Raw genomic sequence first — 72,089 nt, forward strand, 5'->3', positions numbered from 1 at the left:
GATTAGAGTTAAAGGTATCCTTCTTAATTACATTTTTAAGTATTGTATTACAATTTGAAAAAATGAACTTCGCTAAATATACTGCAAAAATGAAATTGTACAAAACCTTTATAAGAAAAGAGCTAAATCTGAATATCTCATACATATCTCATGAAAATTTTTTAACAGCTTTATGCAAAAATTTCTTTAGGGAATTTTCTGGAACTAGGAAACTACTACATTTGCATATTTTTTTTATTAACTTTTCAAAAGGGCCACATATTTCTTTTTCAAAATTTATGTAATTTTTGAATCGTACAATGTAGATAATAAATGCTCAAATTATAAATTGAATTTATTGTAAGTGTCACCGTATTCATTTTCGTAATACTTTTGTTTATTAACAAAAGATAAATATTTATATAAATAATTTTCATAAGATCGAAAACTTCCTTACTTCTTTTAACTTACAGCTGTAAAGATTTTCAGTTCAAATTATGGTATAAAGTTCCGGTACTTTGGGTGCATCATTCGTAAAATCAATTTTACCGCGAAATATTATACCGCAATTTTTAAGAGTAATATTTATTTATTTAGAGTGATTCAGTGATTTTACGGTAATTATTACTGTAAAAATTACTGTATAACAGATTTTTTTTTCAGTAGCATGTAGCGGTAAAAAAGTACTTTACTGCGAAAAGTTCCGGTACTTAGAGTCCCGGGATTTTTATCAGAGTACGGCATTTAGAATGTACCTGACGGTGGAATTTTTTACAGTGTAGGATTTAACCCTTTTTAGAGGAAATTTATGGTCAGAACTACTAGAATATGGTAAAATTTATCGTGTTTCTGACTTTATGACACCAAAAAGAACAATAAATTTAACCGAAGATCTTTGGCAATAATTTGGGTAAAATGTACAATAAAATATGGTTTTATAATATGAGATAAAATTTGGTTATTTTATCATGGTGCGTCAGAGGTGAGCATAAAAATCTTTTTTTTTTTTTTGATTAAATGTATTTTTTAGTGTTATAGTTTTTACTAAATGCCTGGAAATAAAAACTACAATTTTGAAAACCAGAATTTTTTGTTTACCTTTGACATATGAATGGGAAAATAACCAAATAAATGGTTTAAATATATTATATTTTGTTTCTATTAACGAGGATTATTTTTCATTGGAAATTCCATTACTATATAAAGCGGTGGTAATATTACCAGAATATTTTTTTCTGTGTTTCAATTAACCGTAGTCGGAGTAACAGAATAAATTTTCCGACTCCAACTTCGACTTCTGTAAGATTTCCCTTGAGTTCACTGCTCCAGTTTTGAAATATAAACCACAACAGTTCTGAATTTAAAACAAGAAAATGTTCTAAAAATCCTTAATTTTTTAAATAGTTTGTTAATTTTTAAAAAAATGGGTTATTTTTCTTACTTAAAAGTTTTATTTCCTAACAAAATAAGACGCTTTCGGGTTTTTTTTTTTTTTTTTTTTCTTGTTCAGAGAAAAGTTTTTTCCTTTTAGTAATAGCGAGAAACTGTACACAATTTGTAAGCTAATAGTTAATTTCAGTATTAAATTACAAGAAAATATATGCACAAAAAAGTCCCTATGCTTAAAAAACGAAAAATAAAATCATTTAAACTTTTTTAATACTATTCGCGTAAAAATTACTCACAATGTCTTTTCTATTCTAGAATATTCAATTATTTCACTTCTAAGTATGTAACAATTTATTTACATCTAATTTATGCTGGGTTACACATTTTTCTCTTGTTATGCACATATTAAAGAAGTTATCTTCTAAATTTCAGTTTTTTCTGTTCATTTTGAGTGGAAGAGTTAGTTATACTTCCTCTACTTTATCGCTAGTGAACGGTAATTGAATTTGTTGGAGCATCTCTTTAGACTAAGTTTTTTACGAACGAAACGAATATCAACTAAAAAAATTACTCAAATAAAACCCTTAAGAACAGAGGTCGAAAAGGGGAACCAGTGTAAAAAAAGTTCAGAAAAAAGAGCAAACGTAATGGCTCCAGAGAATTCTCTGCTAATCATAGAAGTAAGCCTAAATTAACGTAAAAGAAGAGATTAAAAAGGAACACACGTTCGCAAAAACGTTTTCTCAATGCGCTGGATAAATTTCTAGTACACGCGTGCTCAAGCAAAAGAGCGGGAAAAAAGATTTCCCTTAAGTTTTTTTCGCAACCAAAAAAACTACAAAAACTTAACAAATAAAAACAATAAAGCGAAGTGGTAACGTTCAGGCTAGATTAACCGTAATTCTCCGCAGTCAAAGGTTCTTTAACTTTTTAATATTTTCTTCCTGTGTAATTTAATACGTGTACGCTTAAGTTAATCTTGGAAGCCTTTTTTTTTATTAATTCTCTTTTTTTTCTCTTTTTTTAGTAAAAACGTTTACGCTTTGTTTGGCGATTTCCTACGGATTTTGACTCTTGGAGTCATTTAAGGAAAAGAAGCAGTTGAACAGTGTAGTAAAAAAAAAAGCGGTGAAAAAATAGGTTTTGCTCTAGTTGCTAATTTTTTGTTCTTTAATGCGCATTAAAAATGTTTTCACATTGAGTTTTAGCACTAGATTGAGCATTATGTTGCGTCAAATTAACTACGAATAAACAGAACATAAAAAGCGTGATTTTTCAAAATTTTTATTGTGCTTTGTGTTGGTATAAAAGTTTACGAGATGTTAGAAAAAGCTTAGTTAAATATTTTACATAAATTTTGCGATTTAGGGAAATTTCTGTTCGGAATTTAATTGAATTGCTTGCATCAACAAAAATTACTTTGAAATTTTTATTATATTTTAAATTGTTTACCATTCAAAATGCAGTAATTTTAACGTTAAATTTCAGTACAGAATTGAGCATTATATTGCATCAAATTAACTGCGAATTATCAGAACATAAGTGTGATTTTACAAATATATATATATATATATATATATATATATATATATATATATATATATATATATATATATATATATATATATATATATATATATATATATATATATATATATATTTGTGGGAAATTCAGTTTAGAATTCAATTGAAATTTAAAAAATATTAATTTGCAAACATAGCATAAAAATATTTTTTTAAAAATTATTATATTTTCACTTTCTTTACTCTTATAAATGTATTAAAAAATGTATCGTTAAGTTTTAGCATGAAAGCATTATGTTGCGTCAAATTAACGAAAAATTAACGAAAAAGAACATTGAAAGCAAGATTTTCAAGTTTTTTCGATTGATTTTTGTATTTAGTTTTTTGCTTTGAAAATAGACTTTCTGTAAGTAACTTCCTAGTTTAATGTATTGCGCATTTTTTGATATGAAAGATAAATTCAATTTTAAAATGAATTTTATTTTCAAAACTACTTGCATTTAATTTTAATGTTTTGAAATTTTTATTGTGTTGTGCAATGATTTATTAATTAAATCGTATTAAAATGTTTCTACATTGATTTTAATCACTATATTACATTATGTAGAATTCAGAATAACAACAAATAAGAAAAACATATTATACTTTCGAATTGTGTATTGTGTATAATATTTGAATTATTGTTGCTTGTTTAAATATTTCGTACTATGTTTGAAAAAAAAATTATATTTTTTTATTTAATTAAAATTTTTGAAAACATACTATTATTTTTTGTTAAATTGTTTAGACTTATTTTTTTAATTATTTATAAAGTAACACGTTTTAAAGCATTTAACCGCGTTCACATTGATTTTTAGCCTAAATAGAGCATTATGCTGCTTCAAATAAAGAAAGAACAAGCAGAACTCAATTTCATATTTCTTTTAACTTTTCCTGTCTTTACTTCCTGTAAAAATAAACAAGTTTTTCATAGCTATTTAATTCAAAATTTTGCTTAAAGTTTGAAATGGAAAGAAAACTCAATTTTAAATTGAATTAAATTTACAGAAAATACTGTTATACGATTGTTTGGAACTTTTTGTTGCTTTGTTTTTGATTATTTAATTTATTTATTGTGCATTAAAAATGTTCTCAAATTTGGTTTAGGCCCAACTCACTCAGAAAATTCGCTTCAAAGTTAACCTGCACCTTATGCTATAATTCATTTTAAACTTGTTGCAACCATATTTAAAAGTGTCAAATTGAACTATTTTCCAGTTGAAAATTAACCATAATATTGATACCTTGATCTATAATACTGTTCAAACTTTCAAAAACTAATCAAGGTGTTAAATTGAATTAATTTTCTGTTCAATACGAACCATAATATCTGTTCTTTGAGCCATAATATGGTTCACGCTCTCAGTTAACGCTTTTCAATGCGTTAAATTGAACTTTCATTTTGTTCAAATTGAGCAATGATATTGGTGCATTGAGCCATAATACGGTAATAGAGTAGATTGCATAAAATGTAGATTATAGTACAGATTAATGGTATAGATTAATAGTATAGATTAATAGTATAGTTTAATATTATAGACTAATAGTATAGTTGAGGAAAATTAGCAACAAAAAATCAAAGCATAAAATTGATGATTTTAAAATATGTTACTACGTTTTGTAATTATAAGTCGCAGAAATAGTCGCATATGGTAGAGTTATTGTCGTTTAGTTAGGTATTTTGCACCAATTTTGAAATAAAATGAAGAATTTAATAATGTAATGAAATAAATTTTTAAAATTATTACATCTCATTACAATACATGTTAAAAGCAATACAAAGATAAATCATTATGAGAATGTATTTATTTGCTGTTCATTCTTTAACACATATTAAACATGCATTTTTAATGTTTCTTTTTTTTTGTAAACCTACTTTACAGTTTTATTTTTTACTTCCACTATAGTTGGAGTTTCCACTAAACCCCAACGTATTCAATAGTTTCTCCAAAACATTGAATATTTTCCAGTTTTTACAAAACTAAAACCATGCTATAGTTTCTACTAAAAATATAATATTTCATGCTATCTAAAATGACATTCCATAGTTTCTCTAAAATATAAAGTTTTCCTTTGTTTCCACAAACTTTATTCCATTAAGTACTATTCGAAATATTACTCTTCTTCCCATATTTGTGCATGCTATACTTTTCCATTGATTACAAGATAATGAAAACACAATTACGTTGTCTAAGCGATTGATAGTTTACAGCTAATAACTATAATTATTTGGCTGAGAAATCTCTAGGAACATTGTTTACTTGATGAAAGATGAAGGATTTTTCCATTAATTTTTCATTTGCGAAAAGAAATTTGGAGGGTGTGGTTAAAGTTAAATTGTGATTCTCCCTTTTACGGTTAAAATATTATTTAATTATTGAAAAAAAATGGAATTTCCTATTTTTCGAATTTTTACTCCAAATACTTGAACATATAGCAATAAATTTCGGTTGGTTTCAAAGAATAAAAACTGTTTTTTATTTGTTAAATGTATAATTTTTAATTTTTTTAATCTAATGTTCCCCTTTTACGTATTATATTTTTCATTTTCATACATAATATTTTATTAATACATAATTTGTATTCCTTTCCAGCGTTTTAAAATTTTTAAAATTAATACAAGATCGACACATTTGCAATAATGGTACTGCTTTTTTATTTAAATATTTTGTAACACTATTTTAAGCAAATTCCACTCCGTGTTGAATTATAAAATTGATATTTCGAACCATAATGCCTTTATCATAATATAGGTACCTTTGATCAATAATATCGGCTTCCTAAAATCGGTACTTCGAATGATAAATGAGTACCATAAAATTGATTACTTGATCTATAATATTTATTGGTAATATTAAAGTGATGCCTCGAACAATAAAATGGGCATGATAAAGCCAGTAACATGAACCATAATATCGTCACCGTAAAATAGGTACCATATTGCTGTGCACACTTCCTGCAACCATAATGTGCTGATAAATTAAAGCATGTTCTTTCCAATTTATCTGTAACCATAATAACACATTATAAGAATCACATTATAACATTATGAAGTTCAAGAAAATTCAGTTGCATGATAATATGGTTCAAATTGATACTATAATAAGGTGCAGCAAATTCGAATAATTTTAGGATTCAACAAAAAATTTTAACATTGTAGCAGCAAAATTTTTTTCAATGTTATTTTCAGTTACGCTTAATTTTAGAGTGTTGTTAACAATTTTTCCTGTGCACTAAAAAATAATTTTTTAATTCAAAAAAAAATTTTGTAAATGACTTTTTAATGTTTCTTTTAAACATAGTTTAGTTTTTAAGATATTGTTTGTTTGTGTGCTTTTCATGAAATTCGTAAATGTTTTTTAACTAAAAGTAATTTTCTAGGATCCTAAACACATTCTCAATTTAGAGATAGTTTTTTAATGTAAATATTGATGTAACTTTGCAAAGTTATGAAATGTTAAAATTTTGATGGAAAATCTCAAAATTCTCTTTTTTATTCCATGTTTTGTTATTATTATTATTTTCTTTAATGAGACATCTTATTCTTACGAGGATTTCAATAAACTCGCAAATTTACGAATTAATATATTGTAGTATAAGTTCGAATACTAAATTGAAGTATTAAGTGTTTGAAAAATAGTTTATAGTGAGAGAAGAAAAGCTTTGTAAGAAATAGTGCTCTTTTTCTGCAAAATAGATATATAATTAATAATTAAGAACATTAAAAAATTAGAGAGCAATTTATTTTTTAAGGAAATGTGGCAGGACATAAATCAGAGAAGTTTTTATTAAAACTTAAAGTGCTTTTTTTTGTGTATGACCAAATTTTTGAAAATTTAAAAATAAATCTTGCTAAAAATATTTATGTGAATTTCTTGCTGCTAGTGCACGTATATTAAAAACAATATTATTAATATATTCGCACGATTTAATATAACTACTCTAACTCTTATCACATATTCAAATACCAAAATCTCATTGCTAAAAAGTAAGACTTTAAACTGTATTTTTCTCATTATTTTTTCTCCTGTTCCTTTAATTAAAAAAATAGAATTTAATTTCACGGGCTAAATTTAATTAAAAAAATTTAATCGTCTAATTTTTTCCCCATCACACAGTATTGAAAATCCCTAAAAACAGCTGTCTCATCTTGTTTTTATCCCTATCCGTCAGCTGCATTCAAAATGAGTAAAACTCATTCATAATTAATAAATTTAAACACGAGAGGGTTAAATCCCCTAACTTGAAAGCGTTCGATAGGACGAAATTGTTGGTGACATATGTCACGCCAAGGCTTCGATGTGACAGGCATCTGTTACGATGAATGGATCATGTGCCACGTGGCAGGATTTTTTAACCAGAGATCCGCTGTTTGATACACCCACTATTTTTTTCAACATAGTTTTAGCTGACAGTGATAAACTACCAATCAGAACTCACCCAGAGATAAGAACTAAGGTGGTTGGCACATTATTGAAAATTCAAGGGAGAGTTCGTCAAATAAAGCAAAAATTTCTGGGGAAAATTTTATTCTTTTAATTTTTTATTCTTTTTGGAGTCCTATTTTTAAAAATATTGTAAGTCGAGAGTTCCTGGTTATTTTATTTTTATTCTTCTTTATTGAATTCGTTCGATACGTATTCTTCGTCATATGGAAGAGAAGATAACTGTTGTATGATACATATAGAATGCACTGCTAAAATAAACAATTGAATATTTTAATTAATCATAACAAATAAAAAATTAATAAATAAATCATTAAAACAAAAATAATAAGAATAAGAATAAAGTAATAATAAGTATTAATAATAAGTATTAATAATAAATATTATTACTTTATTCTATAATAAGTATTATTATTAATAATAATTATTATTAATACAATTATTAATAATAATTATCATTACTATTAATACAACAATTAATAATAATAATAATTATTATTATTATTTTGTTTGTCGACGTTCTTAATGCTATTCTAGCTACGAACAACAGTAACAAACAAATAGATAACGAGTTAATTTTTTTTTTTAATATTTTGATATGTTTCCTTTGTTTGATACGTTAAATAAATAATTTATACTTTGAAATACATCCTTAAATATTATGAAATATAAAAAAAACATTTTATATGACAATAAACAATATGTACGGCAAAAAAAAGAAGTAAAAAAACAATATAATGTTAGGTTACCTTTGTAAAAGTGATACGAAAAAGCAAACGATTTTTTTTTTATAAAAGTGCTTTTAATAATATTTTAACAGTTATTTATTTAATTATTTATTTATTTATTTTAATATTTAAAATAAATAGTCGTTTCCTGTAAATTCTATTATTAATTATTTAGAAAAAAAAGTACATTTTATATACATAAATTAGAAGAAAAAAAAGCTACACAAATTCATAAAATAGTATGATAAAAAATGTGTCCGTTTGGACTGTCATCAGAAATATAAGTGTCAAACTGTCAACTGTCACAAAATTACAGGATTTGAACCTTTTGCATATGAACTTTGTTTTTTTTTAAGGAACACAGTCATTTTGCAAATTTGAAATTTATAATTTTATTGCTTCTGAGAAACAGCCTTGAGATTTTACTTGCAATTTTGCGATTTGAATTTACTTGATCCTGGTTAGAGTAGGCAAATGTACATTTACAAAGTAAAAAGTTAATAATAGAAGCATTAATTAAAATGTTATCTTACGCTTGTGGAACACCTTATAATGGAATATATTAAAATAATAATAATAATCATTATTATTATTATTATTATTACTTATATTAGTTATATTATAATAATAATAATAATAATAATAATAATAATAATAATAATAATAATAATAATAATAATAATAATAATAATAATTATTATTATTATTAATTATATTAATTATATAATAATAATAATTATTATTATTAATTATATTAATTATATAATAATAATAATAATAATAATAATAATTATTATTAATTATATTAATTATATAATAATAATTATTATTATTAATTATATTAATTATATAATAATTATTATTATTATTAATTATTATTATTATAAATGAATATTATTTCAAATTATTTTTGTACTAGATCTCTTTAGACGTTCGAGGAAACTCTTGAAAAACTGCAACACTAAAGCTTCATTAATGTTGATTTATTCAATGTTTTAACTTCGGTAATAATTAAAATTTCTTAAAAGTTAATCTAGACCTTATAGGATTTAAAAAAATTATTTTTGAAGTGTGACAGAGATCATTCACAAATTCTTACTTAATTAGCTGACAAAAGAAACTTGATTCATAAAGATCACTAGATTAAAAAAAGCTAATCAGAAAATCTCATTGGTTTCTAATTTTTTATCTAAAAAAAAAAATTAAGAAAATAAGAAAAATGATTGTCATAAATGTTTAAGGTTAAATTTTGATATCTATTTGAGAATTTGTTGACTTTTAATCCTTGATATTATTGCTACATTTTCGTGTGTGGTACTGATTTACTGATAAGGTTTTTTTCCTTCTTTGTTTCTAATTCAATAATTTTATCATTTTTTTTATATCACGAATTAATAATAGTAACGATTAATTCGGACCATAATCATTTAATAAGGTTTCTAAAAATATGTAGAGATCCTGTTATAAGGTTGCCTTTGATAACCAAAGAAACTCATTGATAAACACATCATATTACCTGGTTTTTGCAAAAAATTTTGCACAAATTTGCACCATAATGGTTGAAGAGTACCAATAATAAGGAAATTTTGCAAAGCTTTACTGTTTCTCGTAATTCAAATTATAACATTATTTCAGCTCTACAGTGCATGCTCGAAAATTTCCTAACAAAGTGCAGAATAGGTAAGGCTAACTTAAGACAAACGCTATGCAAAATCTCTCGAATATAGTTCAACGTCGTGCTTTACTAAAAGGTTGCAGTGTACAAAAACTTACTGAAAACAAAGACGCAAATAATGGTTGAAGAGTGCCAATAATAAGGAAATTTTGCAAAGCTTTATTGTTTCTCGTGATTCAAATTCTAACACTATTTCAGTTGTACAGTGCATGCTCGAAAATTTCCTAGCAAATAGCAGAAAGGAATAGCAGAATAGGTAAGACAAAGGCTATGCAAAATCTCTCGAATATAGTTTAACGTCGTGCTGTACAAAAGGTCGCAGTGTACAAAAACTTGCTGAAAACAAATATGAAAATAATGGCACAGCTCTGACGACATACTCGCAATTTAATGTTTTCTTACAAAGCTTTCTCGCTATAATATCTAGTACAATTTATGCGCATATATTAGTTGAATGCGCATACATCTACTGACACAATAAACTTCAAAAGAGATACTTGTATCTTTCTCTCTCTCAGAGGATACGATGACGCCATGACAGTATCTCCCATCATCTGACAACAGAACATGACCTCCGGGGCTAAAGAAAGGAACTTAATTTGAAATCCATGTTCGAAAATTCTAGAGCGGTTCATTTAAATATGAAAGAGTTGCATTCTCAGCCCTGTTTTCGCATCTGACATCTCTCTCCTCACCCTCACCCCTCTCTCACTGACGAACGACAGCCCGTTCAGTTCATTTATCAAAGTTCAGCCAACGCGAAAAGGGATTCGTTGGTAATCTGGAATTAAGGAAAGCATGCGCCCCAGCAATGGGGCGTTAGTGTTTGTCTGCTCACACAAAAGTTCTGTTTATTGAATAGTACATTCTTTCGATATTTTCTAATGATATGAATAAAGCTAAATATTACGAAGACAGCACAAATACCGCCATACACTGTAAAAAATTCCGGATCAAATTAAAAAGTATTGGCTCCCTGAGTCCAGCATAAAAAAGAAAAATACTTTTACCGTAAAACTCCATATAATAATTTTTACACTCATATTTATTTAATTACAGTAAGTATATTTACAATACATACATTGGGGCCGGGATAGCCTGGTTTGTAGGGCGCTGGGCTCATATCCAAGAGGTCGTGGGTTCGATCCTCGCCGGCCGAAGACTCCCCGTGTAGTAAATGGTGACTGATGCACGTTAAATCTGTCGAGTCTCAAAGTCCTCCATGTTCCCACAACAAATCAATACCTCTGGGGGTACTGATCCAGGAGTTTCCTTGTCTTCTGGATTGGTTCAAAATTACAAGGCTACGGAGTTGAACGTAAGTAGTCGTAAACCCATGAAATTGGGTCGGCTGTTCAACGACGGTTATAAAATAAAATAAAATACATATTACATTAAAAATTACGGTTTATCATATTTCTTGTTTTGAAAAAATTTACGGAAAAAGTACCGGTACTTAGGGTGCCAGTACTCTTTACCGTAGTCTGATCCGGAATTTCTCACAGTGTATAAATCGAAGAAATACAGTTTTTGCTCTATAGTATGCCCAAGTCAAAGTTTTATCTGGGCTTCCATGGATGGTCCAACATAATGTTGATGGTAACCATCAATAATTCCATCATGAAGCATTATATTTTTTGATGGTAACCAACATAAGTAACCTTCACCCCAATGCAGGAATTCAGACTGATTTATGATGGTCCAACATAAGAATAACATGTTGTTTTGATGGTTTGTTCACGTTGAACCATCAAAAATTTCCATCATAGTTTTATAGAAATCAAATGTTGGAACGATCATGAACAACCATCATCCCAATGTAAGAATTCGAACTGTTCCATGATGGGCCAACATACGCAAAGCCAAATTGTTTTGATGGTATATTCCATCAAAACAATTAGGCTTTTCCCATCAAACCATCATGGAAACGCACAGTTGGAACCATTATGGATCATCATGAAATGTTGGACCTTAAGATTCAAACTTTGCTTGATGGTTAACCATCATAGGATTTTCCATCATGAAATGAGGAAAGTTTGCTGGCATATCAAAAACCATGAACACATAATGGAAAATGTTGGATGATGGTGACCATCAAATGATTTTAAACCATCATGAATCGCACTGAAACCAACATAAACCATGAATATGATTTGTTGGGACCATCAAGAATTTTGACTTGGGTAGAACCGTCTTCAAAGTGCAAACTCAGAATGAAGGAGGGGATTAAAGTATAGTTTGTCTACAATAAGAACTCCCCCCATCATAAAGTCTTAGTTCGTCTGCTGCTATGGAAACAAGAATAGCACATTTCAAGGAGTGTAGCTTCTCTTCACTCTGGGCTAACACAATAGACCGAAGAAAAAACCTTTGCGCCCTACTTTTTGCCCCAACCAGAGCCAAACCCTGTCCTAAACAGTGATCCCACATCCCTACTTGGAATAGTAGTTATACCACGTTACCATAGTCACCACCAAGGGTCAAGACGAATGGCTAGGGGAGTTCGTACTTTAGACAAACTGTAAATGGAAATTACAAACAAAAACAAATAAACAGATTAATATAGACAAAAAAAATTTTTTTATTTATTTGATTCGTGTAAAGAAGAAATTCAAGTTACAAGAACAGATAAAAAGACTGGCAAAGATATAAAAGCTGTAGCTTGCTTGTATTTTTGTTCCGCATCTCGGTGTTTCCCTCATTCGGTGTTTCATGATGATGGTTCCTCTTTCTAAAATTAATATTGCACTACGTGTGTTTATGAGGCATAATTTGTTTTCATTTCCATGCCGTTATCTTTACACTAAGAAAAAAAGTATGGTCAAAATTACCAGAATGTGGTAAAATTTACGGTGTTTCTGGCTCAATGTGAATACCAAAAAATACGGTAATTTTTACCAAAGTTTTGTCAATGATTTTTAGTAAAATTGACAATAAAATGTGGTTAAAGATTAATATGCTGATTGGTAGCATATGTGGTAAAATTCGGTTATATCATGATGCCTTAGTAAAATTACTAGCAGTACCAATCGGTAAAAATTACTTTCCAGTTTTGTATTTTTACTAAAATTGTAGTAAAAAGAACTATAATTTTGAAAACCCGATTATCCTGTAAACTGATATATACGAAAGTAAAAATTTCCACATGAATGATTTAAATACTGTGCATTTTGGTTATATTTCCGAAATCATGTTGTTTTTTTAATAGAAATGTCATTTCTATTAAAAAACAAGTCATAACAAGTACAGTGATTTTACCATAATTTTTCACTCCATGAATGAATAATTTTCTTTACAATCACTAATTATGTTTAAAATAAGCTTTGAACCTGATGATGGTTTTGCAATTGAAAAAAAAAAAAATCTAAAATTTTCAAGATCGAATTTTTTTTTCTTTTTTTGTATAATCAAGAAAAGAACACCGAAAAAAAAGGATTCTTTTTACTGACTTTTTATGTATTAGTTTTTTGTTGTCCATTTTAACAATATTCTTTATGAAAAAATACGAGGGCTGATTATTTTACATTTAAGACTTCAAGTTGGATGATGATTTTATATTTAAGGAAAAGTATCTGGAATTTTTAGGATTTTCTTTCAGAAATATAAACTTACGTAAAAAGGGCATCGTATGCTATATAATACAAAACAGTAAAATCATTGAAAGAATTGAGGATGAAAACTTATGCACGAAAAGTCGAACAGAAAACTCTTTAATTTTTGCCAAGTCAAAAACTAAATATCAAGCCTGGTCAATCTCTTGGGGATGACGGTTACAGACAAGAACAATTTATCTTATCTCAATCAACGAATAATTGTCATATTTGCTTAAACCCTATTATTTGAAAACGATACTCACCTCTGTACAATGGCCGGATTCTCGGAGCATAATTTGATATTAATTTCTGTCCAAAAGTTTCGCAATAACTCATTTTGGCGTAAAATGGGGCGTTGGCGTTAAATATTTAAAGAGATGTCTCAAGATACGCCATTTCCTTGGCATTTTTTACCTATCTAAAGTGTGAATTAAGAAAGATTAGGGTGTGTTTTGACCAATATGTTTATGTTAGTGAAACATTGCGTTTTTATCAACGATAATTGGACGATCTCGCGAAAATTGAGTTGTCATCTACCTGTTCTTCATAAATCACAGTTAAATGCAGTTTAATGTGTCAAAAAATAACGATATTGCATTTATGTGTACTTACTTAAATTACTGCTATTTCTTATAATCTTATGATATAACAGTTATCCTTTTAATATATCTCACGATATTGAGTGGATTTTGTCATTTAAAGGATATGAGGGAATATAAATTGTTACGTTGATTTATAGACGTATTGAACAAACAGTCCTGAATTAATGTATGAAAATAAATCTTTCATTTTGTAAAAAGCAAATTATATTTAAGCAAATATTCACTGATTTTTAGAAGCAACTAGCATTTTAACATTATTCTTAATTGCATACGAATGAATTTTTAAGGAATAATTTAATTTTTTTTTTCAATTATAAGAAATTAGTATGCTATTTCTTATAATCTTATGATATAACAGTTATCCTTTTAATATATATAACGATATTGAGTGTATTTTGTCATTTAAAGGATATGAGGGAATATAAATTGTTACGTTGATTTATAGACGTATTGAACAAACAATCCTGAAATAAAGCTTGAAAATAAATCTTTCATTTTGTAAAAAATATCTCATATGTAAACAAATATTCACTGATTTTCAGAAGCAACTAGCATTTCAACATTATTCTTAATTGCATACGAATGAATTTTTAAGGAATAATTAAATTGTTTTTTCAAATATAAGAAATTAGTATGCTATTTCTTATAATCTTATGATATAACAGTTATCCTTTTAATATATCTCACGATATTGAGTGGATTTTGTCATTTAAAGGATATGAGGGAATATAAATTGTTACGTTGATTTATAAACGTATTGAACAAACAGTCTTGAATTAATGTATGAAAATAACTCTTTCATTTTGTAAAAAGAATCTATATGTAAACTAATATTCACTGATTTTTAGAAACAACTAGCATTTTAACATTATTCTTAATTGCATACAAATGAATTTTTAAAGGAATAATTTAATTAATTATCTTTCAAATATAAGAAACTAGTATGATCTTACAATCTTAAAAAGTTATTTAATAACTTTTAACTGTTAAAAACGTATAAAATTAAAATTAAGGAACTAAAAATTAAAATTTATTCTAACTCAAGTTTGTGAATACTTATAGAAAAATAATTTTAAAATTCCTTGATTAAATTAACACATAATGTAGATAGTTTGTCATGTTAATTTACGAAAAAAATATTTCCCTTTTTTTTAATATATAATTGCTTTTCTTATTTCATTTTTAAAAAACAAGGATTATTGTATTATAATTTAAACTATTTATTACATAATTCAAGCTATTTATTATAATAAATTCATCTTCATTGGCTGGCTCTACAGCCCGGTTGGGGCCCCAAACTTCTCAAATGTTTATTCTGGGTTTGTCATTACATACATTGTTGCTCAGTCTCAACTACAAGACTGGTTACGAAATGCAACAACACTTAAATACTAAGAATGCAATCTTTTTTCCTATAGTAAACGAATATTGAACTAGTCTGTAGCTTTTTTGCTGAAGAAAATGAAAAAATAAAATAAACCACAGTTTAAATGTCTCAAATTTGAGACAAAGCTATAACTTAAATCTTTATCTACCTTTTTACCATAAAGAACTATCTGGGCTAAGGCAGAAAAAATAAAATAATACCCGAAACATGATTCATTTTTACACCTTGTATGGAGAAAACAGTTCTGGTAAATTTACCATACTGATTGCTAAAGACGCATCTGGTATATGGTGCTTGAATATTCATGAATATTCATTTGGTAGTTTTTTCAGTTTATCGGAAATCGGTTTGGTATCGGTTTGCAAGAAATTCTGATTTTCAAAATTATATTTCTTATTAACTCACATTTTCTAACAAATATAAAACTGAAAAGTAAACTCATCCGAAAAAATAATGCTCTAAGATATCACAATAAAATTACGGAATCATAATACATATTATAAAAAAAAAATTTACGATTGATTTCACCAAAATCATGCCAGAAACACGGTAAAGTTTATCATATTCTGGTAGTTTTGACCACACTTAACGGCTTAACGGCCACACTTAACTTATAAGGCTTCAAACTTGCACGATATTGAGATTCGAAATATTGGTATCATGGTTTTACCTTATGTCCATTTTTTGAAAATGCACGGTACTATTCCGAGAATGGGAATTAAAATATTCTGCATTTTCTGAGAATGAGTTATTCACATAATTCCCTGATCGCAGTACTAAAACATGCCTGGTTATTTTCCAAAAAAAAAGCATTTTTTACAAAAAAAGTTCTTCACTTGATCGGAAAAAAAATCTCATTCTAATATCTCCTTACTCATTTTTTCTGTCTCGTTATTGGAAAATATCCTCGTTACCTCATTTATTTCAAACTGATAATGGAAAAAATGACATATAAGTTTCTAATTAAGTGTCCAAACATGTATAGTTATCAGTTGCAATAAAAAATATATTTTATAAGGGAAAAGATACAAATTATTTTTCTTCGGGGAGAAGACCATTACTTTAAAATGAGTTTATTTTGCATTTTGTGCATATCCCCCTGCATTGTTTACAGCACTCTACGGGAAGTGTTTAAATTGATTTGTGCTGGCGAATATTGAGTAATGGTCTCGTCTTTTATAAGCGATGCATCATCGTGTTGCTGGAGATACATTTCACGGTTCCAACAGACCCTCGGGAATCCGAGAATGGGCCAACATCGTTTGTCAAACGAAGATTCCTGCCCGAACTTTCCATCTCATTCTGCCAACCTTCTGGACTGGATGGATATCTCTTTCTGCCACATTCCTCTTGCTTTCGAATTATTAAATTTTCTTCCTTAGAACATCTTTTTCTCTCTCCTCTTTGTGTTTACTCTTGCTCTCCTGCAAGAAATAAATCGGGTTTTGTTCAAGAAAATTGCGTCAAGAATTCTCATTCTTACTTCCGCATATAGAAGTTTCTTGGTACGTCTTATATCTATAACATTCTTTAAGAATATATGTTCTAACCCTAATAGCATTTCTATAGTGAATTTGAGATTCGTAATAACTGGCAACAAAGGAAAAATATTTGGAAAGTTCTTAATTTCTAAACTTAGGCAAACAAATATGTAGTCGAAATTCAACATATTGCATTAAATTAAATTTTTCTGATACTAGAGTCTTTATATTTCCTAAGAACATCTTTTCTACCCTCTTTTATGCTTACTCTTATTCTGAAACAGTTGCAAAAATTGAGATTTGTGGAAGAACATTGCATCAAGAATTCTCATTCTTACTTCTGAATATTAAAGTTTCTTGGTACGTCTTATATCTTTAACAATCTTTAAGAATATATGTTCTAACCCTAATATCATTTCTATATTAAATTTGAGATTCGTAATAACTTGCAACAAAGGAAAAATATTTGGAAAGTTCTTAATTTTTCAAACTTAGGCAAACAAATATGTAGTCGAAAGTCAACATATTGCATTAAATTCAATTTTTCTGATACTAGAGTCTTTATATTTCCTAAGAACATTTTTTCTTCCCACTTTTATGTCTACTCTTATTCTGAAGCAAATGAAAAAATCGGGTTTTGAGGAAGAACATTGTATCAAGTTCTTAATTTTCAAACTTAGACAAACAAATCTGCAGTCGAAATTCAACATATTGCATTAAATAAAATTTTTCTGATACTAAAGTCTTAAGATTTCCTAAGAAAATTTTTTCTTCCCTCTTTTATGTTTACTCTTATTCTGAAGCAAATGCGAAAATCGGGTTTTGAGAAAAAAATATTGTATCAAGTTCTTAATTTTCAAACTTAGACAAGCAAATATGTAGTCGAAATTCAACATATTGCATTAAATTCAATTTTTCTGATACTAAAGTCTTTATATTTTCCAAGAACATCTTTTCAACCCCCTTTTATGCTTACTCTTATTCGGAAACAGTCGCAAAAATTGATATTTGTGGAAGAACATTATATCAAGAATTCTCATTCTTACTTTCGAACATTGAAGTTCTTGATACTTCTTATACCAATCATATTTTTTAAGGATATATGTTTCCTCCTGAACTTCAGATTCGACTAAAACGAAGGGAATAGGTTCAAAAAATTTTTATTTGTAAAGCTTAGGATTGCAAAACTGATGTCGAAATCTGAAATTTTGTAATTGAATTCGAATTTACTGATATTGGAATCTTTATAATTCTAACAAACATCTTTTCTTCCCTGTATAGCTATTTTCTTATTCTAAAGCAATTGTAAAATCATGTTAAGGAAATCGGGTTTAGTTGAATAGCATGGTATCAAGGATTTTGATTTTTATTTCTGAATATTGAAGTTCTTAATACCTCTTAGATCTACATTACATTTTTTTAAGAAAATTTATTTTTCTTCCAACAAAATTTATTAGGAGTTTTACATTCGACCAAAGCTCTTATTTGCTCATTTTGGCTTGTATATCTATAGTCAAATTTAAATATACCAGGAGGCTCCGCCCCCTGCTCGCTAACGCTCGCCAACCCCCCAGAATTGCTACGCAATCCTATGTGGTTCACGCCGTGAACCATGGCTCGCTGCGCTCGCTCGCCAATGAACACAATGTTCTAGCACAAAGACATAATATATTATCATCAAAGACATAGTATTTTATCATCAAAGACATAGTATTGTACTTATGTAGAAGAATTCTACCAATGTTCTTATTGGCTTTTAAAAAAGTATATTAGCTATTTAGATTGTACATGGTGAAAAAATCAAAACATTAGCTAAATAAGAAACATATCAGCAAAATAAATTATCAAATATTGCTTCACTAATATTCTGCATTTTAAAGCGTGAAAATTCAATGCATAAATAAACTCGAAATATAAAAAAATTCATTGCATTCCATACAAACACTTAAACGTTTTTTAGACGTTTAGGTAGCTTCCAGCAGAAAAATATCAATTCAACAGCGTCCTTTTAAAGCATTCTCACTTCAATTAATTAATTAATTCCTAATTGAGTTTAAATTAAATATTGTCATGTTTTTAGAGCATGAATCTGAATTGAACAACCTGATAATGCTCACTCTGGTTATTGTTATCTGGTTGCTCACTACGTGCTCTTGCGCGCCGAATCCAATCAATTAAAAATGAAAACTGTTGCCAGCGCGAGAAAAGAAATATCATCGGTTTTATTGATACATACATACGTACGTATTAGCGTTTTATATAATATAGATTGCAATTACATTCATCAATGCATTTTTCTTCAAACATAATATCTCATAAATTTTAAATTCGAATGAAACGAAACAAAAAAATATTTAAAAAGTTCTTATTACCTAAAATTAGGGTTGCAAATCTGTACTCAAAACTCAACATATTGCAGTCACATTAAACCATGTATTTTGCATCAAGGATAATTATCCTATGAATTTGGGATTCAACTGAAAACAGAAGAGAAGCATTTAAAAAATTCTTATTTACCAAATTTAGGATTCCAAATCTGTACTCTGTATGCAGCATTTTGCTGTTACGTTCAACTATATATTTGTTTCACGCATAACATCCTATGAATTTGAGATTCGATAGAAACAAAACGAAAGAAAGGCATTTCAAAAGTTGTTATTAACCAAACTTAGGATTGCAAATCTGTTGTCGAAACTCAATATAATGCAATTACATTCAATTTCGCTGATAATAAATTTTTGTACTTCTTAGGAACATCTTTTCTCCTCTCTTCGGTTATTTTTTTGTTTTTTTTTACATTCTGAAGGAGTTGCGAAATTGTGATAAAAAATGTTACATCGGAATTTCGGGAATAACATTGTACAAAGAATTCTTCTAATTTCATTTTCTTTTTGAATGTGAAAGTTCTTAATGCTTTTTGTAAGTATTATTTTCAATATTTGTTTTTAAATTTTTGATAAATATCTTTGTCTCTTGCGTAATTTATATTCAAAAAATTTTTTAAGCATGAGACCGTTCAAATACTACGTAACCATCTAATGGGTGCGGGAGTCTTTCATTTGCTTACTTGTGCTGACAAGGGAAGAGATGAGGTTTCAGCAATGCTATTACATAAAACTTTTTCACATTGTTTTCAGAACTTTTCTTAAAATTGTAAAAAAAAAAATTGGATGAAAATTACTTCTTGGAAAACTTCCAAGTTTAAATAACAGTTAAGATAGGAGAAAGAAAAAGTTAGATAAAAAGTTCTCTCAGGAATTTTAGAGATCAAGAATTTGAACCAATTTTATATTTTGCAAAAGTAGATCAATGTTTTGAATATTACCCTAAAATTGAACTACTTCAGTAAAAGTAAAAGTTATAGCAAAAACAAGGTAGGATTCGTGACTTTCTTACCTAAGCATGGGAAGGATTTGTGATTTGCTTATTTTGATGACAAGGTTAGGGGGGGGGGAGTTTAAAATCGCCAAAAACATGCTTAAGTAATATTTGAATGCCTCCTCATCCAAATAAGTTTTAATTTATTTAAACTTTGAAGAAATAAAATTTTTAAAAATTTAATAATAAGCAAATGGGTAGTTTTATTCGCAACGCCAAATCGTATAATTTTATTGCTTTACATTTTTGAGAAAAAAAATCTGTGGAAACTTTAGAAATTATCAAGCAGTATTTCTCCTGATACAACAAAGCGATCCATTTATTTTAATCTTCTCTGAAATGTAAAATGTTAGATTGAATGGCACTTTATTATCAAAAGTTTAACATTTAAAACAAGGGGTGGACATCAAGAAAAAGCGAATTAGAAATTTAACCTATGATCCAAGATGATGTAAAGCGGCCTCCTAACTCTGTAGAACTAGAGGTGGAGAAATGCAATGAGGCAACTTATATCGTTTTTAAAAATTGCCTTTATAACATAAACTAAAATAGTTATTGAATAATTCATTAATATTGATGCAGCTTTCATCTAAATTAATGACCAAGAAAAGGTAAGAAGACAATCGTCAATAAGGTTGCATTTTTTGCATGAATTTAGCAAATGCTTAATACTTTTTGTATGACTTAATCGATTTAGAGGCTTTTTGTATGACTTAATCGATTCGAATGAGGCAGCTTATACCGTTTTTAAAAATACCCTTTATAACATAAACTAAAATAGTTGTTGAATAATTCATTAATATAGATGTAGCTTTCATCTAAATTAATAAGCAAGAAAAGGTAAAAAGGCAATCGTCAATAAGGTTGTATTTTTTGCATGAATTTAGCAAATGCTTAATACTTTTTGTATGACTTAATCGATTTAGAGGCTTTTTGTATGACTTAATCGATTCGAATGAGACAACTTATAGCGTTTTTAAAAATTCCCTTTATAACATAAACTAAAATAACTGTTGAATAATTCATTAATATAGATGTAGCTTTCATCTAAATTAATAAGCAAGGAAAGGTAAAAAGGCAATCGTCAATAAGGTTGTATTTTTTGCATGAATTTAGCAAATGCTTAATACTTTTTGTATGACTTAATCGATTTAGAGGCTTTTTGTATGACTTAATCGATTCGAATGAGGCAACTTATACCGCTTTGAAAAATTCCCTTTATAACATAAACTAAAATAGTTGTTGAATAATTCATTAATATAGATGTAGCTTTCATCTAAATTAATAAGCAAGGAAAGGTAAAAAGGCAATCGTCAATAAGGTTGTATTTTTTGCATGAATTTAGCAAATGCTTAATACTCTTTGTGTGACTTAATCGATTTAGAGGCTTTTTGTATGACTTAATCGATTCGAATGAGGCAACTTATACCGGTTTGAAAAATTCCATTTATAACATAAACTAAAATAGTTGTTGAATAATTTATTAATATAGATGTAGCTTTCATCTAAATTAATAAGCAAGAAAAGGTAAAAAGGCAATCGTCATTAAGGTTGTATTTTTTGTATGACTTTAGTAAATGCTTAATACGTTTTGTATGACTTAATCGATTTAGCTAATAAATATTGTAATTCGTGTTTAAATTTTTAAATTTTTCATAACAGGAAGAAATAATTATCACATACTTTTAGAACTGCATTTTTTGTTAAAAAAGAAGTTTATCAGTTCTGTTTTAATATATTTTTACTGATTAATACGCCAATATTAAAAAAGATCTACTCTTTATCTGATGTAGGTAAAGTTTTTTCATTTCAATTTGTACTCAAGTTCTTATAGTAGAACTGGAGAAATGGATTTCAGTATGTAAAAGGTCTTCCTTTTTGTTAGGATACGTTTTTATTGACTTATTGTCCTGTTTGTAACGATGGAGTCTTGCAATCGAAATTTCGTCCACTTTTCAACTAGCTGAAGCACTCAAATCTCTATAAGTAAGTTTTTCTTCCGTTCTCTTGCTGAAAATAAAATTTATCGTCATATTGCGCTAAATAGTAAGTTTAACCTACTAAGACGAGAGCATTAAATAATTGCATTGAGAGCCATTTTTACTTTAGATGCATATAGCTGGAAAAAAAAGTAAACTCAATGATGCGATAAAATACTTTTTAAGAAAATATTCAAATAATTAAACTTAATTACAGTTCTTAATATATTTCATTAAAAAAATTATAATTTTTTGCATTTTTTTACATATTGCAGGATATTTTTGAAATGTATTTCTTCTTACTTTGGTAATGAAACCAATTCCACCAGATTTATAATATAATATATTCTAATATTGTAAAGCAGTCCAAAGCTTTATTTGAAACTGTGGCGTTGTGGTTTGAAATGCAAAGTTCGAACTATGAATCTCTGACGTTGGACTACGTAGCTTGCAGCCGGTAATTGACGTAAACCTCATACCTGAATGGAGATATGCGTGAAGGGCGAAATCAGTAAAACGCGCGCAGTATGTTTTGGATATAACTTGGCCGCATCCTCACAGCTTGCTCTCTCTCCCCGTCGGTTCTAGCTAGCAATCCGGCATGCTCTCGCCGGTTACCTTTTCGCAGTTTATTTCTATGCTGCTTCAATGTTAAAGTGGTTAAGTTTTATATATGTTAAAATGTTTTAGTTAAATTTACAAGTTTCCTAAATGTTAATAAAGATAGTTATTTATTTAAACTTAGTGTTATTTATGAAGAAAACTATAACCCGTTCTCGGAAACATTTTCATGTGGAACGCTTTCCTAGAGTTATATTTCTTTTTAGAGTTTAAGTGGGGACTCTAACAAAGATACCAAACAACCTCCACAAAACAAATTCATACGTTCCTTATAATTTTTCATAATATTTTAAAACCCCAACCAAGGAGAGTTAATTTAATCATATTTTTTTATATAGAAACGCCAACAAGGAAAAGAAGTGATACAAACAATGAGTGATAAAATTATACTAAATGTTGTTCAATATATTGAACGTAAGGTTACGTTAATTAAATTGGAGATAGAGCAATTGGAGAAAGTTAAATTGGAGAACGAGTTTCCAATATGGCTTATGAAATAAACTGCTTATTATTCAGAGAGAAAAAAAATTTAGTCTTATTATGGTGTTAATCTCTATCATTTTCAGAAATTTACTATAAATGTAAAAGAAATTTGACTGAACCAAGTGCTTTGTAACTTAAATTTAAGATTTTTCTGAAAGTGGAGCTAATCATTGTTTACAGCGAACAGCTCATATATGAGATAAAACTCATTGTTTCCATATTTTAATGCATGAAAGCTTTACATGACTTTTCAACTACCGATTTACTAAATTATTCTATTAAATGGTGTAAATTATACTAATTACAGTTCTATACTACTTACATACTTACACTATTTATTGATATTATATACTTATATACTTATTATACAAAATTTTGTTCAATATTTTGGTCGTTGGGATTCGTTAATTAAATTAGCGATCGAGAAATTGGAGAAATGAGAAGTTAAATTGGAGATCGAGAAATTGGAGAAATGGGGATTTAAATTGGAGTACGAGTTTCCAAAATTGCTTTTGAAATAAAACGTTTATTATTCAGAAGTGAAAAAATAATTATTCGTATTGTGATGTTAATTTCTATTATTTTGGAAATTTACTATAAATGTAAAAAATATGACTGAACCAAGTGCTTTGTAATTTAAATTTAAGATTTTTCTAAAAATGGAGCCAATCATTGCTTCCAGGGAACCGCTCATATATCAGGTAAAACTCATTCTTTCAATATTTTTTCAAAATAAAAGCTTAGATGACTTTTCAACTACCGATTTACCGTATTTTATGTCAATATTTTTAAATAGCATCACAGAAAATTGCTTTTTAATCTCTTTCTTTATATAGAATTTAATTTTCTGAAAGCAACAGATATATTAGTGAAACCATTTTCGTCCAGACGGTCTCCAAGCTTTTCATTACATTTCGAACAAAACAAAAAAAAAATTGCCATTTTGTCCTTTAGAATCGAGTCTCCATGTTCCACACACACATACACATTCTCATAGCATTGATTTTCCGTTCAACCAGAAATACGATATTGGAGAAATTCTCCTCTTTGGAAAAGAAAAACAAAACTCAAACCACACACGAAATCTCTTCTTTCGTTATTAGCAAGCTTCCGGATTTCTTCGTAACCTATTTCCGTTGGTATGGAAGAAGAAATGTTTTTTGTTTTCTTTTCTGCCGACTGAGTCTTTTTCCTAAATTCGGATTTCGTCGAGTCCGCGGTAGCTGACAAGTTCTATCGATTGTCACAAGATGAATTACTGGGTCACAGGCTAACTCGATCAACAGAATCTTCTTTGCTCATCTTTCACGTCAGAACTCCCCTCTTCATTCCACTCACCCCCCCTGTCTACGAATACACTAATTCATTGAAGGAAAAGTTTTGTTTTGTTAGAATTTCTTTTAATTTCATTGAATATTAGAGTTTGTACATTCGTTCTGCTGCTTTTACGATATGTTAGTTAATATGCATAGTAATCAATTTTTGGGTAATACAGTTTCATATATTTTGGTTAATATGCATTCGAATACATGCATTCAATTGAATTTGTATCAAATAACTCTAAGTGTGATATTACATCTGAAGACGCAAGTTAATGTGATAAGTTGGCATGCGTATATATATATATATATATATATATATATATATATATTATAACCACCGTTAAACAGCCACAGTCGACCCAATATTTAGGTTTGCGAGTACTAATGTTCAACTACGTAGCCCTTGTAATTTTGAACCCAATCCAGAAGACAAGGAAACTCCTGTATCAAGTATTGAGAGAAATTTGCCTTTCTGGAGGCCTTTTTGATGGAACTAACCCGTATTTGTGTTACATAGAGAAGAAGACCTCGAGAACCTCCCACAATTAACTAGATGGCAAGGGGACTCTAAACCATGATCCGTCTACCACTGGGCATCTTTCACGTCAGTCCTGTTTTCGTTGCAAGCCTGATGCGGAATTCATATTGAATAGTCATCGCTAGGATTCAAACCCGGTTCACCTTATTGGAGAGCGAACGCTCTATCCATATATATATATATATATATATATATATATATATATATATATATATATATATATATATATATATATATATATATATATATATATATATATATATATATATATATATATATATATATATATATATATATATATATATATATATATATATATATACATACATATATATATATATATATATATATATATATATATATATATATACATACATATATATATATATATATATATATATATATATATATATATATATATATATATATATATATATATATATATATATATATATATATATATAAATAAATAAATACAAGAAAACACTAAGAAAGTTCCCACCCCCTTTTTTCATATGTCTATAATTTTTCTTTGTTTTATTCTTCATTTTGAACTTATATATATATATATATATATATATATATATATATATATATATATATATATATATATATAAAACTTTGAATTATCCAGTATAATATATTATTTTATAAATTTTATTCTGGCAATCATGAAGTTTTGAATAGTTGTTTTTGCAGTTATAGCTATGAATAGTTATTTTTGAAGGTTGTTAACAAGTGCATATATATATATATATATATATATATATATATATATATATATATATATATATATATATACCTAATTCATCTCCTGTTTTAAAAATAGATTAAAGAAGGCAAAATAATAATCTTTTTCTTTTTTCTTTAATGAAATAAGAAGTTTCATGAGAAGACTCTAACAGATTTTTCTGTCCGATTGTAATTTTTGAATCGTCCCTTATAGCACAAAGGGATCGGGATGACATGCAAAAGTTTTCTTTTAGAAAAATTCCGCAATATATACATTATAACTGTCGTTGAACAGCAGACCCAATTTTTTGGGTTTACGATTACTAATTTTCAACTCCGTAGACTTGTAATTTCTAACCCAATATCCAGAAAACAAGGGAACTCTTGGATCAAGTATTGGGAGAAATTCGCCTTCACAGAGAACTTTTTGATGGAACTAACCCGCATTTACGTTACACGGAGAGGAAAACCACGAAAACCTCACACGGTTAGCTTGACGGCAAGGAGAGTCGAACCCATTATCCGTCTACCACTGAGTATATTTTTACGTTAGCACTGTGGTCGGTGCGATCCTGATTCGGAAGTCGAATTGATCAGTCATCGCTGGGATTCGAACCCGGTTCACCTCCGTAGAAAGCGAAAGCTCTATCCACTGAGCCACCACGGCTCAATATATAAGATAAGAAGAATTTCATTGATTTTGGGGAAATCAGTCTTCTCTCGCTCTGTTTTAAAATGAAGGACATGAGCTCTATGTTTTTTATTGCAAGTAGCAGAATTTTTTTTTTTTTTTGTCTACTTGGAAGACGTAATTTTTATCATTTTTACTTTACATTTTATTGTCCTTTTTTTAGTTTTCTACGTGTCATATTGTTTGTGTTTGAAAGTGGACAAAATTTTGATTGCAATACAATAAATTTTAATCGTACCGTATAGAAAACCACAGAAACTTTAATATTGGCATCATTCAGATAGCTATAGTGGAATTTTGAGAATTCTAACTAAACGAGAAAAAAAATCATAATTGCATGGATAAGTATTTTTTCCTTTTTTTTTCTTTTGGCAAATAAATAGCAATAGGAATTTTGCTTGTGACTGATTGCAGAAAAAAATTGAATGCTATGATCTTTAATCTTTCATGTAGTTTTTTACGCTAAAATAAATAAATAATTTTTAAATAAAAAGAAATAAACACAAAATAAATAAATAAATAAAAATGAATAATGAATTAATGAAAAGGGAAAAAAAACTGCTTGTGTAAAAATAACTCGCAAAAATAACCCCCATTTTCTATGTTTTTCTCCTTTGTTCTTCCTATGGGGCGTTTGTAAACATTTTGGCCAAAAAATTTAAAAACGGAGATAATTTAGGTGACATCATAATATGACTTTGAAGGGATTTAATTAAAACATTCCATTATAGCGATTTTAGTATAGCAACAATATTTTCCTTAGCTTTAAAACAAACTAATATTTTGCATGCAATGATATAAGTAACAGTGGTTAACCTCACTTTTCTAAAAAGTTAAATTTCGTTTAGTATGGTTTATATTATCCAGAACTCAAAAATGTAACTGTAAGAAACATTTACGTCTCAAACATATCCAGTTAAGTGTTGAGAGGAAAGCAAAAACCGTAATTTATGAATCTTATTTCAAAAATTGTCCCAGACTCAAAATTTTTGTGACGTTAATGAAAAGAATGTGACTCGACGCGTCAAAAACGTTTTCCTTCTCATTATTCGGCATTATTACACTCCATAAGAGAGTAAACTACACTAGTAAATTATTCTGCTAATTAACATAAAATAACATTTAGCTCTTTATCATATTTTCGATTGAATAAATGACGTTTATTGGCATGTTGGCGATGCAGTTTTTAAAAGTTGATTAGTTAAGTCGCCAACGTCTGCCGAAAGGCATAGAACTCTCAGAAATGTAGTCTAGGCCTATCTCGCTCCGAAGTAGACTATTCGGGAAAAATAAGTAAAACATGTCAGTACCCGGGCAGTCAGAATATGATGAATGATCTTTCGGTGATTGGTTGGAGGGGTAAAGAGAGTAAGGGAACGCCCGATGTAGGCAGCGAAAATAGCGGAAACTACCCGTCAAAATCTGCCCCAGATCTGCTTTTGTATCAAAAACTAAGTCCAGTGCCCGACAGGGAGAGGCTGGAATTCTCTTTCTAGTTTTTGCCCCCAGGGGCATATAATTTTCTCCTTTTTCTCTTCTTTATTTTTATTCTCTACTCAAGAATTGAAAAAAAGTTGAGTAAAAAAAGCAACTTAGGAATTTTTTTTATATGTTTTTCTCATTTTTTGGGTGGAGTTTCATCAGAAAGTAAAATTTGAAAAAGAAGCAATTTTTGATCCCTTTTTTTCTTAAATTTTAGTTAAAATTATTTCTTATAAATAAGTTTTACGTCTTATTTTTTTGAAGTTATACTTCTTATGCGACTTCAAACAAGGTTGCGTTAAACGTTTAACGCTACATTTTTATTGGCCGAGAAATCACGTGGTAGGATCCAGTTTTACCTCATTCATTTACATATTGCTTTGGTTCTCACTAGCATAAAAATAATAAAAGTCATAAAAGTATTATTTTTCTATAAATATTTTTTTAGTTTGATTTGATACACACATAATTTAATAGGATAGTATTTTTTATTTTCAAATTTAGTGGATAACAATTGTAAAAAATGAGTGAAAACAATCCCACGGACAATGCGACGGATTTAAGGTTATGTCAAGGTACGTCTTTTGTGAATATCAATTGATTGTTAGGTTTTCTCTTTTGAAATTACATTATGACGCATCCACATACATTATTAATACAAATGCATTTTCCATGGCGAGACTATGAGGAAACCACAAGCACTTCCACTGGTTCAAGAGGTCCACGAGGGAAAAATGCTCAATATTACCGTTATTACAGAGCACGGAAGCGAGAGAAGCAGGAAAAAGAGTCATTGAATAGAACTAGTGATCCTTCTACGACTGCTGATTCTTCTACAATTAACGTCGCAGGTTACGAAGTTTAACCTCTTCCGCGCGGAGGGACTCCACGCACTATTTTTTTTTATATATATATTTCTAACGTAGTAATATTTACGGCACTGTTAAAATAATCCTACGTATATCATTGCTAAAGTTGATAGCATCACGGTTACCATCAGCTGATGTGAAATTTACAAATTTTCTGCTTTGAACAGTGCTGTAATTATTACAGTAGACAAGTGGGAAATCTACAGCACGTTGCTTTTGACAGTGTACTAAACTGCCAGAAACAGCATTGAGCGAAATTGGCAACAGACGGGAGTAATTTCAGAGACATGATACTGTTAATACATTTAAATACCTATACATTTATAAGCCGTTCATAAACCTATTTGCGAATTGTGATCCTCGACTGTTGAAACAAACAGATTCGCCTACCATTTCGTCGTTTCTCCAATTTGACAAAGTTCTGATGATCTGAATTAGAATAATCCGATAAATTGACGCGTCAAATAGACCTTTCTCTTGCATGTTGAATGATCTGATTTAATGATTTGCTTCCTTCTTTCTCAGATTTTTTTCTTCCTTCATTCACTCGCTATATATAGAATGTTTTCATACAAGCCATTTATAGTCGAGGAAGTACTTGTAGAAAATATAAAACGACCATCGCTAATGTTAAACGACGTTCATATCATAATAATAAATCTATAATAAAACATATGTTAACGGCATTTAAAATGGTGGATGAAATAAATTCCGTGCTAAAAACACGAATTTGTTTTGGCGTTGAAACATATATTAATCACAGGTCTGATAATTTCTAGAGTTTTCAACGGATTTTCTTACGGATTTATGATATGTACATTACTGATACGTTAAACTCGAAATGCTTATTTAAAAGAAAAATACTGTGCTTTTTTTTTCATGAAAGTGTGACTTATTGGACGAAAAATAATGTAAAAACTTTTGAAGAATAATAAATAACAATAATAACAAATTCTTAACTTCTTTTTCTAAACAACAAGGTTTTATTAAACTGTTTAAATTAAAAATTAAAAATTAAAAAAAAGACTTTTGCTCTTAAAGTTTTCAGTTCGTTAAATTTAAAAAAAATATTAACTTTCATCCATATTTTTCAGGCAAAAACTTTTTTAATTTTGTTCTTACCATTCCGTGAAACTATTTTTTTTCTGGGATGTTGATCGATAGAAAATAGAAAAACTCGTACAATTTAAATTGAAATAAATTTGTATAACATTTTTATTAAAATCAACATTTTAAGTTAATATCTTTATTTTATAATTCTATTTTTCATTTATTTATTTTATAATTTTATGATGCAGAATTTTTCATTTCAAAATATAAGTGAAGAAAGCACGTATATTCGAATATATATCCTTCTTTGCATTCAGTATAACGAAATTAACGAAAGTGTTATTATGAAAAAGATCGAAATAAATAAAAAAAAATACCCCGCATATAACCGCGTTCGAAAATCCCACAAGTCCCAGTTTTCCATTATAAAACAAAATTAAACTCGAAAAATTATCTTTGTGCTGACTCTCCCGAAAGTTTGGTGGGAAACACCCATCGGGTTGCAAAAGAAAAATTCACTCTCCGCTCTTTTCATTCTTTTTTTTGTTCTACCAAAAGAACAAGGAACCTGAGAGAATGGCAGGTCTCTTGAGAATCCGAAAGTAGAAGAAAACGTAATGCCCCCACCCGAAATCTTTATTCAGCCCCTTTCCCCCCAAATCCGTAACAGGGGCCAATCAGGGCCAACTCATCCATCACTGCTTGTCCGTAACGGACCACTCGCTTGGAGAAGCATCTAAATTAAGGCAGTCTCCAATCCAGCCAACTCGGATTACATCTTCTTGACGATAGGACGCCAGAGTCAAAACAATTCGAGTGTTACGATGAGAATTGGCAAGAAAGATGATTTCGAATATAAATATAATAACAGAAAATTGACCAAAACTGAAGGGGGGAAAAAAATGTTTGTTTTGAAAATGATAAATTTATGATCGATTTTACTGAATAGAGGTTGCTCTGTTAGCAGAGAGATATATCTAAAGCGTTACAATTTCACTTCGAATTAAATAAAAATATTCAGCATCAATTAAGGCAGTATTAAAATTAATAACAGTAATTAAAAATAATTGCATAAAAGATGTAAATTTAAGATAATTTTAAGTCAATTTAACATATTTTAATTTCCAATGAGTATTTACATCTTACATTGAAGTTAATTATATGAAAATATAAACTCCAAATTATAGGAAAACGTTCATAGATTTTAAGTTCTAATGAAGATTTACAGTTTGCATTTAAACAAATTGCATCCAAGATGTAAACTAATTTTAGTAGCCACGTAGTATATTTTAAGTTCCAATAAAGATGAAAAATTTATAGTTTACATAGAAATTTATTGCATGCTTAATGAAAATGTGAAATTTAATGACGGGAAAATTCCCCTCCCCCTTCTTATTGTTTTTTTTTTTCTTTGACAACAAAATGAATGGAAATCATACATTTAATGAAAACACACTAATTTAAGACAATTCAATTTCCAATTTATTTTCAATTTATTTAGTTAAAACGATGAATAATTTTTTTTCACTGAAATAATTTCCGTTATATTTATTCTTGAATAATAATGAATGGTATTATAACTCATTTTAATAATGAATTTATAACTCATACGGTTCATAACTCCTAGTAATATAACTCACTACAGAATTTGATCAATTAAAAGATCAAATCAAAATTTATTAAATTTAGATTAGAAAATTTATTTAATAAATTCAATTAGATATCTCTAAATTATATGAAGCGGAAAACTTTTTTGCTTTAAATTGAATACAATTTGAGTAAAATATGTTTAAAAAATTTAACAAAGTATGAGTCTTGTTATAGTTAGAAATGCTTACTTAAATAATAAATTTAAAATTAACTTCGTTGAAATTAAATTCGTTTGCATAGTTTAATATAGTTATACATACCTGCCAACTTTTGATCCCTTCCATTACGATTTTTCCCAGTGGTAGTAAAATGGAATTAAAATTTCAATTGTAAGCAAAAAAAATACCTTGTGTTTGAAGAAACATCAGCTGACATCCATGATAGTAACGCATATTAATATATAAGCTTAAATTTTGTAAGAATAGTGGTGATCAAAATCATTTAAAAATTTAATTTATAAAAGAAAAAATAGTATATATTTACTACCACTTTAAATACGAAAATAAAATCTCCGTTTAAATACGGGAGAGTTGGCAGGTATGGTTATATAGTTTATAGTATTCGTTTATATAGTTTATAAATAGTTTATTTAATGAAAGAAATATACAAATTATAAATATACAAATTATATGACTTATTCTCCAAAGACTTACTCAAACGTATTTAAAATAACTAAAAAATACATTTTAATTTAAACTAATAAATTTATATCAAAGTAAATATTTTTGGATTTTTTTTTTAAAAGTTTTGTCAAAAATAAATAAAAAACTGACATATACAATGCAACTGATAATTATTTATAATTTTCATTAATAATTGTATTATTGTCTTCTGTAAAAATATATTTGATTAGACATTGTATATATAAACTACTAAAAACATGTACATAAAATCTACACAAAACATAATTTTTATAGATCTAAATTAAGAAGATTTATCTCATTGCTTTATATTTTTCGTATATAATTGTTTATAAACACAAATAAGTATACAATCATAAATGTTACACTTTAAATTTACACGTTTTTTTAACTTTGTGATTTTTTTAATAGAATAAATTTCATGTAGTTTTTAATTTCATTTATTTATTTATTTAATATTACAATAGAGAAAAATGAAATGGGACTTTCTGATATTTTATCGTCAGCACACTATTTTTCTTCAAAGATGATCTCTATTGAAATGAAAAATTTTATTGTTTGGTACAGTACTATCCCTAAATCATAACAAAGAAGGAATTTCAAAGAAATTAAATTAAAGGGTTTAATAAGTTAGTTTACAATATGGTTTGTGAAATGATCTGTAGTATTTCGAATTTTGAATTCAAAATTGTTGGTGGGATGTAAAACAATTTTTCTTGATTTATTTTCGAAAGAAACACATTCTCAAAGAATTCGTCCGGAAATATGGTGGCACTTTATGTCACTGCAAATTTTTCTAAGAAAATGAATGGTAATCTTATGTTGCTAAGCGATTTATAAATATTTTTAACTAAATTGCCTACTAGGAATTCAGATAAAGTTTATAACCATTGTTGAACAGCCGGCCCAATTTTTTGAGTTTCCGACTACTAATGCTCAACTCCGTAGCCTAGTAATTTTGAACCCAATCCAAAAGACAAGAGAACTCTTGAAACAAGTATTGGGAGAAATTTGCCTCCGTGAAGGACATTTACCAAAGCGACTATGTGATTGTCGGGATTCACCGGTATAAGTCAACAACCTGCAATTTCGGACAGTCACAGAAACAGGTATACGTTGTACAAAATAATTTTGAAAGGTGACCAAGACGGTCACCAAAAGTGGCAAGTATATTTTTAATTATCGTATTCCGAATTTTTATTAATTTTTTCAGTCATAATAAGGAATAGTCATAAAGAGCTCAGTCATAATAGGGAAATATAATTTCTACTAATTTAAAATTCTTATTCTTTATTAATTAGTAATATTTTTTTTTAAAAAAGTTTGAATTTTCTTGCAATTATATATTTAAACTTCATATTTTTTTTACTGTTGCATATTTAGAAAAAAATTTTGTCTCATAAAATTCACTTAAAAAATTCAACTCTTTGTCAACCCCCGAAATGAAAAATCGCATTCAAAATCAATGCTTTCCCTATTTTAGAGACAGAATTTAAGTGATTGCTTTCGCGATTCTTGAAACTTAACAGATGGCCAAAATTTTTGGAAGATGGAGTGGTAGAACATCGAATTAGCGAAACCAACCCCATCCTTTTCACATTCCAAGATAATAAAACAATTTAATAAGAAGAAGCTTGCGCAGTTCCCCCTGGAGAGTGAACATTGCGCGTGGGGGTGGTTGTGTTCTGGCAGGTGATGAGAAACATGATAGAAAGAGATCAGTGTCCGAAGCCACATGAAGCCGCGAAATTTCTATGGTACAGTACTTTATCTCTCGCCTGTTATGAAACTCGTATCCATCTCTCTGTTGCGTTTTAGGGGCCGTCCACTTATTTTAAATATTATTAGTACTTTTTTTTATTAAATTACAACAAATTAAATACAAAATGAAAGCAAAGAATTGACAATCACTCAATAACGACCTGGTAAAATTGCAAAATAAAATAAAGGATTTATCTGTATACTACTAGCGTACTTTTTTTAATTGGATTGCTGTTTATAAAATAAGAAATGGAAAGCAAAAAATTAACAATGACCCAATAAAGACATGATAAAAAAATTGTCAAATGATAAAAAAGGGTCTTATCTAAATACTATAGTACTTTTTTATTGTATGACGGTTTATAAAATACGAAACGGAAAGAAAGGAATGGTCAATGTCATAGCTACCAAGGATTGACCAATGACTCAATAACGACATGACAAAAAAAAGCTTTATCTCTATGTTAATAGTACTTTTTTCATTGTATTACTGTTTATGGAATACAAAATAAAGAAAGGAATGGATTATGATATAATAATATGATAAAACGGCAAAAATATCCTTCTATATACTACATAGTACTGTTTTATTGTACTACTGTTTATGCAATAGGTAACGTAAACCAAGGAATGTACTATGGCACAATAACGATAAAAAAAGGTTTTATCTCAATGCTACTCTACTTTTTTATACGTATGGAATACATATCGGAAAGAAAGAAATGGACAATGGCACAAAAACAATATGATAGTAAAATTTAAAAACGATAAAAAAAGAAAAGTCTATAGTACTTTTCTGATTGTATCACTGTTTGTGGAATACGAAATAGAAAAGAAAGGAATGAACAATGACACAATAAAGATACGATAGTTAAATTTCCACATGATAAAAGAAATCTTATCTGCGCAATACTATATTTTATTTTATAACCGTCGTTGAATAACCGATTTATTTATTTATTTTTTCTTGGGGGGGGGGGGCTTACGACTTCAAATGTTCAGCTCCGTAGCCCTGTAATTTTGAACTCAATTCAGAAAACAAGGGAACTCCTGTATCAAGCATTGAAAAAAATTTGACATAGTGGAGGACTTTTTGATTAATCTAACCAGCATTTTCGCTACAGGGAGAGAAAAGTCACTAAAGCCTTCCTTGGTTAACCCAACGGCAAGGGGACTCTAACCTGTGATCAGTCTACACTGAGGATATTTTACGTCAGCACTGTGATAGGTGCAAACAGGACGCGGAATTCGTATCGACGGCACTCAGTGGGATTCGAACCCGGTTCCCCACATTGTAAGACGAACGCTCAATCCCTTGAGCCATCACGGCTCTCACACTACTATAGTGCTTTTTATTGTTGTTGTTGCCGTATACCATTAAGGTGTGTTTCCAGTGGCGCCATCTATGGCCAAGAATTCGAGCAAGCCTACGTCACAGCTCATTTATAGGACGGATCCATTCATACATCCACAAATAGTAATTTTAGCCTAAACCAGGTAATGATCAATCTCCAACTCAGTAGCCCCAGAGGTATGATTTGTTATGGGAACATGGAGGACTTTGTGGTCTAACAGATTTAATTTGCGTCAGACACCATTTACTACACGGGGAGTCTTCGGTAGTCAGGGATTAAGCTCATGACCTCTTGGACATGAGCCCAATGCCTTTCCCCTACCAGGTCATCCTGGTCCTACTTCGTTATTGTTTATGAAATATGAAACGGAAAAAAAATTAAAGAGCAATGAGCCAATAATGGCAAGATAGTAAACTGACTAATTAATAAAAACTTAACGCTCGTTTTATATAATAATATTAGTGCTTTTTTTACCCATTACTACTTATGAAACGCGAAGCGAAGAGGAATAAAAAATGGCGTAATAATAGCTTGATAACAAAACTGCCAAATCGTGTCAAATAAGGTTTTATCACTATAATAGTATTAGCACTTTTTCTTCTCATGAAATACTAAGCCAAAAGTAAAAAGAGAACAGGGATTTAATAATACGTGATAGTAAACTTTAGTAAAACTGCTAGTATATTTTATATGAATTACTATCTAGGAAATGCTAAGCAGAAAACAACGAAGAGTCAATTAACGACATGATATCAAGCTTGCCATGTAGGCACTATTCGTATAACATTAGTACCTAATTTTTTTATGCATTATGTATGAGATGAGAAGCAAAGAGGAAAAAGCAATTAATTATTACAATATGATTAGTAAAATTTCCAGCAGGCCATATAAGTACTATTCATATAACATTAGTACCTAATTTTTTTATGCATTGTGTATGAGATGAGAAGCAAAGTGGAAAAAGCAATTAATTAATTACAACATGATTAATAAAATTTCGGGCTTGCCAAATAAGTACTATTCGTATAAAATTAGTACCCAATTTTGTATGCATTGTGTATGCGATGGGAAGCAAAGTGGAAAAAACAATTAATTAATTACAACATGATTAGTAAAATTTACAAGGGTTAAAATATTTTGTAGTAAAAAATCAGTAGTAAGTGAAGAAGTAATGGTAAATAAAAGTACTGTTAATATTTTTTTTATAAATTAAAATTTGAACACACTAAGCTGAAAGAAAAGGGAGGAGAATGACACTGTAACAACATGATAGTATAATTGCCAAATTACCAAAATAAACAATTATTTAGCATAAGTAATTTTTTTATGATTAATTATTTATGAAATCAAAAGCAAAAGAGAAAGAACAAAAACTCAATAACACAAAACTAAAATTATTGCTCTTTTTTTTAAAAAAAATAATATTATTATGCTATTAATAATTTTTAAGGGCAACTCTATGTGAAATACAAAGCAGAAAGTTAAGACAATGTCCCTATAACTCTACTATAGTAAAACTTCCAAACGACAAAAAAAAAAAGTTTTATCGGTATAATTTCGATATTTCTCATATGAATTACTATTTGTGAAATAAAAAGAAACCAAATAAAATTATGCAAAAAAAATGTGTCAAAAATGCCTTAATAATAACATAATAACGAAATCTCCTCATAAAACCTAATTTTTTTCCCTGAATATTTTTTTAAACAAATTTTCCGATAGAACATCAATCAACGAGAGTATGATTTTAATGACACAATACCACGAATCAAAAAATGTTCAGAAACCAATAGATAGATTCTGAAAGATTTTTGGAGGCCAGTTTAAAAAAAAAAAAAATCTCTATCACATACTCATTTTGAAAATTCTGATTTCCATAGACACCATATTGTATTGAAAGGTGTAAGTATTCAGTGTCACTAGTTGTGTCACCACTGACAGAAATTACTAAAACTCATTTTATTTTATTTCCTTACGGTCGTTGGATAGCCGACCCAATTTTTTGGGTTTACGACTACTAATGTTAAGCTCCGTAACCTTGTAATTTTGAACCCAATCCAGAAGACAAGGGAACTCTTGGATCAAGTACTGAGAGAAACTTTGCCTTCATGGATTGCTTTTTTGGAGAAATTTACCCGCATTTGCGTTACATGGAGAGGAAAACCACGGAAAGCTCCCACGGCCAGCCTAATGGAAGGGGACTCTAGCACTTAGGATGTTTCTCGTCAGCACTGTGGTCGGTGCGAGCCGGGTGCGGAAATTATATCTACCAGCCATCGCTGGAATTCAAACCCGGTATGCAGTTTTTAAGCAATGCATATGCAGTTTTAAAGTAATTATTGGAAATATCGCTGGTGTCATGCCGGGAAAATGGCAATTTGAAACTCAACAAGCGTTTTTAAAAATATATAATTCTTAAAATCAGTGTAAAGTCATTCTAAAAATCGAATAATAATGGTATTACTTGAAAAATTCCAAACAAGTATAAACTTTTCGTGCATAAAGCTTTAATAACTTCTAAATAATTCGTCCTAACGACGTGAGATTGATTTCATTCTTGTCGGCATAAAAATACTCATCCTAAAGGATTAATAGTTACGTTGTTTATATTATTATAATTGTTAACATTATTTTCTGTTCTTAGATTTTCAAAAAGAAAAATTTTTTTTAAAAAAAACTTACTTTTGCCTTTATTTAGACGAATGGAAACCAATTTGGATGATTCTGAAGAAGAAAAAAAATTGTAAACTACGCAAAAACATGGATAGTTTTCTAAAATCTGAAAACAGAAAGAAGTGAAGCATTAAATTACATTCCTAAAAATGCTGATTGACGAATTGTAGTGGTATAATTTCGGCGGAAAATATCCAATGGAATTCTAGAATAAATCTCGCTAAATCGAAATCGAAAGGCTTCGATTTCACTTGATGATACACGTCCTAAAAGACAATTAGAATAATTGCTGAATCTCACGTTTTATTTGCAGAAAAATTAAAATGAATTATAAAGCAAATATAACATTTACTCCTGCCTTCCATATACTTCTAAAGGTAAATATGAAAGTCATATCATTAGGTCGATCCAAGCTCCCCAAATGAATAAATGAAGAATAAGAAAAGGTTTGGACCAATATAGTGTTAAGCCACAAGAGTTCCCAAGAGCCAGTTTAAAATCAAACACTACTTTAATATTGTTTCCGAGGAAATACTTTACATATTTCAAAATTTCCAATAAAAAAGAGTATACTGTTTACATGGATACCGTGAGTTTCTCAACAAAATTTTCTCTTAAATGATCTTAAAATGTGACTTATCGTTACATATTGATCCAAGTCTTTCATCTATGATTCCTAAATTTTCTTCCATAGTCTCGTTAGACTAAAATTTTTTTCAAGCTCTTCATATATGCTTCTTAAGTTCAAAAAATTCTTACATTCCTTCTCAATAGATGTTCCAATCCCTCCATACATGCTTTATAAGTTTAAACATTTCTTCCATGATCCCCAAACACTAATAATTGCGTCAAGTCCTCCATACAAGCAGTATAAGTTTAAATATTTCTTACATGATCCCCAAAGACTAATAATTGTGTCAAGTCCTCCATACAAGCAGTATAAGTTTAAATATTTCTTACATGATCCTCAAAGACTAATAATTGTCTCAAGCCCACCATACATGCTTTATAAGTTTAAATACTTCTTCCATGATCCCCAGAGATTAATAATTGCCACATGATCTCCGTACATGCTTTAAAAGTTTAAGTATTTCTTCCACGATCCTCAAAGACTAATAAGTTACATTTAAAATATATTTTCCCATTTTTCAAAGCGAATCAATAAGTTTTTTTTTTCTCACGAAAAGCAGTCTACAGAAAGCAGACTACAAAGCACAGCCCAGAATCTACCCCACAACAACTACGGAACATGATCGAGAATCAAAAGGGAGGAGGGTGCAAAAACTACAGGAAAAAATACACATTAAAAAATTTTGTGTAGAGAAAACCCAGAGCAAGCCGATAGTCTTCCTAATATCAAAGAGATTAAAGGCAAGGGGGGCATCCAGAAAAGGGGGGGAGGGGAGAAAAATTGTTTCCGAGATACTTGCTCCAGCGGATGGGGCGATAATTCGCATCATTCCCGTAATCCATCAAACCCGCACCGCCCCTGCGCACACACAAACCTCGAGGGTATGTTCGTATGCGCCCCTGTATATGCCTTTCTTTTCCAGAAAACATTTGAGAGGGAAGAAGGTGAAAGGGGGGGATAGAAAAGGAAAAGGAAAGAAAGGATTAATCGAAAGAACACGCGAGCACCCTTTCCATATCATCGAAAATGGGAGGGTTCTGCTTCAAAATCCGATTAGTTTTGCATTTGTTCGAACATTTTTCAAAAAAGGAAGAAAAAAGAATAGAAAAGAATAACAGAGTCTGAGAAGCAGAAATATTTCTGTAGATTTTAAGGCTTGAGAAAATTTTTAAATGGGAACAGTCTTGTGGATTTTTTTTTGCTTTCTTTTGTTATTTTAAGAAAAACTTCTGTATGCTGAGAATCATAAGATTATAACGTGGATAGATGTAATTATATGAGATGCTTAAACTAATTTATTATACTGAATATATGAGTCACTTGCAGTTATTCTTCATCATACTGATTATTTGAAACGTTTGTGCTGATTCTGCATAATGATTGTGTGAGACACTTATACTAATTCTTCATTATATTGATTTTTGTTTCAGATATTTCCTTTACCAAACATAGTTACTTATATGATTATCAAAACTGGTACTCCATATAATTGTATTCTTGTTATTAAATGTCAAACATCACAAATATAAATGATTTTATTTCAATGTTGTTCAAGTTATAAATGCAAATACTGCTTTAAGGGAAAAATCTTGATTAAATATTCAGGCTATTATTCTATAATTGTTATTATTATTATTATTAGTTTTTATCTTCTTGCGAAAATGCATCATGAAAATAGCATAGCATAGCAGAAAATATAAATAAAAGGCACTTTTTGTGCCTGTGTGTGAGCTTAGTTGTTAAAAAGTAAAAAAAATTCACAACATCCAGTAGTTGGCCAATGGAATCGTGAAGGATAAGGTACCACTAGTTCGAGACCAACGGTATGATGGTGGCAATGAGGTCAGTATTGCGTACGGACCGTCTTTATTTCCCAAACCTACTACAGTACAGAACCCGTTATCCGGAAATCAGAAAACCGGAAAACCAAAAAACCGGAATGAAATTCGATAAATTTTTCCGGCCATTTTCAAAAAAAAAATTTTTTTTTTTCCTCTTAAGATTTTAGGATTTTCTTTCTATTTTGAAAGATGTTTACCTTACCATCATTTTGGAAATAATCTTTAGTGTACAGGGGTCTGTTTAGAAGAAATTTGGGTCCGTTAACGGACCCTTCACAAAATATCTTTTCATAAAAACGGACCCTTCACAAAATATTTTAACTTAAAAACGGACCCTTCACAAAATATTTTAACTTAAAAACGGACCCTTCACACAATGATTTTTCTTTTAATCGGATCCTTCACAAATTTGTTTATCTTCATTATTATTTTGTTAATCGAATAAACTCTTTCCAGGGCAAAAAACAAGAAAGATGGATGAAAACGAATTAAGTTTTGTCTTCGGCAGACGATTCTTCCATTGTTCGTCCGAAATTAATATTCTGCGTTCAGCAGTATAGGCTAAATACCAAATATTTGTATGTTGCATCTCTAAAATAGTAGCAGCAATTGTTTATTTTTTTAAATTTAACTTCTTTAATTATAATTTTACAGTGTTGAGCATAATCTTGTATGTCTTTACAATTTAAAAACTCCTTGAAAAAGTTTTTTTTTTTTTGCAATAACGGACCCTATTTGCACAAATTCATAAAAGCGGATCCTGGTTGAAAGAATGTGAGTAATTTTTTCACAATTTCACGAAAAACTGACCTTTCACAAAATGTCTGGACAGACCCCTGGTGTATTATTTCATCGGTTTTTCTTCGTTTTAAGATTATTTCCATTTTTTTTCCTTTTATTTGGGTTTAAGAATAAATAAACGGCTTTTTGTAGCGATCCAGAAAACCGGAAAAATCAGTTATCCGGAATAGCGATGGTCCCGATCGTTCCGGATAATCGGTTTCCTACTGTACTAATCATTGATTTGAAGTTAAGTAGACTTTAAGCCCTCATCAGAGATAAAGACTCATCCCTTCACAATTACGACTTTAGGCAAATTACTTTTCGATCAGCCATCACTGAGATTCGAACCTGGGACACTTCATTGGGAAGTAATAGTTCCATGGCCTAAGCGTGCACTGCTTTAAAAATATTGATTGAACTTTGCGTGGTTCAAATTACGTGCCTTGATCTAGGTGTAAACCAGGCCTTGCATTCAGTTCCCAATATAAATAATTTGCACAAGAAAGGGTGAAAAATTTATAGTCGTACTGCAAGGTAATGACATCACTAGAAAAAAAAATTCTGATTAATAAAACCGAAACATATTGTACGGTATTTAAACCATTTACTTGGTAACAGTTTACATGGAATTCTGGTTTACAGACTAATAGTTCTTATTAAAACACTTTTAGTGAAAAATATTAAACAGAAAAATAAATTTAACCGAATAAAGGGTTTTTATGGCATGTTTTGAGGAATCATAATAAAATTATCAAATATTACCAGACTCCTCAAATTTCATCACACATTATAAATTTATATTTTATTGTAATTTATTAAAATCATTACCATAGCTTTTCGATAAAAATTATCGAGCCTTTTTAATGTTCCCACTGAGCCAGATACGAGGTAAATTTTACCATATTCTGGTAGTTTTGACAAAACTTTTTTTTCTCAGTGTGGGTTTTGAACCTAGTTAACTTCTATGAGAAGCAAGAGCTCGATCACCTGAGCCACCGTGGCTATAAAAACATTGATTGAACTTTTCAACAGTAATTCGTTAGAGCTTGGAAAGTGATCCAAATTACGTGCCTTCATAACCTAAGCCTAAATCATTCCCAGGATTCCGCCCCCACTTATTATTAAATTTCCAGTAATATTTTCTTCTTCTTCTTCTTGGACACTACAGCCTATGACAGGCCTAGGCCGTCCCAATAAGTTTTTGCTCTCTTGATCTATTCTGTGCCATGGCCTTCCAGTTAGCTATTCCTATTATCTTTAGGTCCCTCTCAACTGCGTTCAGCCACCTAGTCGGTGGATGACCCCTTTTTCTTGTACCTTCTGGTTTAAAAAAAGTTTGTTTTTTTGCTGAGTTTTGATCTTCAGATCTATAAAGGCATCCCAGCTGTCGAATGCGATTGGCCTTAATAACATGAACTATGTCTGGTTGTTTATACTTTTTATATAACTCATGATTGTAAAGGGTGCGCCATTTGTTATTCTCATAGACTGCACCAAAAATTCTCTTAAGTATCCCTCTCTCAAAAATCAGCAATCTGTTCTCCTCTTTTTTATTAAGAGTCCAGCACTCATTACCATATAGGATCACAGGCCGTAGGAGTGTATATGTTAATTTTTGTCTTTTGTTTAAGAAATTTACTTTTTAGTTGGCTATTTAAACCGAAGTAGCTCTTGTTTGCCATTGCTCAGCGGCTATCGGTTTCAGTATTTATGTCATTTTTACAGATTACCAGTAGTCGCGAAATATTTAAATTCATCAACATCTTCAAATTCATAATCATTCAATGCAAGGGCATCATTGCCTTAGTGAGCCCTCTGTTCATCTTCATATATTCAGTAATATAGTATAATATATTACTGGATATTCTAAATTTACTAATATTTTGAATGGTTTAAAGCAAAAATTATCATAACTTGGTTAGATTCGTTTTTACAATCTAACGTAAACCCGTGACTCGGAGAGGGTAACTCCGCCTACAATTCATAAAGACCTTTCATCGCCAGAAACAAAAGCCAAGTAGGGAAAAAATCACCAATAGGGACAAAATGCAAAAACACAATAGAAACCCCCTGCAAAGGAATTGTGCAACTACCTTGAAAACAAAACCCATGACTCTCCCATTACACGCTGCACTTGATTTTTTCTTAATTAAAATCGTGTTTCATACGCTATTCAGTTTTCCTTCTTTTTCTTAATTATCTTTCGACACCCCCTTTCTTTGTTTGTTTTATAAAAACTTTTTTTTTTATCTTTGATTGTAAAGAAAATAATAAATAAAAAAAGCGGCGTGACCGAATAAAACAAGTAAGGAACGCAGATTTCTGAAATGAAGTTCATAATTCATTTTGTTTGTTTTTTCGCAAAAAAAAAATGCATAAATATTGCTTCACCTTATTTGCTTAACTTGCTTGAAGTTTGAGATTATGAACCTTGAAGAGAAATTGAATTTTATCTGGTACGAAGGAAAAATTAATTAGATAATGCTAATTATTTGGAAGTTAATATATTATATGTTTTTGAGGAACAATAATTTCTGCATAATCAATCATACAAAAAACGTTAATTAATGTAAAAGTATTTGAAGTTCCTTAACATAGGAATTATGACTTGTTTAAAGAAGGCTGCCCGCCAAGTTAAACAATAATCGACCAAACTGCACCAAAACTAAAATAAACATTTCGTGAACTATTGAAAAGTTTTAATTTTTCTGAAATTGAAATTAAATTAAATTGAAAAATTAAGGATATCTACTTTAATCAAAATTAATTACGTTTTAATTACCTTTTTATTGTATTTACATTAACTAAAGAAAAAGTGATATGTGTCTCTTATAAATCCTGAGAAATTTATACTACGATTCTATACCAAGACAATTTTCACTTCAGCCCAAAAAATAATTTTAAAAATATTGGATTTTTCAGTTCGGGGTTCCGTTCTTACAAGATCAGTTCTACACATTTATTAAAAATTAAATTGATAATGATTCTTTCTTATCAATTATTTAGAAGATAACATCAGTGAAGTTTCTCAGTTTACAGCTCTTTTGAATTAAAAAACGAGTTTTACTGAGAGTTTGAAAGCTTTCCTTAATAAATTTTTATCTTTGATTCATTATTACCTATTCAAGTCACCTATTCAAGTAAAACTAACATGAGTGACATGCGAAAGTGACACAACCAAATTAATATTTTAATAGTTATTAAAAATTACTCTCTAATTTTGTTTATTCTTTTGATACATACTTCTATAAACCCAGATAAGATCAATTCAACAGTAACTGAAATAAGGAAAAAGAAATTAAGCTATGAATTTGATTGTCAATTCATCAAATTTATTACTTAATATCTGTAAATTTCGATTATATATTGACCATGATCAATAACAAATAGAACTACTAAAGTTTTTTTTTTAAACCATATGAGAAAAAGTTATTATATCAATATATTTGTAGTTAAAAATTTATAATATTTAATTAAAATGAACATAACTCTAATGAAAATTAACCGCAATAAAATGTAGATAAATCTGATCATAATTTGATAGAGAATGACTCTAATGTAAAATGGCAATTTATATGTTATTTGAGAAACCTTAATCGACTAAAGCGTAGTATCATATTTATAAGAGAGTTACTTTTTAAAAAGAGAAAATTATTTTTAAAATTCAGCGCAAAGGTTTATTTCGTAGAAAAAAAAATATTGTCTACACCTTACTGATATAAAAAACTGATATATGACCTTACTGATATATGACTAAACATAACTTTTTGAAAATAAAATCGTATTATCTGAGGTAAGAAAATACCTTTTTATTTCAACTATAAATATAATATGTACCATATTTTTCATAAAAAAGAAGAAAAAAAACTTTTCAAATGCTTATGCAATATAAAAATTTGAAGTAAAACTGACTAATTTTTCAAGTCATTACTTTAAAAATATAAATCACTAAAATGGTAGTTTTTCGGAACTAAACTTTAGTAACACATTTTTTTTAAAAATTTAATAACAATTTAACAAAACTGTAATGAAATACGTCTAAATAAAAATTTAGAGAATACAATAATTGCAATTACAATAATAATTACAATTTTATATAAAACTTATTTATTAATTCTAGCATAAGTGATCTGCTATATCCATGGCAATATTCAAATGCTATATTTCATGTATTCAAGACTAGATTCAAATATATTTTTCTAAACATTAACTTGAAAAATTTGTACCTCTATCTTTAAATTTTTGACCGAAACTTGCAGTAAATTTAAACAAATTCTAATTTAATATAGACTAATTTTAAATTTAATTAAAAGAAAAATGTTATTGAATATAACAGAGGTAATGAATTTCACAGAAAAATTATATACTGCTCCTGACTTTGGAAAAAAAAGACAGTTAACAATTAAATTATAATGTGTCAAATATTATGCATATAGATTAGAGCACGAAAAATAAATTTTTATAAAATTTGCGGCAAATTTGAGCAAACTACACCGTACAAAATTCCGCATCAAATTATGGCAAAGTGTACCAGTACTCAGGGTGTCAGTACTTTTTATCATAAAATCTATTTTTACCGTAAAATTTTAAGGCCGAAAAATATGATAAACCATAATTTTTACAGTAATATTTTCTGTAAAGTCATAGAATAACAGTAATTAAAGGAATTATTACTATAAAAATTACAGTATAAAATTTTTCGGTTATTTTTTTTTTTTTATTATAGTAAAGTAGATTTTATGGAAGCTGCTCTCAGAGAGGGCAGTACTATTTATCGGAATTTGATCCAGAATTATTTAATGTGTACTATTTCATTATTAAATAATTTTTTAACGTTTAATGTTACAGAAATTAACTCTAATTAAAATATTAAACGTTGGTGAAATGCAAGTAAATCCAATTAAGATTTAACAAAAAATTATCAAATTGCATAATAAGCACAAGGGTGAATAAAAAACTGAAATCTAAAATATAATTTGCCAAATATTGTGTAGCACACATCATAGCACACTACATGCATCGAGGATAATAAAGATATAATGGTAATAATAAAGATAACTGAGATGGAAATAAATCTAATAACAATTTCACAAAACAATTACCTATTGCTTAAAGGAAAAATTCTAAACAATAACAAATTATCCTCTCATCTTAAAAATAGTAATAGCGTCGATTTGAACTAATTCGTGTTAATTCTAAATTTTTGTTTTTAAGTGTAATTTAGCAAAACTGTAATTAAAATAATAAGCCTACATAAAATAAGCAATTCAAATCTAATTTACCAAGGAATAATAAAAAATCATATAATCATATACTCACCTTTTAAACACCAACGAAAGTAATAAATTTGAACTGCAAAAAGCTCTAACACCTTTTAAACACCAATGAAAATAATAAATTTAAACTGCAAAAAGCTCTAACACCTTTCAAACACCAATGAAAATAATAAATTTAAACTGCAAAAAGCTCTAACACCTTTTAAATACCAATGAAAATAATAAATTTAAACAGCGAAAAGCTCTAACACCTTTTAAACACCAACGAAAATAATAAATTTGAACTGCAAAAAGCTCTAACACCTTTTAAACACCAACGAAAATAATAAATTTAAACTGCAAAAAACTCTAACACCTTTTAAACACCAATGAAAATAATAAATTTAAACTGCAAAAAGCCCTAACACTTTTTAAACACCAATGAAAATAATAAATTTAAACTGCAAAAAGCTCTAACACCTTTTAAACACCAATGAAAATAATAAATTTGAACTGCAAAAAGCTCTAACACCTTTTAAACACCAACGAAAATAATAAATTTAAACTGCAAAAAGCTGTAACAAGACCCTTGAGTTTCGAATCCCATTATTAAACTCAGAAAAATCTCTTCTAAGCTTCCTCTCCACCAATCACATTTAATGCTTTTAGCAGAGACAGTTGCAGTTAGTTTCGAGGATTAAATTATTTGGAAAAATTCATAAATGAAGACACGTGAATTAGGATGAGATCCCTCCACCTTACAAATGATGGATTAGGTATAAAGTTGAAATTAGAGTCGACGACAGTGTTAATGAAGAGGTCAAACAAATATGGCAGGTGATGCATCAAGCTCCCAACTGTTTTTTTAATCAGTAAGAAGACAGATTGCTTAAAGAAGAACAAACTCAAAAGTCTTCTCTTACTGATTATTTGCCTAGAGAAGTCGATAAGTCAAAATCAATTAAGATGAAACAGGAAGAATTATTATCGAAATCGATAATTTTTCGTCAACTTATCACTCTTTTTCAATGATTGATTGGAAAAGGATGTTATATGTGAAGTTGACATGGGGCACATATGTGTCTGTTAGGAAGTGACAGTTTCCTTTAAGTACCGTGAATAATTAAATATAAATGTAAATTTAGAAACGTTTTGGCCTTATCATGCGTAATGTTTCCCTACTGTCTGTAATTTGCCTTTTGCTTTCCAATAAATAGGCTTCAGGTGAAAAAAAATTCAACTGACTGATTAATTAAGAGATTATTTTCATTTTAAATAGTTTTTTTTCCGAACTAAAAGGTTAATAAGTCAATTCAAAGTTCTTTTATATCAAAGTCGACTTTTTAAAATAAATTTTGAAATATATATAAGAATTTGCTAAAGCTTAATGCGCATTCCTGTTTATTGTTACTTATTTATTTTATTTTTATTATTCAACTATCTGTTTATTTATTTTATTTATTTTTTATTTGTTTTATTTATGTAGAAGAACAGTTTATTTTTTTGGAGAAGAGTTATCTAAATTGCACCCTTTTCACATTTGCATTTTTGACAATCACAATTAAATTTCAAATATTCTAATAATAAAATACAGTAGTTCAGCTATTTATATTATTTTTTGGGCAATAATAATTGCGCAGTTGTTTTTGTTTTCTCAAGTTCTGAAAATGGTATGATTTAGGAGACCGATTTCTTAGTTCATAAAACCTGCTCCCTGGATCGTACTACCCTCAAAAGCATTGAGTATTTACGATTAAAGCAATAAGTAATTCATGCGTAATAGCATAATGAGAAATGTGTGCAATAAAATTTTTGAGCTGTAACAAGCATGGTAAAAATATTAAGGGAACATGATGTTGCATGCTACAAAGTTCAAGTGCAACTTTTATGTATGCTGATTTTTAAGACTGCATTCTTTTGGGATCTATGAATAACTTCTTTTGTGATAATAAATTGAAAAATTGGTTGAGATTGATGCCTTGAACATAAGATGCAGATTAGTCTATTAAATCACTATTACTAATCAATAATTAATGGATCACTATTTTACTAACCGGAAAGCTCATCACTTAGATGTCTTTCATCACTTTTTCCTTCCTTGGAATAAGGAAAATAAATTTTATCGTAAGGTTATTAAAGCTCATTTAGTTTGCTGAAATAGTTTCGTTTATTTCCAATTTATTCACGTATAGATTTTTTATTTTTTTATTTTATCCGTCGTTGAACAACTGACCTAATTTTGGGTTTACGACTATTAATGCTCAACTCCGCAGCCTTGTAATTTTGAATCAATCCGGAAGACAAGGAAACTCTTGGATCAGTACCCCCAGAGGTATTGATTTGTTATGGGAACATGGAGGACTTTGCGACTCGACATATTTAACGTGCATCAGTCATCATTTACTACACGGGGAGTCTTCGGCCGGCAGGTATCGAACCCACGACCTCTTTACTTTTTCAAAAAGTCAGTCCGGAAGTTGAAAAAAGAAGCGCTTTCTTGTTTCTTATTATTAACAGTGGTTGAACCGCCGACCAAATTTTTTGGGTTTAAGACTGCTAATGTTCAACTCCGTAGCCTTGTAATTTTGAACACAATCCAGAAAACGTGGGAACTCCTGGATCAAGTATTGAGAGAAATTTGCCATCGCTGATGACTTTTTGATGGAACTAACCTGACTATTCATTACATGGAGAGGAAAACCACGAAAACTCCCATGGTAAGCCTGACGGCAAGGGGCTCTAACCCATCACCCGTCTACCACTGAGGATATTTTACGTCAGCACTGTGGTCGGTGCAAGCCGGATGCGGAATTCATATCGACCAGTCATCGCTGGGTTTCGATACCGGTTCATCTCATTGGAAGGCAAAAGCTCCAACCCCTAAGCCATCACGGCTCTTGTTTCTTGTCTGACGACTTTCTTTGGACTAAACGTCCTGGCTCAGTCGCATTTTGGGGGGGCTCCTGATCTGGCACACTTTTGGAAAGATCATGTGCACACTTTTTCTATCCTTCCACTCCTTTAATATGTCGCCAGTAGTCGATTTTTAGAATTCCGAACCTGATGGAGATAGCAGAATGGCAAAAAATTTTCTCACTTACTTTAATAATCAAAAGACAAGTAACCAAAGACGTGTTTTTTTTCTGTCTATATGCTGAAGCTGATAAAATCAACGGCGATATTTTCACAATGCGTGTGCAGCCAATCCTCGAAATATGCCGTAGTTAGATATACTCCGTAAGGTTATTGACATTTGGAAAATCCATTAAGGTCAGGGAATCAGAAAACAAATCACCTCTTGACTTAGGAAATAGAATTCTAACGCTTTAAGTTTCACACACAACGATGCTGTTGAAACTAAGTTTCGCATACAACAACCCAGTTGAATGATTTCCCAACTTTATATACAAAGCATCGCATATTCTAGAACAATAGCTTTACGTATTCCTACCAGGAATACGTAAAACTAATTTGTATATCTGCGTAGAGTTATCCAAATTATAAGACCATTTGCATACAGCTTGCATAGAAGGAAAATAACAAAATCATTATTTAAAAGGCAGGAACTGAACTCGAACCCACATATTTTGATTCACACACTCGTTTTCTCTAACCACTCAGCTATAGGAGCACTTTTGTATGAGAAATTATTACATATATTTAAGTCAAGTATTAAAAACACGAATTGTGTTAAACTGTGAGCTTCATAACTTCTTATAACAAATTATTATTCAAAACCAAGAAAAATAATTAGCTAAAAAAAAACTAGTAGAAATTGCCTAACAATTACATGACGTATTAAATAATATGTACATTACTTTAGTTCTGCTATATCTTTACACAGGATGTTCATATTTATATTAAAACTTATAATGTTGAATAACTTTAAAAAAACTATTCTCTATACAATACTTCTTCAGAAATCAAAAGTGATGCGATTTAGAACAGGTTCGATTTATGCCTCTCTCTTCTACATCTTTATAAATTATTTATTAAAAAATTATGTAATAATTTATATACTTATTAAAAATAATAATATTTATTAAAAAATACTTAAAAATATCAGTTTTGACAACAAAAGAAAAGGACAAAAAAAAACATAAAAAACGAATAAAAGAAGTTTATGCGAAGGCACTTTAACAAATATTTTTAAAAACCTTAAAGTCATGCGAAAAATGAAAAGTAAAAAAATTAATTAATCGATTGCAAAACCATTGAAATAATGTACTAGAACATTGTGTGAACAAACAGTTTTGTTGTAATTGAATTTGCAAAACAATTTTACGAACAAGTCATTTTACTAGATTGTAACCTAAACCGGAAAATCATACCATGCTTATTATCTTTTTATTATTAATCGAACTAATTAAGAATTTAAAAAAAACGAAGATAAATCAAGTCGCTCTAACTCTTTATAATAATAACACATTATATAAAAATAGTGCATAAATTACATTACATTGTATAAATAATTCAGGTATAATCTAAACTATATTTTTCTATGAGATGGGAAGCGTTTCTAACTTTTTTTAATGATATTTTTCTTTTCTTCATTTTGCTCGAAAACATTAAAATATGTTTATGAACATAATTTAATATTTGGTTTACCTATATATATTTCATACAGCTCCGAGTTGTAATTCCATCAAAGAATTTTCAAAATACACCCTTATAAATAGCATTTAACGATTAACTAATAATTATTATAGTTAGTTATGATTTTATTTCGTAGTTTTTATAATAACTATAAATACTATGTAAATTTTTCTTTTAAAAAATATTTTAAATTTGGATTTACTAATTATATCTATGCATATAATAGTAGATCTCTTTGAATAGTTTACGTTAAAATAGAAATTGATCTGTGCTATATTTTTGTTATAAAATAATTGCTTTGGCGAAAACGTAATCGAAAAAAGCGCCACACTGTTCTATAAATTCCAAAATCTATTGTTCCTCAATGAATTTTATGTATTATTTCTTCATGCTATGGGATTTTTTTTTTTTGTAGAAAGATAATGAAAATAAAGCTTTAAAAAAATTATTACCGCTAATAAGGTATTTCGGATCAAATTATGGCAAAAAGTACAAGCACTCAGGGTGCCATAACTTTTAACCGTAAAATTTTATGTAACAATCTGAAGTACAGTACTTTTTGCAGTAAACGGTAAATTATTTAATCACTGTGATTAAATAAATAATATTGTAAAAACTACGGTATGAAATTTTACGGAAAAATGGATATTACGAATGCTGCACTCAGGGTACCAGTACTTTTAACCGTATTCTGATCCTAAGTGTTTTTCAGCGTAATATTATTAAAATAAAAGTGTTAAAATACACAACTCTTATAATTACGGAGATCGTATTATTGTGACTATTGCAATATTAAAATCCAGTTAGTTATTAGTTAATTATAAAAATAATGCTAAAAAATTTAAGAATTGTCTGCTAGTGCAATGAAGAGTCTTAAAAATTCATTTTCCCTCTATTTTTGGCAGTCTTTTTTAAAGTATTGCTGTATTCTATTTTTTAAGTAATTTTTACATAAGTAAAGTATTAAATAGTCTTTACATAATAAAATCATTTTGCTATCAATGTCAATTTAACAATTTTAAGAGAAATTAGGAAACTATAATTTCTATACCAGCTGAAAGTAATTTACATTAATTGAAAATAAACGTAATGTTAATGTTAATATTTCGTAAATTTATCTCCTAACGGATTAAAGTTTGATATTAGAATATTCACAAAAGCGAAATATTAATCGGAAAGCATTTCTGTCGATAATAATGAAAAATTAAATTTTAGAACAAATATTTGAAGGAAGCTCGTTAAATTTACTTGTAAATCCTGTCCCAAATAAGAGCAACATTTCATTAAAATGCAAGTTAATCCGAAGTTTACTGAACGAAACGAACTAAAACGAGCATAGCTGTTATAATGGTAAATTAATTTCCTGGTCATTACATCCCCAACAGCATTAGATGAGGTTAAAATTTAATAATCGCCAACTTTACAACGTAATAACTACTTTCTAGCACCATTACGCCAATTAGCTTCTTTAACCCCGCTACTGCTATTTATAACGCGACTCGGCGAAGGTATACAAAAATAAGAAGAAAAACTTATTCATTAATCATTCCTCTAATCGCCAAAAATTTTATTTCAATTACCGTTTTCAAAACAATCTACTTGAAAATAAAAACTAATTCCCCTTTTGTGGGTGAAATAAATTGATTGTTGGCGATGAAATAAATCAGAAATTGTTCAAGGTGCTAGTTTGCTTGTTGAGAATGCCTTTTCGCTGGGAATTTTATTCGTTTAATCATTTTTTATCACTTATGAATACAATAAGGATAAAAATAATAATAATAACTATTATTCGAACCGGTGTTCTGAACTCGTGATAATGCTGCATCTGTTGAATTTATGCAATTGCAACTCCTGTTTATTAATTTTCTTTTTCTTTTCCAACCAACTTGTAAGAATAATCAGCCGCAAGAAGCAGACTAGTTTTTAAATGGAAAATTATCTACTTGTTTTATAAATGCTGAATTGCCATTGATGTATAATAAGCAATAAATCGTGTTGAGACGTGTAATTGCGTATTATTGCAGCTGTGTGTGCAGAGTATAGCCGATTCCGGGTATTCAATAATTTGTAGGTATCGATTGGTGAAACGATTGTTTCGTTCAAAACCAATCAAATCCGCGTCATAAATTATGTCCCGACAAGGGCGGTGCAGCAGCGGGCAATTGCCCTTTTTTTTCTTTCGTTTTCCTCAAAGTTGTCTAGTAGGTGCCATACGATGGAATGGCCTTTTCAACTAAAACAAAAGCTCTTTTTTTCTATTATTATTATTTCTTTTAGGAACTTTCCACCACACGCCGTCTTGATTTTTGAGTATAATTTTTGTTTTATGCTTAATACTGCGAAACGTATTTCGATAGTAGTATAATATAAATTGCCTTACCTTTTAAAAATTATATAAGACGATTTTGTAAATAGCTGATAATATTGATATCTACTAAAATTGGCAAATAGCTGATAATATTGATATCTATTGAAATTGGCGAATAGCTGATAATATTGATTTCTACTAAAATTGGTAAATAGCTGATAATATTGATTTCTACTAAAATTGGTAAATAGCTGATAATATTGATATCTACTAAAATTGGTGAATAGCTGATAATATTGATTTCTACTAAAATTGGTAATTAACTGATAATATTGATATCAACTAAAATTGGCAAATAGCTGATAATATTGATTCTACTAAAATTGGTAAATAGCTGATAATATTTGCTTTGAGAAAAAAAATTGCTCTATGCTATTTTGCATTTTGATTAGGGTTTTTGTTTTATTTTACTTATGTTATGAAATACTACCATATATTTATTATCTTTCAAAATGTATGAAATTAAAATTTCTAAATAGTTGAAAATACTCATTTAAAAAAAATTGGCGTGAATAACCTGTATTAATGGTTATAAAGCAAATTGCTCTCAGCCGCCTTGCTTTTTAATTAAAATCCAGTTTAATTTCTTTTTGTTCCTAACCATATTTCATAAAACTGTGATAACAACATAATATCACATATATATTTCTCAAAAATTTAGCTTTTTTTTTTTTTTTTTTTGTATAACTGATAGCATTTACCACAGATAAAGTTGGTAACTAACCAATAAAATTGGTTGTAAAAGAAATGACGTTACGCCATATTGAATATTGATTAGAAATTTTGTTTTAGGTTTATAATATATTTGGTATAATATTTAAAATAGTATTCCGCAACATGAACTGCTAGTTATATTATGTTGTAGTTTGTGTTATTATTTAATATTATAAAATTAAAATTTGTAAATATGTCGTAATATTGACTGCAAACTAAATTGCTAAATTTTTGATTATATCATAATTAAATAAATAGGTCCACGTCATCTTATATTTTGACTAAAATTTTTGTTTCATATTTTTATACCGAAATTTGTAGTGATAACAACATATCAAAATTGCCGTATCTCTGAAAAACTCTGAAATAAAAATTTGAAAATCGCTGTTATTGGTTATAAGCAAAATCGATGAATAGTTGATAACATTTGTTATAAAGCAAAAAGATCCACGTCAACCTGCATTTTTTTTTTTTTTGTGAACTTTTGATTTATTTTTCAATTCTGAAACATTTGTGATAAATCATAATGCTACAAATTGCTTTATCTTAAAATATATTTTATTATAAAATAAAAATGCGTAAATACCTAGATATTATTTGTTATAAACAAATATAGAAAATATCTGATAATACTTATTATATGCCAACTTGCGTTTTAATTAGAAAATTTGCTTTGCCGATAGCGAAAAAAATTTTTATTTGTCTAATTTCTTAAAACTTTTAATCTAAAATTGGTAAGCGTATTGATAACATTTTCTAATGAATTGATAAAATTAGAAAGGAAATCGATAATAGTTCTAATGCATTGATAAAATTAGAAGGGTAATAGATAATATTTCCCAATGAATTGAAAATTAGAAGGGAAACGGATAACATTTTAAAACTTTCTTTTGTCTAATTTTTTTTAAATTTTCAGACTAAAATTGGTAATATTAGTTTCAAAATTAGTTTTAACAATCTCTTCACTTAATTAGGTACCATAATTAATTGACTTGGCAATATTAATACTTTAATAATTAAAATTCACATGAATTTTAAAAAAAATATTAAGTAAAATTTCTGTTGAATTTTCATAATGGTTAAGAAAAAAATTGAAATTGAAACAATTTTTTAAAAGAAGTGTATTGATAGCAGTAGAAGTTTAATAGATAACATTTCCTAATGATATGATAAAATTAGAAGGAAATAGATAACATTTCCTAATACATTGATAAAATTAGAATGGAAATAAATAACATTTCCTAATAAATTGATAAAATTTGAGGGGAAAACGATAACATTTCCTAATAAATTGATAAAATTAGAAAAGAAATAGATAACATTTCCTAATGAATTGATACCTTTAGAGAGGAAATAGTATTATAAATTGCATAATCTTATAAAAGTATTAAAATAAAACTTGGTAAAGTAGTTGCATTAAATGAAATATTATTGTAATATGATTCAGAGAATATAAGTAAATGGCAATTATGTATTGGTAAGATGAGCAACGAAGCAATTTTTAAAAACCATAACTGCTCAAAAAACCTAATTTAAAATGCAATAACTTAAATAATTTAAAATGTAATTGACAGTACTGATAACCAAAAATCAATATAAATTGCACTAAATTAAAAAAAAATGGAAATTTTTAAGGTTTTAATTAAATTGGTATCTAAATAAAATTGTGAATTAGCAATATGTATCGAAAAACTATGAATAAAAATTTGAATGAATCAGTGATTACTAGCACTTGTCTTTGACTTGCTTCTCTCGATTTTTATTTTTTTATTCATTTTTAAATTTTCACAGCTGGTTTGTTTTTCTTAAATAGCATTAACTTTCTTTACGAAAATTTTTAATAAACCACTCAAAAAATCTGAGAAAATCAAACAAGTTGGTACTATAATGAAAAGATACGAATTCTGCATTCGGCTTGCACAGACCACAGTGCTGACGAAAAATATCGTCAGTGGTCGACAGATCATGAGTTGCAGTCCCCTTGCAGTCTGGCTAACCATGGCATGTTTTCCTGATTTTCCTCTCCATGTAACTCAAATGCTGGTTAATTCCGCCAAAAATTCCTCCAATATTACCTGATCCTTGATCCAGGAGTTCCCTTGTCTTCTGGATTGAGTTCAAAATTACAAGGCTATGGAGTTGAACATTAGTAGACGTAAACCCAAAATTGGGTAGACTGTTCAACGACGGTTATAAAATAAAATAAAATGCTTTTATGGATATTTTCAGTGGTAGACGGATCATGGGTTAGAGTCCCCTTGCCGTCAGGCTAACAGTGGGATATTCTAGTGGTCTTCCTCTCCGTGTAACGCAAATGCGGGTTCGTTTCATCAAAAAGTTCTCTATGAAGGCAAATTTCTCCCAATACTTGATCCGAAAGTTTCCTTGCCTTTTGGATTGGGTTCAAAATTACAAGTCTTGGGAGTAGAACATTCGTAGTCATTAACCTAAAATTGGGTCAGCAGTTCAACGGCGATTATAAATTAAAATACTGTTATGGTGAGACTCGATGGTTCAGGGGATAAATCGGTCACCTATAAATAAGGTGACCCAGGTTCGAATCCCAGCAGTGGCTAGTGGATTCGAATTCTGCTCCCGGTTGGCAGTAACCACAGTGGTGACGTAAAGTGTCCTCAGGTGTTAGACAGTTCATGGGGTAGAATCTCCTTACTGTTGGGTTGACCTTGGGAGGTATTAGTGGTTTTCCTCTTAATATTTAGAAAATGCGATTTAGTTCCATTAAAATGTTTTCCACGAAGGCTAGTTTGTGCAATTGCTTGATCCAGGAGTTCTCTTATATTTGAGATCAAGTTCTAAATTATTAGATAGAATGATTAGATAGATAAAAAATGATAGACGTAAATTCAGAATTGAATCAGGTGTTTAACGTCTATTATAAAATAAAAAATATACTCTTATTATTAAAAACTCCGAGTTAAAGATGGAAAAAAGAAATATCAATCTAAAATTTAGAAAATTTTTAAATAAAATCTCAAATTACATTTTTATTAATTTAATTAAATGCATTAGTGTATTATAGTAATTATTTCTACATTATGATACAAATCCTCTAATAAAATATTATATATAAATGATAATCAGGTTCAATGATGTTACTTATGAAATAGTTTAAGCGATAATGTGCTTAAGTGATAACAATAATAAATTACGCGCTTAAAATTTATTTATGTATTTTTTATTTATGATAGATTAATTTTAAATTGCTTTTCTGAAATTTTCCGAAATCGTGGAAACAAAATGTATATTTATTATTATTTTTTTTTATTTTACTTGATTTTGCTTTCATAAAATGTGCAAAAATAAATCTAAACATTTATATGCAAAAATAAATCTAAACATTTTCGAGAATAAAATATTTTTGATGAATAATTTTTCTAAGGCGTTTTCTTTAAAAATAGCTGCATCATTGGAAGATTGAATGCAAAATCGAAAAAATTTTGCGAGAATTTTCAACAGCATTTCCCATTTTCCCTGAGATTTTCATACGCATAATTCACTTGTTTAGTTTAATCGATTTAAAAGCTTACGTGGAAGAAAAAAAATGTCGAGAAAAAAAAATCTCTCATCTTGCATTATATGCCGACACAAAACTCTATTTATCATCGGGATAGGGGAAAAAAATCAAGATGAAAAAATTATAATTATACAAGCTTCGCGACAAAGACAATCAGGAATTGTAACGAAAAAGTAAAATAAAAATCCCCTTTATACATTATTTTTTTCCCTCTCTTGAAAAACTGACCTCTTCCAGTTCTTTCAACAAATCTTTCAGAACTTATATAATTAGAAAAAAAAGGGGGAAAGGGAAAAAGTTGATGAAAAAAGGAAAAAAAAAAGCATCCATTAGTTGAATTATTGATCAAGAGAAAGAAGAAGGGGCAAAAAATGTAATTATAAAAAAGCAGAATTCGGGTTGAAACTAGAATGAAAAAAAAATCAAGAAAAATATGTTTTCTTGTAATTACTAAAAGAAATTTCAAAAATAAAAGCTAGAATAAAAGAAAAAAAAAATTTCTAATTTCTTGCAAAAGGTTTCGCTAAATCTTTGATTCACTAACTCTGGCATATTTCAAATTCCTAAAATACATTAATATTAAATCATCATTAATTACTTTACCTTATTTTATTATTATTTTTTAATACAAATTGTATCAGTCCTTTGGACTACTCCTATCGAAAGGGGGGCAGTCGTCGCAATTTTATGCCATTACAGATAATTACTGTAATTAAGGTCTGGCACGGGGAACCAGGCAAGCTATGTGACAGTACTTACGTTTTTACTCGAGTTCGATACATTTTTTTTTCTCAGTGAAAAAACTGGACAGATTGAAATTATTAATCAAAAAAGTTTTTATTTTTTATAAATCTCTTTCGGAAAAATCTCCATAATGACACCTGCATTGCAGCTTGCTTAATAATTTCTTTTTCATTATGTATATTTTTTCTTTGGTTACTGATTTTTTAAAAAAAGTAATTTTAATATACATGTTCAGTAATCAAAAAGTAATTTGAAGTTTGATCCACCTTTTTGGCAAGTGTGACTTTACATTTATTACTATATTTCCTAACATTATCTATAACGTAATAAATAATTTCAATTTTGATCATTTGTGAATTTAATAATAAGAAAATCATTAAAAAATCCGTCTTCAAGATAAAATCTCCATTAACTGATTGATACATTTAATGAAACCCATGGGTACTTTTTGATAAGATACATAAATTCAATGGAAAATTTGTGCATTTAAAAAAAAGTATATATATAAAAAATATATATTAGAAAAAATATTCCTCTCTATATTTAAAAGTTTAATTGAAAAGGATACAACAAAAAAAGAACTGCTTTCATTTATACTACTTACTACTTCAAATGCCAAAATTAATGACAGATTTTGATATTTATTTTTCGGTTTGTTTTGTTTTAATTACCTAAATACCATTTAAATGAAGGAAATATTATTAAGATTCAGTTTACTCAAAACACATAAGCGTTTAAAACTGAAAAAGCTTGCAATAAAAAATACAATATTTTTTTACCATTTTGAAAAGCCAAAATTTACAGCAAATATTTACCTATGGTTTATTTTGTTTTTAACAATTATTCATTTTTATTACTATTGCTCCATTTAATATGTACATTTTAAGATGATTTTTTAAAACATTTTTTCGATATAGGAGCGTTTTTCGAGATTTTTCCAGTTATTATCTGGAAGTCCCAAAATTACTAACATTTATTCATAATTAAAAAAATTGTGAAAAGGATATTCATCGCGGTAGTATAATATGTGGAACAAGAGAAAAACCATTTCTTAATTATTTCGAAACTCTGGTTAAAAGAGATGAATTGCATTTCTATATTTTATTTATTTATTTTTAACACATTCGTCGAGCATTCTTAGCAATATTTCTCAAATTAATTAATAGTCTAAAATTCAGTTTTTGAAAAATTTGGATTCATAAGCCCTTTTTCCAAAAATTTTACCTGTAAGCTTCCCAGAGTTTATTCCAAATTTTTTAAAATTTTGTAAAAGTAATATTCATCTGGGTCGATACAAAAAATAAAAAATTCTTGCATAATTATTTCAAAATTAAAAGTTTTACAGGGATATATTGAGCATTTTTTATCATCGCTCTACATATTAATCAATAAATTTCAAATCGATTTTTTTTGCTGTGATTTTTTATTGGTAAATTAGAGCGTGAGAAAAAGCTCTGACATTTATGCGATCAAGACCAGTTTAATAGCTATAAATTATAACCATTCCTTATTTCATAACAAATTCTTACCTATTAAATTATCCACTTAAAATATATTCATCTTTTTACAATCCAAAGCATAATTTTGGTACAATATTTCTAAAAACAGGTTTTTCTCGTTAGTTTCCATTTCTTAAATGAATGTATAAGATTTTTATATGAATTATGGGATGCTTAAGAGCTCGATAACAGACAATAGCAAAGAACCTTAAACTTTCTCGATGCTTATAATGCTTTAGATTCTCAAGTTTTGTTAAAGTAGCATTTTAGGCCAAATCCATTCATACCTAATTATGCTTTTCTCAATGACAAGATGAATGATATGATTTGTAGTAACACGAATTAACTCCAAATCCACAAAAGGAAATTGTTTCTTGCAAACGAGAATAATATAAATTACTCGTACCATTTATTAAAGGGGCATTGTTTCAAAATACGCTAAAACTACGATCGATTCGGAACTATCGCTATTTTAGGACCCCCTCTAAAAATGATTGTTTCTAATTTAATGAGGAAAGCCGGATAAAAGAGAAAAGAAAAAAAAATTGAATAAAAAATCGAAACACATGTTTTGATACCGACTCCACCACCCCTGTTCTCAACTTATGATTCATCGTTTGCTCTTTTCCGCCGTAAATAATGTAATTATGGAATTATAAGTGCCAGATAAGAGAAGGGTGGGAGGGTTGTTTGTCTATACTTGGTTGATAGAACAAAGGAAGGGTGGGCCCCCCAAAATGTGCACTTGAAATTTGAAGGAAAAAAGTTATCTATATATATGCATACACAAAGATTTTTTTTTCGTCACTTTCAAATTCTCCTTAGATCTATCAAACAGAATAATAATTATAGTCAAACTAAAAATAATTAATTTTACTCGAGTTTGATGGAACAAAGTGCTCGGAAATTGGTTGTTTAATATACTTTTATTATCTATTAACTCAAGTTTTATTTCATTTCAAAAATGGAGTTGAAAATTATCAATGTTCAATTCTTGAAATTAAAAAACATAAAAGCGTCACATGGTTAACCTACTGGTAAGAAGATTCTAATACAAGATTCATCAAATAACGGATATATTTTTACTTTCAGAACTACGGTCAGAGCGAGTGGTAAACCGAGCTCGAATCAACCATCCAACATCTGCATTAGGAGGCGGATCTAGATCCCTTGATCCATCACAACTCATGCATTAACATTCAGGATTTCATTATTTTTAATACAATACTTATATTGAATCTATATTTTTATGTGGATTATTTTATGAGTAATATTTTTGTAGAGTGTTCCTTTTATCACCATTCTTAATTAATAGTTTTAGGTATTTGTGAGTTCAAATGCTCGCACATTAAATATCATAAACTAATATTTAAGAGACAAAGATAAATAAAAACGTTATAAAAATTTAACATATCACAAATGAGATAGATGCTTCTAAAAAAATAATAGCTATTTAATTGCAAAGGAAAACAGAGATGAGTTAAGAGACAAGTATTAAAAATACCTCCTATTTTCAGCAAGAAAACTAGCACTAATGGTGGTGGGGTGCATTGTCAAGAAAACGTCTAATGTGTAAAATGAGTTTTTGCATTTCAATTTTATTTAAGATTTCAAAGTGAGCTTCAAATTCTTCAAAAATACCCATGTGTGTCAAAAAATAAGTACTCAAAATTTTTAAGAAGCAGTTTTTAATCCAAAACAAACTACGTTAGGGGCATACATAAAAAAATAAAGGAGGATATTTCGAAAAATTTTCATAATTTGTTTCAGATTGCAAAGTGAACGTCAAATGTTTAAAAAATATCCATGGATGTGAACCAAAAATTTTTAAGAAACATATGTTTAGTCCAAACTATGCTACGCTTAAAATTAAAAAAGAGAAAAATATTGCTATAAATAGTAATGTTGTGAAGTTTTGGATTATATTAATAATAATGATATTTCTAGCATTAATACTTTTGATTTTGAAAATTTGTACACAAGCATTCCACATGCACAGATTACTGAAATTTGTAAATGCATTTTTGATAAGTATTTATTTAATGAGAAAATAGATAAATCTTATTGGTTGGATTTATGTTGGTTTAATCTTTTTGAGAATGTACTTTTTAATGGTTTAGATTTTTATAAACAAATTATTGGAATTCCACAAGGTAATTCCTTTTCTGGTGCTTTTACTAATATTTTTTTACCATTTTTTGAAACTAAATTTCTTGAGTATAATGAATTTAATGCTTTTAGACATATTGATGATTTGATTTTGTTTAATTGTGATAATTATAATTTTATTTATACTATTTGTTCTAAAGATTTGGTTTTGAAGAAAACTGAGGAGAATTGCTTAAATGTTGAATATTTAGATTTTAAAATTGATATTGTTGATAAAATAATTAAAATTGGTATTTTGATGAAAGAAAAGCTTTTAAATTTAAAGTTATTTTTTTTCTGCAACTTTAATACTAATCTGTGTAATAAAATTTTCAAAAATTTAGTTTTTTCACAATTGGTTAGGATTAAAAATATTTGTAATAATGTTGAAAGTTTTCAGGAGGCTGTGAATAATTTTTTGAATAATTTGAGTAACAATGATTTTTCGTTTAATTATTGCAATGTTAATTTTTTGATTAAGAGAATGATTGAAGAATACTACTTTATTATTTCTCTTAACAGAGCGAAATTCAAGTTTTAACTGAGCAGCCCCAGTTAATCATTATACTAATTTGTTAAGTAATCTTTTCGTTTAATATTCTTTTTTTCATTCTGCACATTTTAATAGAGGGCGTGGCTTTCTTTTGTTTTAGAGTTTCCTTTGCATTTGGTTTGTTTGTGAAATAGCTGTTTCATCGGTTTAATGTGAGTTTTTATTTTCTCAAGATTTTGTTGAAATTTCTTTTCTGATTTGGTATTATGTACTTCATGTATTTTTTCTTGAACTTCTACAAAACCTTTAGGATACTGAGAGAGTTAATTTTGGCATTTGTCCTCTCTCTCTCAATAGAAAAGGTTTTGTTTTATGGCTTCCGAGGCCGGTACCCCCTGAAGACGTCGGCTTCGGTGGTCATATTTTTATTTTTATTTCCATTGTTTTCTTTACTGCTTCAACTACGTTAAGAGTATTAATATAAAAATAAAGGAGGACATTTTGCGAATTTTTCATAATTTTTGGCAATGAGGAGATCGTTTGAAACTTGTTCCAGATTACAAATTGTGCGTTAATTTTTCTAAAAATGCCCATATGTGTCAAGAAATCAGTAATCAAAAACTTTAAGTAGGATTTGTTTACTCTAAACAATGGTGTGTTAGGAGAATAGGTATAAGACAATTCTTGACGACAATTTGCGAATTTTATGTAACTTTTTTCTTTGTCATGAGGAACTTATTTGAAACTGGATTGAGATTAGAAAATGAGCGTCAATTCTTTCAAAAATACCCGCATACGTCAAAAAATATAACTCAAATTTTTAAAAAGCAGTTTTTAGCCCAAGCAATGCTACGTTAAGAGCAAGAGCATAAAATTAAGGGATGGCATTTTGTTAGTTTTTTGTAACTTTTTCCACTGAGAAATTCATTTAAAACTTGTTTCAGAATATAAAGTAAGTGTCAAATTTTTCAAAAAACCCATAGATGTGAAGAGAGGAATATTAAAAATATTTTAAGAAGCATTTGTTAAGTCTAAACCACGCTACGTTGAGAGCATGTACATGGTTAACATAATGGACAATTAGCGAATTATTTATAATTATTTACAATAAGGAATTTATTTGAAATATAGTTCCGATTAAAAAGTTAGTGTCAAATTTTTCACATGTACTCTTAGTTGGGAAGATATAAGTTCCCAAAATGTTTAAGAAACATTTGTTTTGTCCAAATCATGCTACGTAAAGAGCCATGCTATTTCATGCCCATTAAGAACTTAAAAGCAAAGTTGAACTCTCATCCATATTGAGGAAATGGGATGTTATGCTCATCCCATGGCACTATGGTAAATGAGGTCATCAACTCTAAAAAAGGGGTGTAGAGCTCATTTTTCCACTACAAATAAAAAAAAATTAAGAATATTAAAATAAATGTCGTAATTGTAAAAGTTTGAGTACTTTTTTCCCTTTCTTTTAGAAAAAGGTATAACCCTATCTCTGGTTAAAACTCTTGACATTTCTGAAATTTTTAAAAGATGTTTCGCGTTCCTCTTACCAAATTTAACTCTTATTTCAAATTCGAAAATTTTGTAAATTCTTCGTTACTTTTTTTTTTCTTTTTGAATTCAAGGCCATTTGGGTGTCAGTAATTTCGATAAAATTTTCGAACGTTTTTTACTGTCGATATTTAATCGTTAGTTCACTAGCTTTCTAAATATATTTAAATTGAGAATGATTCAGTGTGACGATTTCAAATTATTTTATTAATATGAAATATATTGTATTAGCATTTTTTTTAGAAATTATTTATTTTTAATGCATTTTCTGAAAAACTTTGATTTTGAAGAAATATCTTTACGCTAACACACAATAAAGCACAATTTGAACTCAAAGCTAAGGTCTAAGTATAAATTTATCATGCCCTAATGTAAAAATGTAAAAAGGCTTAGAATTTTTACTTAAAAAAAGCCGATACTGAATAATATATAGACTTATTTTATTTTGGAAGCCCTGCTTAACAAAAAGAAAATAAAAATTATAATTAAAAGCCATCAAACTGCACTTAAATGCAGATATATATCCACGAGTTTCAGAAATTACTTAAAAATAATGTAAATAGTTCAAAAATAAAAAAGTAAATCGAATAAAATTTGCTTAAAAATTCATAGCCTTGAAGATTCAAAATTGTTCTGTTAAGATAAGGAAAAAAAATTGCCTTGCTTACGTAGACAACAAAATGTTTTCCAGTACAATGCCATTCACAAATATAATTCAAAATAATTCTACAACTATATAATTCTAGCTTGTACAGCAAGCTTCAGATTCATTCTATTACTTTTTAATTCATCGAACAAATTTCCGAAATCCCTAATTACACCTAAATAATATACGCCAAGGGGGAAAAAAAAAGAAAGGAAAAATCAATAACAAAAACAAAACCAATACAATACGATATAAAATTTGACGACAGCGAAACGATTTTTGACTTTCTCACGCCATGACCACTAATGACCTACTGTAGACTTCACTACTTATCTTTTAAAAACTTCGCAGACGGAAGAAAGGGACACTCTGATGATTAATGACTCAAAAAAGTCATTAAGACTAAAGTCACAGATTTGGACTAGCTGTTGTAAGTCATTAGGTCTGCGGTCGGCGATCTCTAGCTTTTAATATTTTCTACGCCAAAATTTCTCCTAATCCTCCAATTATTTTATTTTAAATTTAGCTCTTGGCGGGGAAAATTTCAAATTAATGATTCCAAATTAAAGTTATTAGCTACTCCGGGAGAATTTTTTTCTTCTTTTACTGTATTTTTTACCGTCAGCCCACTGGAGGTATGTTCCATTTCTTGATTAAAGATTCGCGTTTGGCGAAAGGGAAGATATGTTTAATTCATGTTTAACATTCACGCAATGCTATTTCATTCAAATGTTGGTGCATTTTGGCGTAAATGCTCTGAATATAAAATAACCAACGGAATTCAAATGATAGAAGGAAAGGTGGGTTTATAGCTAAAATTTTATATTTGATGATAGTGCGCAGAAACAAATGCATAATAATGCATAATGATAACGTATACTATTTTTTTCACGTTGTTTTTTTATCGGTTTTGTATAATTTATAACCATAAATATAGATCGTCTTTCACAAGAATATGTAAAAATTGAAACAACATAAAAATACATTAAAATAACTAATTTAAAAACTTGAATGTTGTTGCTAACTACAGAATTAAATTTTGGTATAATAATGAATTTTTTATTGCTATCAAATTCGAATATTTTTAATAACAGTAGTAATAAAAAAATAAAAAATAAAACACTTTAATAACTTTTAATCTCAAGATTATTTTTTCAAATATTAAGATGCAATTTTAATTAAATATACCATTTTACATAGAAAATAACTTTCATTATAGAAAATAGGGTCCATAAATATTTGTATTGTAAAAATAACACATATGAAATTGATAATTTCGGGCAAAAAAGATTTTTATTAGTTATTTAAAATTTTTTATAGTAGTAATTTTGAATTGTAACATATACAAACTTTTACTTCATTTTAATGAGCATAATTATATATGACAAAATACAAAATTTGAGCGAAGTCGGCCAAAAAGTTCTCGAGAAAACAAATTTTACGCACACAACTTTTTAAAATTGGCCAACTCAGAAACTACTGAAACAATTTCGTTCAAATTTCATATTTTGCAATTCTAAATAATAAGAAAATGTAAAAAAAATTTTATATATATATATATATATATATATATATATATATATATATATATATATATATATATATATATATATATATATATATATATATATATATATATATATATATATATATATATATATATATATATATATATATATATATATATATATATATATATATATATATATATATATATATATATATATTATTTACTGTTCACTTAGAGGATATATAAAAAAATTTATAACTGTGTGCAAACAAATTTCTATTCGCTAATATGTTCTCAAATTATAGCAAAATACTTAAAAAGCGAAATTAGCTTAAATGAGTCTAAACTTACGACTGCTCTCCTGCCTAAATTAACATTGGCTGCCCCAAAATTTTAAGGGTCTAGTGCGCTTATTCAGAATTCGTTGATTCAAAAAAAAAAATTACAGTGCTATGGAGTTGAATTTTAGTAGTTGTTAACTCAAAAATTAGGGCGGCTGTTCAACGATGGTTATGAAATAAAATAAAAATCCTTAAGAGAGAAATAAAGAGAGAAAACGATGAAGATTAAGTTTCAGAAATAAATATTTAAGCTAGGATGAAATAAAAATTATAATGAAGCATGACAAATCACTATTAAGGAAGGTAGATGATTAAAACTTCAAAATCTGTTCGATTGCATGCTGAAATTTGAAATTGTAAGTGTAGCTCTATTTGGAATAGTGTGTTTCTAGTAAAAGAGGAGTTCTTTTCAACTCCTCTCTTTTCTTTTGGCATCATACAGACCCTGATGTTTTATCCCCTTACCTGCCTTAATAGTGATTAATTCTACTTTCATAGCGTTTCTGCTTCACGCAACAATTGTATTTATTCTTTATTCTGAGGAAAATTTGAAATTGGAATTGTCACATTTCCTAATAAATTACAAATCAAACTTTTTAATATTAATTAGGTGATAACAGCTAGCACCGTGTTGCTCGTGACAGAAACTCGCGACACATTTGGCGACATTTTTAGCTGAGCAACCCTAACAGATCGAGAAGAGGGCCCTAAGTACAAATGCCAGTTCTGAAGACAATCCATCATCATCAACAATGAATTTTGCTCCCAACTTCTTTTTTTTTTTTCTTTTCTTCTTTGCCATCTAAAAAAGAACAGAAGATGCCACTGTGTGTGCATTTGAAGAAGAAGAAGAAGAAAGAATGTTGACTTCACTTCTCACTTGGCTCCATTGGGGCCATTACCAAAATTCACGCTCTCTTGTTCTCGCCAAGTGTTCTGGGAGATGAAAAAGAAAAAGGATTAGCCGCTTACTTAGGCTTTTAATTTAATTTAAAGAAAAGGTCGAACGTTTACCATTTTTTGATGGAATTAAATGGTTCTTGCTTCGCTTTTGTCAGATAAAGATGGAATAGGAAATTACGAAAATGAAAATGCCATGGCTTGAAGTTTTGAATTTATTTGTATTATGTGTTTAGAAAGAAAAGAACATTCTTTCAAATTTTGTTAACTCTCTAAAGTTTTATTTTCTTTCTTTTTTTCAGAAGGATTAAAAATCAAATGTTTTTGAAAATGATTTTTACATTCATATTTAATATATTATATTAAGATTTGATTTATGTTGAATCAGACTAACTGTGCTTCGTTCAATTAGTTAAAATTCAAGTTTTTTAATAAATATGAACATTAAAGTTTCGAAGTAAAATTTTTTTGAAAATTTCACATTGGAATTTGCAGGAGCCTTTTTTATTTTATCACCGTTGATAAACAACCTACCACGTTGTGGATTCATAACTTTAATTTTGAAACTTTGAATCCAACACAGAAGGGAAATTTTAATTTTAACTTATTATGATCGGTATTAAAAATCCTTTATATATTCAACTCAGTTACCTAGTAATTCTAATTCCAACCCAGAAAACAAGGGAATTCATCGATCAAGAATTGAGATAAATTTCTTTTTATGTGAAACTAATCAACATTTGTATTTGATGGCTAAGAGAACACGAAAACCTATCCGATTAGTCTTATGGCAAGAGAATTCTAAAGCATGATACGTCTATTACTAGATTCATTTGGCGTGAACACTGCGATTGGTGTAGACCTGAAAATTTAAATTTTCAATAAGTAGTCAGTGGCCGGTAAACTTTAATAACTGAGTAGCCACTTTTTCTTCATAACTAGTGAGAGGTCGATATAGCCTAGTTGGTAGGGTACTGGGACCATGTCCTAGAGATCGTGGACTCGATCCCCACCAGCCGAAGACTCCCAGTGTAGTAAATGGTGACTGATTCACGTTAAATCTGTCGAGTCACAAAGTCCTCCACGTTCCCATAACAAGTCAATATCTCTAAGGGATCCAGGGGTTTAATTGTCTTCTGAATTGGTTCAAAATTACAAGGCTACGGATTTGAACATTAGTAGTCGTAAACTCAAAATTGGATCAGCTGTTTAACGACGGTGGAAGAAAAAAAAAATAATGAGTCAATATTATATTTAGTACCCTTGTAGTAAATATGTCTGAAATATCACTTCTGTATCATGGTAACCCTCTGTAAACTTATTATATTGTAATGTTAGCAGTAAAACCAGAAACACATATAATATGAAGGCAAATTTCTCCCAATAGTTCCAATCCAGTAGTTCTCTTGTCTTCTGGATTGGGTTCAAAGTTACAAGGTTACGGAGTTGAACATTAGTAGACATAAACCCAAAACTAGGGTCGGTTATGAAATGAAATAAAAAATGAAAAAGAGAGAAAGTTTAGGGAAATATCTATTTTTTAAAGTGTGACCATAATGCGTTTGCAAGTAAGAATGCTTTGGTTTTCAGCTACCAGTCTACTTAACTACTAGTGGTATCAAATCCTAAGTTGCCTGTACTGCTAGCGATCTTGTAACAATTGCTTCTTAAGGGAACGCTGTACAGTGGGAGAAACTTTTTATGACTAATTCTGTTTCGTCTCCGTCGGTATTTAAAAATTTAAAGTTTAGAGAAAACTAAGTTCAGGTAAATCTAGAGTAAATGATGTAGTTTTAAATGCTGTAAGAATTTTCAAAGTATCAAAATTCAGACAAATTAGTGCATGGTAACTTTCCCACTTCGTAGTCTTAAGTTATCCTATCATAATTTGTTTGCTTTGATTTTGTTTAATCTTTTAACTTTTGAATTAAATTAACTTTTTTAATTTTTTCAACATTTAAAGCTCTTGTGGTTTTCTCTATATTTATCTGATGTCCTTTTTTGTATTTTAAATATTAAGTTACTTTTGAAAAAAAGGAGAATTTTCCATAAAAGGCTTCTCCCTCAATATGGCGTCCACTTAAGAGGTTTCATCCTTAGCCATTAGGGATTTAAGTTTCCAATTTATGTTTTCTTGGCTATCTTTTTTTCTTTTTTTTTCTTTTTTTGTTTTGTTATTTGCTGTGAGAAATAGTGCTTAACACTAGAAAGACGGAAAATTAGTATATACGTACATTGTCCAAAAGCAGTCAAAATTACTGGATTGTGAATGCGTAAATAAATTTGTTTAAAATTAATTTTTAAAATTTTTTATATTATTTGCAGTTCTATAACAAGTTATTAGTAAATATTAACAATAAAAAAAATTATATGTTGTACAAAAAGTCACAAAATTCTACGAAATTGCGTCATTATATACATTGTTTTTCTAATTGAAATTAAAAGCAGTCAAAATGCAATCTAGTGTTAATCATATGTAGAACATTAGTCTCAACAGCTTTTTATTCTCAAAAAATACAGAGCAAAATTTAATGCGATTTGTGATTTTGAGTAAATATTTTAAAATTGTTCATTTGCTTTTTTTTAAATAAATATTTAAAATTTAATCTTAATACAATTGAAACACATGAAGACCTATTTTGATAATGCAGATAATTTTTTAAACGTAAAGTAAGCAAAAACAAAGTTATTTTACAAAAATCTAAATACAGACGAATGTATAATACTAAATTTCATTCTACTCGTAATTTCGGAAAACTTATTTCAGAATCGTATTGGCAGAATTTTATCAGAAAAAAAAAGAATTTATCACTTAACATTCTTAACACCTTATATTCGAAACTATGATTGGATGACGGCGCATTTTAACTTAGTAAGAAAAATGACACTTTAATATTAAAAAAATCTATAAACAATGTTTCGAAAGATATACCAAATTTATTTTAAACATCGATCATCAGTAAATTTGTGAAAATTTTTAATTTTAATTTTCTAATTTTTAATTGAAAATTTTTTAATTTATTTTAAAAATGAATTAAAAGTCTCCTCAGAATTTTTCACCTCCGTTTCCGTTCCTTCGTCAGCTGAGTTCGGTTGAACAAAACCAGGACTTTTGACCGAAAACGCTAACATGTCGTTCTATCAATACGCAGGTTCGAAGTTTTGTTCCCTTCTTTTTTAATCCCTTCATCCCCATAGCTTCTCATAGAATTAAGGCTAACTGGAAGACACATTGTGAAAAATTAATGTCTAATTCCAAGTTGCAAATTTCTATGTAAAAATATATGAGGTCTGTAGAAACATTCTGAACATTATATTTTCAGGTTTAGAAACATTCTAAAGATGATTATCGCAATTTCTCTGAAAACTATTTACAAATTTGAAAAAAATACATATCTTTCAGTCACTGCAATTTTCTTCGGTTAAAAACAACACATTGATGCTTAAATTAAGAATTTTAATAAAATCATAAAATAAATTATATTTTAGAAAATTTGAGAAAACAGTTGTTAGAATGTTTCACCAACATCAACTTAACATCGAACATGTTAGTTATTTCAGAAACTTAGAAATGACAAACACAGCAATTTACCAAATTTTTTGACAAGCAGCAAAGACTTGGTAATATAAGTTATTGTTCCATGTTTCAAACTTACCATTTTATCTCTGAAAAAGTAAGTGTTTTTCCAAAATGCCAATGAGCACATGTTCCACCACAAGGCACTTCCCATTTTATTTCTCTTAAATCCAATCTCTTGACAATAATGAACGCCACGCTTTTCAAGATATTTCTGATCATAAGTTTATAATATCTACAGGAAAAAAAATTGCAGCTGCGAGCAGAAAATAAATTTCTGCGTTCATCCCTTACAAAAAAAAACCGCGTACTAAACTCGGGGGAGTTGGCATTTTTATTTATTTTTTATACACTCTTCCACCCCGCGTGAGAAATTTTTTTTGTGGCACTTTCAGAGCCTAAAAAGCCCCGGAGTGTTTTTCTCTTTCTGCATTTTTTTCTTCTCTCGACTTCATATTTTTATACCAGACAGACATAGGGGAGGGGGAACAAAAAGAAGATAGCCCTTTTTATTTTGTAAAAAAAGAAAAGGAAGAGCAGCGAGGCGAATTGGCATGTTACGGGGTTTTTCAGGGGCCTAGATGGCGGTCGACCGAGACTTTTCATATATGAGGAAAAAAGCCATTCGTCATGGAGAAGTCTATGAAGTGATTATTAAACACACAAAGAAAATGGATCACGTAAAATAGCTGTATACGTCATAAAGATATCGGAGTTGAGTTTATATCCATGGATTTTTATTGGACCCTGGTATCTTTGAAGAAGCACGCTTATGAAGCTTACGCCCATACTCTAGAATACTAATCTATCATACTCTAGCATGTTAATTAAATAATTATAACTTTTTATTTTTCTTAAAAGTAAAAAAGTTCATCATTTTTTTTCTTTTT

General features: G+C 28.7%; 1 long non-coding RNA gene across 1 annotated transcript; it reads right to left on the reverse strand.

Annotated features, from left to right (window-relative positions):
- Positions 1-15,216: 15,216 nt before the first annotated feature.
- LOC122270167 (uncharacterized) lies at positions 15,217-47,423 on the reverse strand. Its single transcript, XR_006225637.3, has 3 exons — positions 46,850-47,423; positions 19,215-19,319; positions 15,217-16,785 (listed from the first exon to the last, which is right to left on the reverse strand). It is a non-coding gene; the product is annotated as an uncharacterized LOC122270167 (long non-coding RNA).
- Positions 47,424-72,089: the final 24,666 nt, after the last annotated feature.

Source organism: Parasteatoda tepidariorum, chromosome 10 (genome assembly GCF_982258835.1).
Source record: "Parasteatoda tepidariorum strain Cologne lab strain chromosome 10, Ptep-v5.0, whole genome shotgun sequence".
NCBI lineage: Eukaryota > Metazoa > Arthropoda > Arachnida > Araneae > Theridiidae > Parasteatoda > Parasteatoda tepidariorum.